The 61088-nt window shown below is 36.1% G+C and overlaps 11 protein-coding genes, 1 non-coding gene and 1 pseudogene across 18 annotated transcripts in view; 6 read left to right on the top strand and 7 right to left on the bottom strand.

Moving 5' to 3' along the window:
- Nucleotides 1-2743: 2743 nt before the first annotated feature.
- LOC111778171 (3-hydroxyacyl-[acyl-carrier-protein] dehydratase FabZ-like) lies at nt 2744-6182 on the top strand (the record flags this gene model as incomplete). The annotated part of the gene is given in 4 exon segments (XM_023657856.1): nt 2744-3319; nt 3393-3453; nt 3548-3692; nt 5747-6182. Coding segments are annotated over 4 exon segments (675 nt in total). The 3' UTR covers nt 6002-6182.
- Nucleotides 6183-6713: 531 nt separating this feature from the next.
- LOC111778163 (protein MARD1-like) lies at nt 6714-7376 on the top strand. The gene is made up of 2 exons (XM_023657845.1): nt 6714-7063; nt 7139-7376. Exons 1-2 carry the CDS (start codon nt 6720-6722, stop codon nt 7239-7241), a joined length of 447 nt encoding a protein of 148 aa, XP_023513613.1. The 5' UTR covers nt 6714-6719; the 3' UTR covers nt 7242-7376.
- Nucleotides 7377-8003: 627 nt separating this feature from the next.
- Nucleotides 8004-10836, bottom strand: LOC111803477 (inositol-3-phosphate synthase). The gene is made up of 10 exons (XM_023687902.1): nt 10341-10836; nt 10163-10231; nt 9941-10076; nt 9605-9852; nt 9288-9514; nt 9071-9186; nt 8803-8979; nt 8499-8687; nt 8357-8419; nt 8004-8271 (listed from the first exon to the last, which is right to left on the bottom strand). The coding sequence occupies exons 1-10, from the start codon at nt 10526-10528 to the stop codon at nt 8152-8154; spliced, it is 1533 nt and encodes a 510-aa protein (XP_023543670.1). The 5' UTR covers nt 10529-10836; the 3' UTR covers nt 8004-8151.
- A 2256-nt stretch (nt 10837-13092) lies between these two features.
- LOC111809015 (bifunctional aspartate aminotransferase and glutamate/aspartate-prephenate aminotransferase) lies at nt 13093-16515 on the bottom strand. 2 transcript variants are annotated; one of them, XM_023695333.1, is made up of 11 exons: nt 16344-16515; nt 16122-16208; nt 15682-15901; nt 15474-15567; nt 15271-15374; nt 14781-15029; nt 14594-14707; nt 14396-14479; nt 13907-14077; nt 13679-13792; nt 13093-13477 (listed from the first exon to the last, which is right to left on the bottom strand). In XM_023695333.1, the coding sequence occupies exons 3-11, from the start codon at nt 15865-15867 to the stop codon at nt 13337-13339; spliced, it is 1257 nt and encodes a 418-aa protein (XP_023551101.1). In that variant the 5' UTR covers nt 15868-15901; nt 16122-16208; nt 16344-16515; the 3' UTR covers nt 13093-13336. The 2 variants fall into 2 exon arrangements, with proteins under 2 accessions (XP_023551101.1, XP_023551093.1); XM_023695325.1 differs by having other exon boundaries at nt 16122-16515.
- Nucleotides 16516-17942: 1427 nt separating this feature from the next.
- Nucleotides 17943-18483, bottom strand: LOC111776826 (heavy metal-associated isoprenylated plant protein 23-like). The gene has a single exon (XM_023656212.1). The coding sequence runs from the start codon at nt 18475-18477 to the stop codon at nt 18010-18012; it is 468 nt and encodes a 155-aa protein (XP_023511980.1). The 5' UTR covers nt 18478-18483; the 3' UTR covers nt 17943-18009.
- A 410-nt stretch (nt 18484-18893) lies between these two features.
- LOC111810776 lies at nt 18894-21016 on the bottom strand (annotated as a pseudogene).
- Nucleotides 21017-21510: 494 nt separating this feature from the next.
- Nucleotides 21511-27054, top strand: LOC111794288 (histone acetyltransferase KAT6A-like). 2 transcript variants are annotated; one of them, XM_023676275.1, is made up of 5 exons: nt 21511-22006; nt 22197-23632; nt 25859-26059; nt 26138-26289; nt 26423-27054. In XM_023676275.1, the coding sequence occupies exons 2-5, from the start codon at nt 22270-22272 to the stop codon at nt 26885-26887; spliced, it is 2181 nt and encodes a 726-aa protein (XP_023532043.1). In that variant the 5' UTR covers nt 21511-22006; nt 22197-22269; the 3' UTR covers nt 26888-27054. The 2 variants fall into 2 exon arrangements, with proteins under 2 accessions (XP_023532043.1, XP_023532042.1); XM_023676274.1 differs by having other exon boundaries at nt 21512-22006; nt 22240-23632.
- Nucleotides 27055-28355: 1301 nt separating this feature from the next.
- LOC111806517 (regulation of nuclear pre-mRNA domain-containing protein 1B-like) lies at nt 28356-32619 on the top strand. 3 transcript variants are annotated; one of them, XR_002816819.1, is made up of 10 exons: nt 28356-28742; nt 28801-28939; nt 29495-29742; nt 30050-30205; nt 30365-30521; nt 30676-30818; nt 30932-30967; nt 31160-32018; nt 32293-32390; nt 32561-32619. XR_002816819.1 is itself a non-coding variant. In XM_023691875.1 (8 exons), exons 1-7 carry the CDS (start codon nt 28864-28866, stop codon nt 32000-32002), a joined length of 1659 nt encoding a protein of 552 aa, XP_023547643.1. In that variant the 5' UTR covers nt 28780-28863; the 3' UTR covers nt 32003-32018; nt 32293-32535. The 3 variants fall into 3 exon arrangements, 1 of the variants encoding a protein (XP_023547643.1); XR_002816818.1 differs by lacking the exon at nt 28356-28742 and having other exon boundaries at nt 28780-28939; XM_023691875.1 differs by lacking the exons at nt 28356-28742; nt 32561-32619 and having other exon boundaries at nt 28780-28939; nt 32293-32535.
- A 6238-nt stretch (nt 32620-38857) lies between these two features.
- Nucleotides 38858-45317, top strand: LOC111805812 (UBP1-associated protein 2B-like). 3 transcript variants are annotated; one of them, XM_023691049.1, is made up of 2 exons: nt 38858-40154; nt 44565-45317. In XM_023691049.1, the coding sequence occupies exons 1-2, from the start codon at nt 38941-38943 to the stop codon at nt 44584-44586; spliced, it is 1236 nt and encodes a 411-aa protein (XP_023546817.1). In that variant the 5' UTR covers nt 38858-38940; the 3' UTR covers nt 44587-45317. The 3 variants fall into 3 exon arrangements, with proteins under 3 accessions (XP_023546817.1, XP_023546832.1, XP_023546825.1); XM_023691064.1 differs by lacking the exon at nt 44565-45317 and adding an exon at nt 43685-44012; XM_023691057.1 differs by lacking the exon at nt 44565-45317 and adding an exon at nt 43648-44012.
- A 3157-nt stretch (nt 45318-48474) lies between these two features.
- On the top strand, nt 48475-53797 carry LOC111801660 (transcription factor TGA1-like). The gene is made up of 9 exons (XM_023685733.1): nt 48475-48621; nt 49268-49395; nt 49738-49812; nt 50419-50478; nt 50554-50631; nt 50709-50772; nt 51949-52220; nt 52669-52896; nt 53399-53797. Exons 2-9 carry the CDS (start codon nt 49273-49275, stop codon nt 53549-53551), a joined length of 1053 nt encoding a protein of 350 aa, XP_023541501.1. The 5' UTR covers nt 48475-48621; nt 49268-49272; the 3' UTR covers nt 53552-53797.
- A 425-nt stretch (nt 53798-54222) lies between these two features.
- On the bottom strand, nt 54223-57515 carry LOC111801654 (alanine--glyoxylate aminotransferase 2 homolog 1, mitochondrial-like). Its single transcript, XM_023685721.1, has 9 exons — nt 57180-57515; nt 56792-57022; nt 55836-56006; nt 55603-55746; nt 55342-55521; nt 55034-55259; nt 54772-54885; nt 54594-54680; nt 54223-54443 (listed from the first exon to the last, which is right to left on the bottom strand). The coding sequence occupies exons 1-9, from the start codon at nt 57426-57428 to the stop codon at nt 54400-54402; spliced, it is 1446 nt and encodes a 481-aa protein (XP_023541489.1). The 5' UTR covers nt 57429-57515; the 3' UTR covers nt 54223-54399.
- A 966-nt stretch (nt 57516-58481) lies between these two features.
- TRNAW-CCA lies at nt 58482-58553 on the bottom strand. The gene has a single exon. It is a non-coding gene; the product is annotated as a tRNA-Trp (tRNA).
- A 584-nt stretch (nt 58554-59137) lies between these two features.
- Nucleotides 59138-61088, bottom strand: part of LOC111810604 (somatic embryogenesis receptor kinase 2-like) — a 3127-nt gene continuing 1176 nt past the window's right edge. The window contains exons 6-11 of the mRNA XM_023697371.1: nt 61032-61088; nt 60841-60953; nt 60609-60740; nt 60190-60531; nt 59676-60070; nt 59138-59602 (exon numbers count right to left, since the gene is read on the bottom strand). The exon at nt 61032-61088 is cut by the window's right edge and continues 15 nt beyond it. Of these exons, the coding sequence (XP_023553139.1) occupies nt 59288-59602; nt 59676-60070; nt 60190-60531; nt 60609-60740; nt 60841-60953; nt 61032-61088 (1354 nt within the window). The 3' untranslated portion in view covers nt 59138-59287. The remainder of the gene's footprint in view (nt 59603-59675; nt 60071-60189; nt 60532-60608; nt 60741-60840; nt 60954-61031) is intronic.

Raw genomic sequence — 61088 nt, 5'->3', positions numbered from 1 at the left:
TAAAGTTTTAGAATTTTATTTTCAAATTTTGATGAAAATTACAAAAGTATGATTTAAGGGAAAATATAAAAAAAAAAAAAAAGAAGGAAAGAAAGGGCAAGTAAACGACAAAACTTTATAAAACAAAATAGTCAAACACAAAATTATGTTTAAGAATCTTAATTATTGAAGCCTTTTTAGAGTTAGGGTGAGCTAGCATGAGTGATTTGATGTAGGTGGTTTGTCCATGGCTTTAGGTTAACCTTTTTTATTCACCTATATGCAAAATAACTCAAATATAAACTAATATTATCATACTCAAAAATAGCCCACCAAAAGTTAGTAAAAAAAGATGCAAAAACAAACCCGCCTAGCTGGCCGAAACATGTACACTACCCGTCGTCTAAACCTAGTATCGCTCGAACCAATTTGACAACCCGTAGTCTAAGCCAAACTATAATTATGAATGTTAGGTAGACAAGGTCGATTAATGACTTCAACCTAAGCTATTTATGCCGTGTGTAGATGAGTACTATATATCCAATTTTTAGTTCAAACTGGAAAACGAAGTTCAAAGCTCCCAAATGAAACGATGAGTCTCCGTAATGATTGTTTGTGTATGCATTTACTTGCCTTCCTAGTGGGGTCGTTTACTGAGTATTTTTTAAAATATTCAAATCACGTGTTACTTGTTTTTTTTCAAGGGAGGACGTGGGATCAAATCTCTTATACTTCAAACATTGGTGTATAATGCTGAAATTATGAATACGATTTTAAAATATATATATACAGGAATTTAGTTGTAGTAGACAAAGAATAAAAGAGGGCCAAGAATTTATTTTATTATTCATATAATATATTTATAAATATATTCCAAATCAGGATTTCTCGAAGCACCACTCAGAAGAATATATTATTTTTCTTCTCCTCTCTTTTGTTAAAATGTTTTATTATTATTATTATTATTATTATTCTATATTCCAATAATTTAGCATCCAAACAAGCTAAGATATTTGTACGAACTTAAATTTCAAATTATATACATGGGCTGTATATCATTATTTTGAGATGCGTATTGTAAAAGAAAGCATCAAATAGTTTTGGGAATAATATACAACCATATCTCAATCGAGCTAGATATATGCTGTCGAGTACAATGCCAAGATAGAACCGAATATCAAATATATATTGTACTTTTATAAATAGTAACGTCGTTGAGTTGGGAAAAGTACAAACCAAGCTCGTGATCTAAATCCAACTTTGCATCTGGGTGACACAACGTCCTCTATCTAAAAAAAAGTGGGATGGAATGTTTAACTAGTTTTAGCTAGTGATCTCGATGGCCAGGGGATAAAAGAATCTCGAATAACAAAACTTCTTTGTGCACTATCAATTTATTGTCGACTAAAGATACTCAAATTAATATCGCATATTATGATCTAACATATTAATTAAAGTAGTGTCGAGTGAGATGAATGATGAATTTGTCTATTAATATGTTTTCTCAATGTTGTAGGGTTATGATACAACGAGAGTTAGAAACTACTAGTAAGGTATTGTTCGCTTTGACTTATTATAGTATCGTCAACAGCTTCATAGTTTTAAAATACGTTTACTATGGAGAGGGTCTAGACTTCCTCCGACAAGTGTCTTGTTGACGGGCTTGATGGAGAGGGGAACTTAGTAATCCTTATTTCATTTTTAGCGAAAAGAGTTGGTGAGTCCACGAGAAACGAAATGATATTTTGGTTGACATTCCATTGTTGGGAAGATGATGAGATGGGGGATAAAGAGCAGGTATGACAGAAAAGTAGTATTGTATGTGACATTTGCAAGCAACGTGGAGGTTTGGGATTTAAATTAAAAAAAAATTGGTCAAAATTAAAACAGAAGATGACACAAAAGTAAAGACAGGGAAGTCCGTCCAAGCTCCCAGTGGTCCTTAAAACAACAGAATTTGGGGTATTATGAAGGAAGCGAGTGGCAATGTTTTGATGGGCTTTATCCATTTTTCTTCTGCACCTCATGCTTTCAGCTGCAACCGCCAAGTTGGACCGTAAGTACATCATCATCATCATCATCATCAGACCTCTCCCTTTTGTTCTTGAAGTTTGTTCTTGAAGTTTGTTCTTGTTCACGTAGAATTTGAAAAGGAATGATGAGTGGATCCACCAGTTTGGGGTCAAATAAAAGAAGAAACGGAAGATTCCGCCATTGGAAACATCGACCAGCAACCTGCCAACTGTGATGGGGAAGTTTGGTTTGAATGTACCTAGCAGAGAATGATCGCATGAAATTATAGTCCACCAAGAAATAAACCCTGCCTCAGACAAAGAGCTTCCATTTCTCTCATGCCTCATCTTAGTGCGTTTGCCAGATTTATTGGAAAATGCACTTAAAAACATCAAATGTTTTGTGTCGGCTTTGGACTAAAATTCTGACTTTCTTTATTTATGCATCAACTCAACCTTCCTATTTCTTTCATGCTAACTTAGAGTTTTACTTTGAGTGGTCATAAATGGTATAAATTGTGTATATTCGTTTTCCGCAATTCAATCATAGAAACTTCATGCTTAAGTGTGCTCTATTTAAAGCAATTGTATGTTAGGTGACTTTCTAAAAGTTTTCTTAGGATGCATGCTGGAAGAACTCGTGTTGGTCTGTGAAGAGTATATAACATGACTATGTCATAGAGAAATGTCGAGATTATGTCGAGATTATATGTATTTTGGAAGCCCTCATTCATGGAGCAAGAGCAAAGGCGGTTAATGGGCCTATTTTGTTGTTCACTTTGAAAGCCTAGTCCAATTGAACCTAATTTTGGGCCTCCTTTTTACACGAATTTATGGATCTAAATGTTTTGAAGTTTTTAGTGCAACCAAGAACATGTATGTTTGTGTGGCCTCCTATCTTCAAAATTTCAATGTGAATTGGACCTTATCAGTTATGGTTTTAATTAGTCCAACCAAGAACACGTTAGCGTTCACTTGTCCACATGACCGAAGCGTGTAGGTTGGATTTGAGCGCTTTTTCAAATTTGCCCCAACCTCCTCACCCCAACTCTCCAACATCGTTAACTCCTCTTGCTTTGAACTCTCCGCTCACAGTTTCCTCTCATCCCCATCAATGGCTGCCACCTCCAATTCGCTCATCTCCTTCACCAATACACCATCCCTGAACAAACCCAGATGCCTCCTTCCTCCACCAACCTCTGTTTCCTTCTTCAGATCTCCTTCTCTTTCTTTTCCTTCCAATAAGCTTCCCACTGTCCGCTGCTCTCTCAATGCCGACGTCCACGCCGATCCCATTGAAGGGAAACTAGATGTTCCCATTGAAAAGAGTGAGCTCTCTTTCTAATTTGAAATTGAGGGGTTTTCTTGTTTTTTTCTTATCTGATTTGATTCTCTCCTCAGGGTTTCCTGCTTTTCCTACTGTCATGGATATCAATGAGATTCGCAATATCTTGCCCCACAGGTATTCGTTAAAATTCCTTGTGTGTTTGTGAGTGTATGGGGTTTTGAAGATTCTTGTATTTCTTTCTTATGCATTGTGTTTTGTTCTGCTGTAGGTTCCCGTTTCTTTTAGTGGATAGAGTGATTGAATACAATCCTGGGGTTTCGGCTGTTGCTATAAAGAATGTTACTATTAATGATAACTTTTTTCCTGGGCACTTCCCCGAAAGACCCATCATGCCCGGTGTTCTCATGGTTGAGGTAATTTCTAAAGCTTTAAACTGAAATTGTGGGATTAAGTGGAATTGTTGATCTGTTTACTCTCTGTGAAATGAACTCTTTTTGAATTTATGAATTATAATTACAAACAGCAAAAACTTTTAATATTTGGATAGAAATGGAGTGGTGAGTGATACTAAGACGGGTTTGGATGTCAGTGAAGTATGCACCCCGCCTTCATGGAGTAAAAGGGAATCACTATTTTGTTCCCTACTCTGATTGGAGACAAGTAGTTGGGTGCAGTTTTTAATTAGCTTTTGTAGTTGGGTTTCTCTTTGTTCAGTAATTTGTAGTTGGGTTTCTAGTTGACCAATAAATCTTTGATCGAAAATTAATTGGATTTTGCATTTGTTTCTTGAAACATGATCCTTATTTGTTAGTTGTTAATTTTTTTAATGATAAAGAAACTAACCCTTCACTGATAAAGGAGGCTAGCCAAATAACGAAAACCAACTATGAAAACCAAAAATGAAACCGTGCGAACTCTATTTCATGATAGACTTTCAAGAAACAAATGTATGGAAGGCGTGAAGATTAAAAAACATGTGATCAAAGAGAATTCGAAGAAAAATCAGTTGAGGAACTTTTTGGAAATTGACTTGCACCATTTCTGTGTCACTGTGTATTACACAACCTCTCCATTCAGAGATAACCTGCATGAGTCTGCCTTGTTTCAAGGACAAGCTCAGAAATGTTTCCTAGTGTTGAACACGAACCAATTTCTCTTCTGATTAGTACCTAAAGATGGTAATAGATTGTGGCAATCAGGAATTTTTGGAGTCAGAACTTCGAAAACGTGGTTTACCTATGCAAGGATTTTTTTGCTGGTTTCCATGTCCTATTCATAGGAGGAAACTTCTCGCACAAGGTTGGAAATTGGAAGGTTTCTTTCTCAGTTTAGTTGATGATCATATAGGACCTAAGAACATGAAGGATGAATTCCTTTAGCGTTGATGAAGAGGATGAAATCCTATTTTGCTTGAGAATCTTTTCACTCATCTGCGAAATGTTTCATTTACTGTTTCTTTTGATGAATATTCTGTGAACTGTTTTGAGAAATTACTAATTGTTTGAGAACAGTTATCTTTGCACTTGGTTGCAGTTTTGCCACAAATGAAAATTAGGGTGGATTGGTTGACTGTGAAGAGAGGTTTTTTCTTTTTTTGATAAATTAGTGTCTGTATAGAGGATTTGCAGCTTATTAGTATATAGTTGGGATATCAGTGTTAATACTCTGATGAGGCATTTAGAGAATAGGGTAGATCAGTTATTTCGGCCATTTCAAAGTTTATAGCCCCGCTGTTCAGGTACGTGCGCATCATTTCGTAAATGTTTTAGAGGTGGTTGTGACCACCATCTTATTGCCAACTGAATGAAACGTTCTTTTGTTCTCTACCGAATTGAGTAGCTTAGGACATATGATTTGGTATCTGCAGACCCTTCCGACATTAAGGCAATGGTAAAGTGACCCTCACCTAAGTCATCTTGAACGGATGCTAGCTTTTTTGACCTTATAGGCTAGTCCTGCAAGTTTGTTGCCAAGAAGGGAACTTTGCTCTAGCCTTGACCAAACAAGTTAAAAGGGATAGTTTTCACCAAAATCATGAAGTTGAAACTGTCACTTAGAATTTGAAGGTTGCTATGAGCCTATGATTGCATCTTTGGAGCTTGATATTCCTCTCCTATTTAGTTTTTAAAATGGGTTATCTTATTTGTATACTTGAAGTCATCTGTAAGTAAACTCTATTTGCCGTGGAGTTTTGCATTTCGGTCTCCATGTATATTTCTCCTTGCATCTTCTCGATTTTGTTTTTCATGCTCTTCATATAGATCGAGTGTGTGAGTTGAGTGATCCTAACCGGGGTACTGTTGATGCGAGGAGAAGACCTTAACATATTATAATCACTCTCCCATTGAAATGAGACATCACTGTCGGAACAGGGGACTTGTGTATCCATCCTTCATTCATTAATATCCCTAGATATGATGTCCTTGTTGTTATGGTACATAAAGCTCTCTTAATGCTTGGTTTGCAGGCAATGGCTCAAGTAGGCGGTCTGGTCATGCTGCAACCAGAAGTAGGAGGCTCTCGCGACAATTTCTTCTTCGCTGGAATTGACAAAGTAAGGTTCCGCAAACCCGTGATTGCGGGGGACACATTGGTCATGCGAATGACTCTTGTTAAGTTGCAGAAGAAGTTTGGAATTGCGAAAATGGAAGGGAAGGCATACGTCGGAGGCGAAGTCGTGTGTGAAGGAGAGTTCTTGATGGCCATGGGCAAGGAAGAATGACCATTTTTCCCGACTACCTCGGTTCGGTATGTACCAATGCTTGTAGTTTCGATTTGGTTCTTTTGTTTGAGATAAGAATTTGAGAGTTAGGATTGTTCCCTTGAAGGAATAGAACTGTGTGAGATCCCATTGAAAAGCTATAACATTATGGACTTCTTCAAATCTATTGTTTCAAACTTCATCCTAAAATTACTGCAAAAGAAAGATGAATAATATACAAATTAATATCAAGATATCAAAAGTCGAGTAGTTAGGCCTATCCAATGTAATTATCTTAAGTGAAACATTGGAATGATTATCAAATCAATTTATTCAAATTTATTAAATTTCAAACATTACTTGTATCTTCCTTCAATAATTCAATTCATTTTAAACTCTAAATAATAAATTGCTTCAATCATTTAATAAATAAATATAAATATCCTATCCACACTAGGAAAATAATATAAAATTGTTATCTTATATGCCAAATGCAATATAATCATGTAGCATAAGATTAAGATGTGGACTTGTCTTCTTCCATCTCATCATCCATCCAACGGCCCACATTTGTTCACTCCCTTTCTCTCATGAACCCTTCAAATTATCATATCAGTTTTTTAAAAAAAAATTAATAAACTAACTTCAAAGACTATACATTTAGATACATTCTGATTTAAAATTATATTTTTTGAAAAAAAACACAAACTTGTAACATACCCTTTTTTGTTTGTTTATAATGATTCATTCCCCTTCATCTTCTTATTCCATCCCCTGCCTCTGTCTCTGTCTGTGTGTGAAGATGTTACTGGGGAACCCACGGCCGCAGATTAAGAGAACGGCGAGTGTATCGAGAATCACGGTGGATGTCAGGCAGGAAAAGGGTCAACAGCCGTACGATGATCAAAATCCGGACACCAGAGAAATTTCTCGTCTTGAGCATGATGTGATGAATCACACCTTTGCCTTCGCGTCACCGAGAGGCCGGAGAAGTCTCTCCCAAAATTCTTCTCTTCACTTTCTACGTACTTGCTCCTTCTGTCAACGCCGTCTCTCACCCGCCCGTGACATTTACATGTACATGTATGTATGAATCAATTATATCCATTTTTCTTATGTAAACCTCCATAAACTTGATTTTTAGTTGTTGATATGCAGGGGAGATACTGCTTTTTGCAGCATGGAGTGCAGACAGCAGAGTATGGAACAAGAGAAGTGCACTACTGCCGGCGGCGGTGGCGGCCGAGCTAAAGAAAGATGAGACTGTGGCGGCGCTTTAAAAGTATTGTATTTGTTTGAATGTAAAAAAGAAAACGTGCAAGTTTGTGCCATCACAAAAACAAGGAAACTTACTATGAATGATTATGAATCTTGCTGCTCGAACTTGTGAATTTCATATACATAAACTTAAAAGCTGACTAACGTTTTTTATTTTTTGTTCCTTTTCATTTCATCTTTTATGTTCGAGTTAAAATACGTTTGAGTGTATAACAATTTTTCAATATGACCGGTAGAACCAAAAAGTTGAAAATGGAAGTGGACTCGGGCCTAAATAGGCCTCGAGCTTACCAGGTTAAGGCTAACCCAACCTTGAGCCTAGCTACACACTTGGAGCTGGAGTCCAATCCAACCATACTTAGGGCTCAAATAGGCCTTAAGGAAGCCACATCTTGGGCCAATCCGACCCACACACTTATGCATCAAAGCGTTTATGATAAACAGTGTGCAATTTCCCCCTATCTTCTTAAGTAAGTAAATTGGTAAACGAACAACATGCATCACGAATACAATCATTACAAAATTCCAAACGTTTTGGAAGAAAATTTTAAAGTCACTATCAAGCAAGTGGTACTGGTAAGGAATCCTTTTACCATTGTGTTTGGGCATCAAAAGGTAGCATTTGGCCATGGACCACTTTTATTGTCTTCTTCACTCAAATTATTGGTCACATTTTGTGGTGTCAGATGTAAAGCCCATTTGGAGTCCTTGGAAGTATAGGTTCCTTATGAAGAACACAAGAACATAAAAAACACAAAAACCTATTTATTTATAAATATCAGTAATTCCATTACAGACATGGCTTCCCCAAAAGCCCAAACTAATTGCATACTTTTCACAAACTTATACACCAGAAAATCAATTAGCCTATCAAACTCAAACTTCCTCGCACTTCACTTGTACTCCAAAATCATGTTGTTCTCAGGTGCCAACCCAACACAAGCTCTCATTATATTCTCCAGCATCGCACGCTGCTTCGACAGAGCGTTCACCACGGGTGTGCCCGGTGGAACCTGTTATTGCCATTTTCGAGTCAGAAATACGTTCAACGATGAAAGTTCATGATTTCAGAAGGCAAGTGATTGTGTAAAAACTTACAAGAGGAGCCTTTGTAAGGTAACTGAGGATGGTGGCCACAGGGTGGAAAGAGTGAAACTTTCCCTACACAAACCCAATTCAGTTGCGTTTTAGAGTCATTTCAAAATGGCAAACAAAAATGGCTTAGAGAATCAAAACTGACCTCTCCTTCAGCCTTGAATTGAATACGAGTGCTGAGTTCAGCAAGAAGAACCAAATCGAGTATGATAGGAGCGGCTAAGAGAGAATCCTCGCAAGTGTTGTGCAACACTATGGTGCTTTTCCCACCCATGAATATCTCCGAGGTGTACTCATCCATGGCCCTCTTACTGTCCCCCACGTAAGGAACATACTGAAAATTTCCATTCCAAAACCAGGGAGGATTTAACAAAATTTCATAACTTTCAACAGTTCATAAGATATTCATATCTGTATTCACAAATCTTCGGAAATCTTAAGGATTATACCTTGATGACCACCACATGGTCAGGGTGCTCGCCAGGCTCAAAGAGGATGCCATTGCTGGAGACCATGTCATCCACAACATTACTCTTTGAGATCTCCTTGGATCTGAATGTTTGAGGGGCTGATAGGTTCATTCCATCGTTGTTTCCCAGATGGTTGTAGCTCACTATAGATGTTGGCTGACGACAACAAAGTCAACATATTTTTAAGAACACCCAAATTTTTATGACATGATCAGATCACAAAGTTCAATCAACAGAATCCAGGTACCTTAATACCAGCACCAACAAGAAAATCTACAAGCACAGATTTCATCTTGGTCTGACCACTCTTAAAATCATCCCCTCCAATCAAACTATTTCTATGAATGGCTAAGTCAATCAACCCTGTTAACAAGATCCCATGAATTTCAGTGAATTCGGCTCGAAAAGGAATTGAAAAAGGTAAAAAGTAGCAAGTTTTATGGAAGATTAAGAAAAAGGGGTACCTGGGACAAAAGTGTTCTGTGGGCTACCATTGATGAAAGGGACATTTTCAAGGACACAAGCAATTGCATAGAGGGTGGAAGGAGATATCTCCGACTCGTTTTTGTCCACAGAAGCCATAAGATTTTCTATTGTGTCATTTAGCCCCACAATCACATTACTGTACCTCTCTGTGTTGGCAGTCCACAGCACTACAACTCTGTCCACTTTACTCTTCTCCTTGAATTCCCTAATAAATTAGAACACAATCAGCTTATTATTATGAAAAACTTCAAATTTAAGATTTTGAACTGACATATACTAAAAAGGTATATATTACCTAATATCCTTAATGATTTGCTGGACTTGTTCTTTCTTGGTGCCTTTTACAACGTTATTGGCTCGTGAGGTCTGATTCGCAGCAACAAAATCAGGATCAAAGATTCCAGGTAGAGGAACCATGGACTCCATGTAGGGTCTCAATTGCTTTTGCAGATCAATATCAAGGACCTTAGATCTGGCCATAGCGTCAGCCAAGTTCATGTCACTTATGTCCCACCCTCCAAACACAATATCATCAGGATTAACCTGCCACATATTTAAAGCATAAAACAATTACTATAACCTCCAATGTTTTTGTTTTAAAAGCAGATATTGAATGTTCTGATGTAATTACCATGGGTAGGAGGCTCTTAAATGGAGCATAAATCTCCTCGCCATCAATAGAGCCAACTCTGATGGATGATGCTTGCGTTAAAGAGCCAAAATAATTGGCTTGTTGAACTTTATCCTTGGTTGCCCAAGAGATTCCTCTGAAAAATAGGACCCATCATCCACAATATTATATTAAAACTATTTTATATAAAATTGAAGACCAAAATCGAAAAGGAAAGCTTACTCCCGGTTGGCTATGATGCCTGCAGTAAGAGTAGAGCCATTATTTCCACCCCATCCAACGAGCATCATCCTATCAAATTCATAAGTAAGAACACAAAGAAAAGGAAGAACACAAGAAAAACAGAGAGAGAGAGAGAGAGAGAGAGAGAGAGAGAGAGAGAGGTTAAAGAAAAGCAAACCCTAATTTGGGGACACGGATATCGGTTTTGAATTCATATTGAACAGATTTGGGCTTAACGATCCACTGATAAGTCCCGCTTCTGTTCTCATGAAGGAGCTCAGTGGTTTCGTAATTGTACACGGAATGAATCTCATCATGGGTGTACTTAACATTGGGGGATTCAACCTTAAAGCTGTCGATAAACATTGTAGCCGACCGAACAAAACTCAGTTAGGGCAAAGAAGAACAGAAAGAGAAGGAAGAAGAAGAAGAAGAAGAAGAAAGAAGAAGGTGTGTTCCCTTTTTCTCGGCTGTTAACACCTCCTGTTTCTTTCTTTCTTTCTTTCTTTTTTCTCAATCGCTCAACGAAGCCTCGAGAATGTTGGTGCGGTGCTCCCCGCTTGAAGCGGAAGCTCCGGATTTATAGAGGAATTAGGAAGGGCGGAATGGACACGCGTCGAAAGATGTGGTGGCGGGGGGGGAAGAGAGAAAGAGACACCCCAGTAGTGAATGGTGATGATGTTGTGGGTCGTCGCGCTCCATGAGAACGGAACAGAGCGTGAAAATGGCGGAATATGCGAATGAAGGAGATAACTGTAAAAAGGTACTTTTTTTTATTTTCTTTTTCTTGGGTTAGGGGTCCCGTATGGGTTACACGTCGATGAAGAAGAAGAAAGAAGGTGTGGAAGATGACGTTTAGGAATGGACTACAGGAGGAGGTTGTGGACCTCAAACCTGCCGGAATGGAACAACCCATCGTCTTCATGTGATAGGAGGTTAGCCCCCTCGTCCAGCTTTACTGAATTATGCTTAAATTGACTCGTAAAAGATAAAATTATTTATCAGGTAACTCGAATTATCTCTATTTCCGATGGAAACTTGAAGAGAATTTTATTAGAATAGAAATTAAAACTGGAGATAGGAACAATTACGAACATCTCTTATAAAACTTATATTCTATCCAATTAAAAATTACATAATTATTTTTTTATTATCATTTTTAAGCATATTTTTTTCTATTCCAAAATCACAATTTTTAAAAAACTTTACTTTGACGAAAGAAAAAAAAAACTAACAAAAATAAAACATTGAATGTCACATAAATATTATCATATAATTTTGTAGAAAAGAAAAAGAACCGTAAGGTCCCTATCCCAAAATTGAAATTGGAAAAAAGTTTTTTTGGATGCAAATAGAAATTTCGTCTTATTTTTAAAAGTCCCTACATGAATTTTCTTTTACACCTTACAATCCACGTCTCATCTAAACANTTTTTTTTTTTTTTTTTTTTTTTTTTTTTTTTTTTTTTTTTGTTAATAGTAAAAGCAGTAAAAGTATTCAAAAATTGAAACTCTATTGAAAGTTAGACAGATTGAGCTGGGAATCAAGATAAACACAGTGTAATGCCTTATGCTCAACCCAAACTCAACAGGTGAGTCGGGATTTGAAACCCAAATTCTATATATCGTGACTTATTACATAATCATATTATTTACAAGATTACTCATAAGAGTGAAGACTATTTTCATAAACCAACATAGATCATTTTAGTATGTTTGTCTCGCTCAACATGAAATTGTTTTAGTTAAACCACCTCATTCGTATAAGTAATAGCTATTCATATCACTCTCATTTGCACGTAAGAGTAGAATGATTATCATTTACCAATTTAAAGACAAACGGGTATTTTGAAAATTCAAAAAAAAAAAATTGGCCCAAATTTCGATGTCCACTTATATTCTATATAAAAAACCTAAAATAAAAAAAAAATCAATTTATTTTTACTTTAAAAAAGAAAAAGAAAAAGAAAAAGAAAGGAGTGAATATACATAAATGCCCCCGAAGAAGGAAGTTATCATCTGGTATGTGCCACTGCCTTTCAACCTCAAGTGGTCACACCCTCCTGTCCTGAGTTGTCTTTTCGATCATAAATTGCATCAAGTGGAGTTCCAATAAAGCCTAATTGCTTAATGGTGAAGCCCTTCTACTACTACTTGTTGATTGGCCATGCATGGGGGACGTCCCATTCATCTTCAACTTATGGTGCTGTTTAATTCTTGAAGATGGTATACAAATCAATTTTGAATAGCATCCCCCCTCTTGCATTCTTCTTAATCTTCTCTTTCATTTCTAACATTGACTAAGAGTAAGAACATAAAATGTTTAACTCAAGGGTATTTTTGGGTTTTTAAGTTTTTGAACCATTAACCAATGCAATGTCATTGTGTTGGTTGAAATCACAAATCAACCCAACATCAAAACATAAAAAGAGTAATTTTTTTAAGAAAGAATTCCCTCTTCTTTTTGTCTCTCACTTTCTCTCACATGTCTCAAACCTTCTCCTTACTTCATCCATGGCTCCACCAAAATTAAAAAAAGTGTAAATGATAGTTGGGAAGACAGAGAGAGTGAAGAGGACTGTGGGTACCAATTGCCTCTTGGCAAACTCTCCGCCATGCCCTTTGAGTGGCCACCAAATGTTTCATTTCATTTTCCTCTAATCCACCCCCACCTATTCCACGTCACTCTCGAGTCCCTACCCCGACACCCTACATACCATCCACAGTATTTCTCGTAATTTTCATACGCACACATATATAGTTACCACGACTTCTATGCATACAAATAAATAATCGTCTCAAGTCTAAATGGTTACAAAAGGTCCCACAATGCTTCAGACAAGAATATTCGGAGCACACTCAACCTGGGCTGGTGAGCTATGAATGGATTTAGTTGGGTTGGGTTGGGTGAATAGATGAGCTTCTGGATTGTTGGGCTTCTAAATATATTAAACACTCAGATTATCTCAATCCTCAAAAAGTTCAATAAAGATGAATAAAACTAATGCTTCCCATTTCAATGGGTTGGCATTTTTTCGAACAAATGTTATTGATTTGCATTGCTTTATTTCAACACAAACACTAGAATACAAATCTCAGCAGATAAAATTATCAAACTGAATAGAAACTAACCATTGAAGGGCTTGTCGCATTAAGTTCCTTACATTAGTAATTGTTAAACAGGAACAGCAGGCCTCACTGCTTCAAGTGCTTTCTTGATTCTCTCCACAGCATCCTGCAATATACTGAGGGATTCAGCGTATGAGATTCGAATGCAGGTGTCGTCACCGAATGCATCCCCCGGAACTAGAGCAACCTGAAAAAACAGCAGCAGATAATGATATTACACTGAAACAAATGGTATTAGAAACAAATGAACTGATGCACAAATTTTATCAAGAAGCCAGCCGAATGGGAATTTGGATCAATTCAATCTCCAACTAAGATGGGTTTGAATTTTGGAAGAACAATGACAAAAATGATAATGAAAGATGTGATGATTTCTGATGAACTTTACCTGGCCCTTCTCAAGCAGATATCGGCAAAGTGACTCTGAATTGTTGATTACACCAAATCCTTCAGCTTCAGCTCCGTAGTAAGAGCTGAAATCTAGGAAGAGGTAGAAAGCTCCCTACAAAGAGTTATAGAATCTTCAGACATTACAATAACAACATCAATTATAAAAGACAAGATCGAGAAGGGTCGACAAGGAATGCGCGAAACAAGAAAATGTTGAAGTTGGCACCTGAGGTTCTGAAATCTTGACACCTGCAAGTTCACCAAAGCTTTTGACCAAATAATCACGACGTTCTCGGAATGCTTTCACCATTGTAGCAACAGCTTCACCCCCAGCATAACCCATTCCTAGAGCTGCAACGGCTGCTTTTTGGGATATGCTACTGGCTCCTGAAGTAGACTATCATAACAAATATACAGAGTAAGCTGAAGATGGAAAGAAACGTTCTGACATTTAACAATTCCATCAACAGATTGCAGCAAATTTTCTAAAAAGAGGAAGTGAAATTATTGCATAAACATGTTGGTTCTTGTGGCTGAGTGACATAATTCAATGTCTCAAGTAAAAGCTAAAAGATTTCCACTAGGCATTCATCCCCTTTACACTTTATGTTGCCTAGAGGCTTCAACACAATGCGCAAGAGTTGAAGGACAATTGAAGATTGCCTAACCAAGCTAAAAATTGTAAGAGATTAGAAATACTAAAGTTTTGACATACCTGACTCTGGATTTTTCCACATGCAGAAACAAAGTGCTTAGGACCAGCAATATATCCAAGTCGCCAACCAGTCATTGCAAAGGCCTAAAACATTACATCTTCAAATGTTAAGCAATCGTGTTGCAAAAATATGGAAATCAAAAACGAAGTTTGACATAGCTGGTAGTAATAAAGATCAGAAAACAAAATTTCATTTACCTTAGAGAACCCATTAACAGTCAAAGTCCGTTCCCACATGCCTGGTAGAGATGCAAAGCTTGTATGAGTTGCTGGAGCATAAATTATGTGTTCATAGATTTCATCAGACAACACCTGCAAGAAAGTAAAGATGATTTAAGACAAACAGTCCAATAAGTGAAATTCAACACAGCTAAAGAAACCTCACCAGAAGTCTAGGATGTTTAGCGACAATTTCAGCAATCTTTTCCAGCAATTCCTTTGGGTAAACTGATCCTGTTGGGTTGGAGGGAGAACAAAGAATAAGCAGCCTCGACTTCTCCGTGATCTTTGCTTCAAGAAGCTTTGGATCCAAGAGAAAGTTAGCCTCAATACTCGTTGGAAGAATCACAGGAGTTGCATCAGCCAGCCTTGCCATTTCTGGGTAACTTACCCAAAATGGAGCTGGAATTATAACCTGAGGGGAAAAGGATAGAGTAATACATCACAGACATGGCCACAATAAAAGCCAAATGAACAACTCTACAAATGGATCGAGCCCCATTACACTATATTGATGATATTGGTATTGGTAAAACATGGCTTATTGCCTCAATATTTCCCCAAGAATAAGCACGTTGAATCTAGACTGAACTATAACCTACTGTCAGATTGGTATGGAGCTATTACATTCATCACAAGATCAAGAAAACCTTTACCTCGTCCCCTGGAGAACAAACAGCAACGACGGCTTGCAGAATACTCTGTTTGGCTCCATTACTGACCAATATTTGATCTGGTGTATATGAAATCCCATTCTCCTCTAGAGACATAAAGAGAACCAAGATCTTGCATCATAGATATGAAGCTACTATACAACTCAACCACATCTATAAACACTCGTCCTCTAAACACAACTAACCTTTCAGCTTATGGCAAATTGCTTGGCGGACTTCCAACGTTCCTGCATTGGGCGTGTATCGAGTGTATCCATCCCTAATTGCATTGATTCCAGCCTAACATTCAATTGGCGGTAACAAAATCAACTACCACATGTAGAAATGTGAAAACATACAAGCATCAAAAGAAAGTTAGAACAACAAACAAGGGAGTTGTAGTTAAGATAATACCTCAACAATTGGGGCAGGTGTATCAAAATCAGGTTCACCGGCAGCTAACCGAATCACAGGTACACCAGCTTGCACAAGAGCTGTAGCCTGATCGGTTATAGCCACTGTCTTGGAAGGCTTTACAGAATTCACTCTTGGGCTCAAAGATATGTCCACGCTGACATTGTCAGAAACATGCCCAGCCATTACTGGCTTCACTTTCTTAGTATATTGCACAGACCTATTATCAAACGGAAAGCTGTAAGGGACAACGAAAAAGAGAGATAACAACACATTCCCAGCAGTTATAATGGCAGATAAAAATGACCCAACACAACGCAGCAGAAGAATTCAAATTACAAACTACAAAATCACACAAACACTTGGTTCAATGAAGCAATTTGATAAACCATCAATGGAAAGGGATAAAAAAGAAGAAGACATAAGCAGGTGGAGCATACTTGAGGGACGGAGCAGGAAGCCGGGAGGGGAAAGAAATAGATCCAAAAGCAGTGTCTGAAGCAGAATCAGCTCCAGGAAATTGGTATCTGAATCCGAGACGAGAAGGATTAGGTAAAGTGTGGAGGGAATTAGCCATACCAAGAGGGAGGCGTCCCGATTCTGTAAGGAACAAGTAAAAGAAAAACTGGAAAGAGGAAGGGGGGAGAGAGAGATTTAAGTACCGAAAAGCCGCGATGAGAGATGAAGAAGATGAAGGAGGAGGAGAAAAATGAGTGGGTAGAGGAGAAGGGGAGTTGGTGGAAATGGCGGCTGTCGGAAATTTCGATCCAAAGGCGGAGTTAGGTAGCGCTGGGTAGTTGCCGTAGTTGAATTCAGACGTCAAAACGAACCCAATTTCTCAAATCGATTTTATATATACATATAATTTTTTTAAGGGTTAAAATACGATGAAAATTGACNTTTTTTGTGTAATAATAGATAATACTACCAAGTCAATTTTTATCTTTTATTTTAATGAAAAACAATTTCAAAGAGTAAAAATATATTTTTAAAAATAGTAAAAATTAAAATTTTCAAAATCTACCTCCGTAATTGAGATCTACTTTAAAATTCGAGGGACATTTGTGTACTTTAACGTTAATTATAAATAATTTAGTCCAATTTGTAAAATTGTTTAAATATAAAAATAGAGAACAAACAAAACATGACGGTTTTCTCAAATACTAAATTAAAATAAAGAAAAAGAAAACAAAATTGATTCCATTAGATTTCTCAATTTGGTATTTTTTAATCTCCACTATACTAAAAGTCAAATTATTATAATTTTATTTTTATAGTTTTAGAGGTTAAAATTGTATACTTACAATTTGATAATTTTACATTATATATTTTTTATTTTATCAAATTATATGAATTAATTATTGTATTTTAATCTATATAGGTTAAATTTTAATTTTTCTAAATTCCCATTGTAGTTAAACTCATTACTAAAAAAAAATACAAAAATAGTTTAAAAATATATATTCTTGAGTGGGTAAGTAAGTATTACTATTTAAATGTTCTAACCAACGTCATTACTTTTTTTTTAATTTTTTTTCTACGTTAGTCTGGATTCAAATTCTTGACTTTTCAATAAAAAATACATAACGATAGGGCTTTAACCTACATTTTTGAACGCATGGATGTTATCAAAATAAATAAGCATGATCTCAATGCATTAGAAACATACTTCGAGCTATAATAACTTATGACGATGCAAGTATAAATAATAACCTAGTATTTTTCAAATACATATACATAAAAGTGATCGTTTTTAGTATTTCTCTAATTTGGATCATAGAATCCGAAATAAAATTTCAAAAATATATTTGTCAACCTACATTCACTAAACTCGATAAATCCAAAAACATTGTCTATGGGTAAGTTTGAAAAATAACAAAATAATTCAAATATTAAAAAAAATGATGGAATTTATTTCTTGGTTGAAATAAATAATATTGTGAAGGGGTGAAGGATATTATTAATTGACATAGATATAGTATTTAGAACATAGTATTAATTTATAACATAATCCAAGTGTCACATAAATATGAGGTTTGAAAAGTAAAGAACATAATGCAACCAATCAATTTCATAGCCTAAAATAATATAAACTTTTATTTTAAGAACACACTTTACGCTGCCTTAGATTTTGAGGAAAATGTCAGAAAATGCAAGAAAATAATAAATAAAAAAAACACACAAATAAAAAGTTCAAAAAGACCAAAAGAAGCCAAAAGTTTATTCTGCCGGTATCCTCACCCAGCCAGTGTAACAGATGCTTTTTTTTTTTGCTTCAAATTTTTATTAAACTCTAAATAAAACAGAAAAAGATTGGTTTTTTTTTGGCTACATGATGGAGCAGGCATTCGGGTTATCGTCACTGAACATGGTGACAAAGGAAGGGTCTTCAAACTTGACAGCAGAGGAGGCCACAGCATTGTCCACTACATTTCTGACATACCCAGGAGGGGCCTTCTTATCATAAGCTGGAGCAGCGTAGGGATGCGCCACTAAATTGTAGGGCACATATGGCCATATCTCTGCCTTTTTCCCTGTCGACTTTGCCTTCTTCAACACTTTGCTTGCTTCCACATACCCTGTCACTGTCACCTTCAGCTGCTTTCTGTTTATCTTCACCGATTTCACTCCTCGTAAGGAAGACAGGGCTTTCTTCACTTTAAGCTCACACCCATCGCAATCCATAGCCACCTTAAGCTCAACGGTCTGCAACTGGTGGTGCTTATTGTAGCGTTTATGGCTAATGCACATCAAGTAATGCTCGGATCCATACTCCAACGAACCCCCAACCCCCATTTTCAATCTCTCTGCCACCACACACTATGATTCATCCAATTTATATTACAACAGGAAAAGAAGAGGAAGCTTCGTGATTGGAGAGCTTTAGCATACAATCTGCTTTCGCTAAAGTGAGATTTTAAAAGCCTTTTCTCGTCGGCTTCTTTGCTTTCAGATACTAACTTGGAAATTGTTCAACTTTCGACCAACAAGTAGAAGTGGAACATTTTTTCTTTCTTTTAGTGATGGAGCGCATTGAAAATATGAACATAGATAATTTGCAATGAGTACGTCAAAGCTCTTGTGCTAGAGAAACCTCTCATTTTAGATATATTTGGAATCTAATTCTTCATGTCCCCCACTATCTATTCTTCAACTTTCATTGTTTTTGTAGCTTCTCAATTTGATTTTGCCATTGATAGTTATAATGATTGTAATAAATGCTCACAACATTTCGTATTAATTATACTGCTTCACACAAGCTTACAAATTAAAGAAGGCCTTCAATCAATTCATAAGTTATCTAGAATTATAATTCATAATTAGGAGAGATTGTTGAGGTTCATGTGAGCTTTCGGAGGAGCAAGAACATGTTCTGATCTACCCTGAATTTGGCACAGTGGAGGGGATCTCCCTTCAACATCATTTGAAGTCCTCCAAAAGATGCATAAACCTCTCTGTAAAATACACCCAATTCCGACATCAAAATATGTTTTTTTGAATCGAGTTAGAATCATGCATAAAGTACTTCCACTTAGACTTTTAGGAAAATCAGTAGCAGAAATGGGTGGGCAAAATCATGGCAATTCACTTACACTTTCAAGTCTGATCCTGAGCCTTCATCTGCGAGTTTGTACAGCTTCCCATGCATGATATACTCGAACTTATCTGCTAGTGATTTCTTCCCTTCCTGCAACAACTTAAGTTTAGTTCAAAAATATTACTCCGCAGATTTCAATTATGTTCACCATCTTTACGGGCTTGAGCTTGATATGAGTGCCTACTCGGCACTTCCCATACTAAGAAACATTTGCATAATTTTGTTTTTAGAACATAAAACTGTTTGCTTGTAGTCACTGTTCTGTTTTTTACTTTATGAAAAGTTTATAGAAACGGTGAGATCCCACGTTGGTTGGAGAGGGGAACGGAGCATTTCTTATAAGAGCGTGAAAACCTCTTATTAGCAGATACGTTTTAAAAATTTGAGGAGAAGTCCAAAAGGGAAAGTCCAAAGAGGACAATACCTGCTATTGCTATTGATGGGTCTGGGCCATTACAAATAGTATCAAAGCCAGATACAGGGCGGTGTGCCAGCGAGGACACTGAGCCCCTAGGGGGATGGACACTGGGCGGTGTGCCATTGAGTGAGGACACTAAGCCCCGAAGGGGGTGGACATCAAACAGTGTGGCAGCGAGGACGTTGGACCTCAAAGAGAGGTGGATTGTGAGATCCTACCATCGATTGGAGAGTTGATCGAGTGCTAGCATGGACGTCGGGCCTCGAAGGGGGATGGATTGTGAGACTCCACATCAGTTGGAGAGGGGAACAAAACATTCCTTATAAGGGTGTGGAAACCTCTCCCTAGGAGATATGTTTGGAAGCCCGAAAGGAAAAATCGAAGAGGACAATGTGTTCTAGTGGTGAACTTGAGCTATTACATGAGCTATTACAGATCGCTAGGTAAAATCCTTCTCCAAAATTTCAGCATCAGAGAAAGATTATGAAATCGTTGGTAGTTTCTTTTAGAATCTATAAGATACATATGGATGCAGATATCTGGCAGCAAGGTGTTTCTGAGTGTTCTTTTAAACAATGAAGAGACATGAAACGACTACCAGATAGCACCAAGATTGTATGAAATTCAATTAAACATTGAGGGGAGAAACATTACTTGACCACTATAGCTGGTAACAGGAGCTCCATCATAATTCAGCGTAGGAGACAGGACCATCAGAATCTTGTCACCTTCATCAATTGGATATATCTCTGTATTTACATCCAGCAGCATATACATGGAAAGCTTCTCACTCCGTGCTTCAATTCTAGAAACTATAAGAACAATTTTATGCACCCAATAAACATCACATCAAATCATTCACAGCAAAGTCAAGATGGTGCAGAAGTTACTGTCTACAAAAGAATGGAGAGCAGTTACAAGCTTCATGAAAGTACCTTTATCATACTTTTTACCATCTGGGTTGACGCACTAGACCTTGAAAATATCATCAAATAGAAGCTCCGCCATGTTTATGGAGAATTTACTCCTACAAATGCAAATCTGAAAGCCAGGGAAAGAAGCCGCCAACTAAAATTGGGAATGAAAAAACTCACTCAACAGGGACACAACATTACATTAGATGGAGATTTGGAGAATACCAATAACAACAAGAGAGTAGAAAATCACTGCGATACCGCAAGGAGGCAAGCAGCTCCGGAACGGGCAGAACAAAGACGACGGCGGCGGCACTGAGCTGCTGAAACGAATAAGGATGAGCCGGTGTGAAAAGACGAAGAAGGGGAGTTCGAGAGAGTGAGAATATTGAGTAAGATGAAAGGGTTTAGGGTTTAATGTATATTTTAATTTAATTATCATACCAAAATACTCTGTCTCAACTATTAAGGACCTATGATCATAATAGAAATCGGTCGATATGGAACTTTTATCATCCAACAACTTCACTAGTAGCACAATCATATAACATACATACCTATGATAGAATAATAAGCATATCCTTTTGATACTCATATGGTAGTCTATAAAAAAAATTTGGGGTGATGTGAAATAATGTGACAGTTATTGAACGAGTAAATATAAAAAAAAAATGATATTTTTATAGAAATTTAATGTTTTTTTTTTTAATAGTTTTGAAATGTATACAAAAGATGGCGTAATAAATAGATATATTTTTAAAAAATATAAAAAAGTTACATTTTCATTTTTAGTAATTTGGCCAAAAGAACCAGAAAAGGAAGCAGGAAGGAATAATGGCGCTTATAGTTTGTTTCACTGGCACAGAGGTGAAGGGGTATTTTCGACATTTCGGTAGCGAAATATTGGATTTCAATCGGACAGGTCTCTCCCATGCTTTGGATATCTATTTCACATCGAAGAAGCAAAAAACCCTAGAAGTCCCCAACCAACCCCTTCCTCGTCTCTCTGTTTTCACTTCTACGCCAAGATTTTACTGATGAACTTGTGTTAAAAACAACACATTTCCATTTTTCTTTTTCAAATTTCATTTTCTTCTTCTGTTTCTTCTCTCGTCTTCGTTTGTTTTCAGGTTGCAGCGACGAGTTGAGGCTGTGGTTTCGTGGACCTGTTTGCTTCTGTTTTTTTTTTTTTTTTTTTTTTTTTTTTGGGAGTTGTGATTGATATATTGCAGTTTTTTGGGTTTCCTTGAATGGTTGCTGTGCTTTTTCCCTTTTATTCTCTAATGGTGGGGTTTCTTTTATGGAATTAGGGTTACAATTTTCCTTTCATTTCCTCCTCTAAAGTAATTGCTGGCCTGTTCCTTTTCCCATCCGCAGCGTGAAGCTAATATTTCTGTGAGTCATTTTCAAGTTTGTTTCCCTTTTTTTTTTGTTCAAGTCTTCAATCATTTTTTCGCGTCATTGGGTATTTTTCGCCGATTCTTATCCCTCAGGGGTGTGTTTATTTAGCTCCTGCATGTTTTTTTTTTTTTATGAACTCTTTCTCGATGCTGACTTTGCTTCCTGACATTTGCCGTTCTTTCAGGTTTGAAATTGGTGTTGCTTCCTGACTTTTGCCATTATTTCAGGTCTAAAATTGGGGTTTTGGATTTAGCGAGATGTCTTCCAAGTCGAAATATCCAATTCTCGAAAACCGACCGATTGATCAGTGGAGGGTAACGGAGTTGAAAGACGAGCTTAAGAGACGGAAATTGCCCATCAGAGGTCTGAAAGAAGATTTGATCAAACGGTTGGATGAATCACTTCGAATTGAAAGGGAAAATGCCGAGGAAACCAATGGTGTTGATGATGCCCCTCCAGTTACAGATACTGACAATAACCAAGAGCATGCATCTATTGTTTCTGAAACAACGAAAGAAACAAATGAAGATGCTACCGTGATTGAGAAGGTGGATGGTGATGAAGTTCAGGTTGGGAAGAATGGCAGTACTGCAGCTGTGGACGAAGGGATACTTCAAGATGGGGTTAGTCTCAATGGTTCACCTAGGGTGGAAGAGGGGTCGGCTGTCCATGTTACTACTCTGGAAACTAACGTTACCGTAGCTGAAACTGTGGCAACTGAAGGAGCGTTAAGTGTGGAAGGATTGCAAAACATGGAAACCAAGGATAACGAGGATTCAAAGCCCCAGTCGGAGGTTGAGGAATCCAAGTCCCAGCTGGATAGTAAGGATTCAAAGCTTCAGATGGAAATTGAAGATACACAGCCCCAGCTTGTTGATGTGAATATGGAGGCCCAGGTGAAGAATGAGAATTTGAAGTCTCAACATGCAAATCTCGGGCACGACTCTTCTGATCCAGACAACCAGGTATCTGAGGTCAGCCCTGTTATAGGGTCTCAAGTAAGAACTGATTCTATTTCTACTGATTCTGTGACAATTAATGAAATGATTGAACTAAAGGAAAATATATCTGCTGACCATGTAAAATTAGAACTAGATGTTAAGCAGGAGATGGTGGAACCATCATCCAGCATTGTTGTCCCAGATGCTGGCGAATCACATCCAATGGATGTTGAAGAGCCACCTGTGAACAAGAATGTTGAAGAGTCACCTGCAAACAGAGATGTTCTGGAGGCACCTGTGAACAAAGATGTTGTAGATTCTTTTGTGAAAGATGTTGTACAGCCCTTTGTGAAAGAAGATGTTGAGGAGAAACATGATATTAAGGACATGATTACTGATCTTCATGAAAAACATGATGATGTAGATGTGGGGTTATCTGAAAAGCTAAATTTAGATAGAAGTTCTGGGGATGATTCAATAGAAGATGCTATGGAGATTAAAACCGATTCAGGGAATAATCCTGAAGAAATGGGAGAGAAGAATGTAAAAGTTGAGGGCCCTATATCCAAAGAGGAAAAGTTTGCAGACATTGCAGTGCGAGGCTCAACTGCAGACAAGAAGAATCTTGATATAGAGAGTGACGTTTCATCTTTGCCTGCTGAAAAAAGAAAGATACTTGGTAATGATTACTTCCACACTCTCTCTCCTTTCCCCCAAGCCTGACCCAATCCTCCGAACTGAAAGGAGATAAATAAAATTATGAAGTTTTCTCAGCCTAATTAAATATTTAGGCATATAACATAAGCTCATTTTGTGAATTGTGATTTTCATTATAGATTCTCTGTCGTACATGAACTTTTCATCATTAAGATAAATTTATGTTTAGGAGCTTTGAATTAAATCTTTGCTTGTTTATAATGTTTTCTACTTATTCGTATGCCAATTTAGTGGATGTTGCTTTAGTTCGGTATAATGAATTATTATTATAACCATTGACATTTATTATTTGTTCAAGAAATAATTCTGGTCAAGAACACTGCTAGCTTTCTAACAATGGAAATTACATATTTCTGGTTCTTTAGTTTTTGGATTTTTTCAGTTGATATTTAGTTTGCTGCAGTCTCTGCATTGGTTTTTCTGCAAGAATTAGGTAGCTAAATGATGTTAGATAATGACGGAGGAAAATTTGATTTGTGCTGCCTTTCAGTGTTTGTTTGGAGTATCTAATATCAGGCAGCTAAATTGGTTATTTGTTGGGAGTATCTAATATCATAATACGCTAATACTTTTGTTGTCAAGAGTCATTACTGTGCTATTTTTGTTAGTTTTTCTGCAATGTAGTAGTGATGAATAAAGTGTACAGTATATCGTTAATCTGGTTTAAAAAATATTGTCGGAAACAAATGTGTAAATCATTTCTTTTCCTTTTCTTATTTGTACCTCTTTTGTTCATGAAGGTCTTCTGGTATGAATTCCTTAGACGACCTGCAAATATAATGGGTGAAAGGGTGTTTTATGTCTCTGAAATCTTGTTTTCACTTGAACTAGTATTTTCTCTGACTATAGTAGTAGAATAATCTCTCAGGGATATACATTCATTTCCAGCTTAATGGACTGGTTTCTGTCTCCATATCTGTCCATCTACAGATATCTCTTCCTCAGCACCTTTTGCTGAACATCTCATGAAGCATCAGTCAATATGAGTTTTGGTGATCGATTCTCCATAGTCATCCAAATTCTTCTCTCTATCCATGTTAAAATGCTCCTTTATGTTTAATCTTAGTCTCTTTAGCAAACTCCAAGTTCTGCCCAGAATGGATATCTGTATCTTAGTTTTATATATCCAAAAAAGTTGCTCATTATTGTAACGATTGAGACAAAGAATAGACCTACTATTAGCCTCCTTTTTTTTTTTTTCTGGACAAGCATTGCATATAAATTTTCCTAGCTAACCTTGTAAGATGAATTTTTGTCGTCTTGCATACTCGTTGCTGCAAACTTCATTCTCCAGGGATTCAAATAGTAAGATTTTTTTTGGGTATTCTAATCTCCTTAATCTTCCAAGCCAACTTCTGTCTGTAAATTCATTCATTAAAATCATGATTTTACTCGCCTAATCCAATGTTCTTTGATATATATGTCTAATGCAAGGAACAAAGGAAAATAAGTTCTGGTCATTCTTGTAATCATTCAGTTGTAGTGAGGGAAAGGTGTCTTGACAAATTACTTGGCAGGTAAGCTCTGATAGGAGGCTGTTTATAGAAAGAGAGATGGATTTATGGAGGGGGTGTTAAATTATTCGTGTTAATAATTCATTTACAAGCCCTTTTAGTATGTAGTGTTCTCTTTTATTCCAATGGGGTTTTTTTTTTCCTTGAAAAAGAGATAGGTTACAACGGAGCCATTTTCATTTGCACCTTGAGGATAATGATTGTAGGAGGGTAAAAGGGTAACCCCTAGGCAGGTTAGCAAGGAAACAAGGAAGTTAGCCACGATAAAATTTCATGAAGTTATCACTATTCATCAAGTTACAATGTTTCGAATTTGTATTTCATCTGATGTGATACTGTTTAAGATCAGTTGAAAGTTAAACGTACACTTTTTGGTTCCCAAGTCTGTGTTGTATGACACACAGTGCCTCCTAGGTTTTTCCTGTTTAACAGAAAGAATGATCCTTCTCCCTTTTGCGCAAATATTTGTGTCTGGCTCAACAGTAATTTTGTTTTTTCTTTAAGGGGTTCGTAAATGGGGATGGGGCTTAAGTACTTGATGTGCTGTTTGATTGGGGGACATGAAATTCTTATTTATTATTGATTCAATTGAAGAACATTATAATGCATTGAATTTTCTTCAAATGTATATCAGTTGTCTTCGTTTTGTTATGTCTGATAAGATTGTTTGGCAGATCAAGTTGGGGCTGGAAATACTGAGTCCGTAAAGAGACATCGTAGGTGGAATGCCGAAAACCTCAAAATTCCAGAGCCCCAAAATGCTGTTCATACATCGACTAGTAATTCAAAGGACATTCTTCAATCCACTGCTCCAAAACGCAACTTTTCCAGATCTGACTCCACAGCTAGTGAAGATCCATCGAAGGAACGTGTTGGTGAGTTAAAATTTGAAGATTTAACTTTTTAGTTCTGGGCAACATCTGGTTCACTTATCTCGTTTATGCCTTTTGTAGTTCTACCATCACCAAAACCTCCCACAAATTCACTAAGAATCGATCGTTTTCTGCGTCCATTTACCCTCAAAGCTGTGCAAGAACTTCTGAGTAAGACTGGTAGTATCACCAGTTTCTGGATGGATCACATCAAGACGCATTGCTATGTAACTGTAAGACTATTTGCTCCTAGTTGTCAGGATCTAATTCTTCCTGCTTATAAGAGCTGCATAGTTTTGAAATTTTATTATCGGACCCAATATGAAGTCTTCTACTTATTGCTTGTAAATGACTGTCATGATGCAGTACTCGTCGGTGGAAGAAGCCATGAAGACCAGAGATGCTGTTTACAATCTGCAATGGCCACCAAATGGTGGGCGCCTTCTTATAGCTGAGTTTGTTGATCCTCAAGAAGTAAAAATTCGAGTGGGAGCTCCACAGACTCCTACACCTGCAACAGTTGCTCCACCGGTCTCTACCATGCCCCCACCCAAGCAACCTGAGCCTTCTCCTCGTCTACCAAGGCAGCAACATGCTCCACCACCTTCTCTTCCACCACCCCCACCCACAAACAACCTTCCTCAATCAAGGGAGCAGCTTCCACTCCCACCCCCGCCTGCCCTTCCTGATAAAGTTGACACTCCTATTGTCACCTTGGATGACCTCTTCAGGAAGACCAAAGCAACTCCTCGCATCTACTATTTACCTTTATCCGATGAACAGGTGCAGGGAAAACTTGCAGCAGGAAGGGGAAAGGACATTAAACAGTAAGCTGAGACAATGCCGGAGTTTAGGTGTTGTATTCTGGCTGACTGTTGCAGCTGCCCTGTTGATTCGTTAGCGAGTTAGATTTTGCAAAGGTAAAAGGCATAGACTGGCATGTTCGAATGTCTTGAATGCTTGCAGTGGGAATTTCTTTCTGTTGAGCTGAAAATTTAGGGNGGGGGGGGGGGGGGGGGGGGGGGGGGGGGGGGGGGGGGGGGGGGGGGGGGGGGGGGGGGGGGGGGGGGGGGGGGGGGGGGGGGGGGGGGGGGGGGGGGGGGGGGGGGGGGGGGGGGGGGGGGGGGGGGGGGGGGGGGGGTCTGCAATCGAATCTGTTGAGAGGTGGCTAGTTTTTTTTTCTTGAATATTAATTTGTAGGATATTAAGATTGACTTCAAAATTTGGATTACTTTGTATTTTGCTATGTAATCATGTTGTCCTATCGGAACAGAGGACCCAAGGATGAGATAGATTTGTAGAATCCATATGATGCCTCCCTCAAATTTCTGAAGCTAACCTCTTTGGATCTGATCGGCTACTTTGCTTTTGACTGTGTTATAAATTGACAGATTAATTGCCTTTTCTACCTCCACGGTATTTCATTTTTCGTCTTTACTGTTCAAATGGTATGTTCTTTGTTCTTGCACTTTCTTCCTAGTGTCTTTTTACTATGTAAAGGAAGAAAGAAATACATAAATATGTAACTTAAGTTAGTTTTGTGCCTTCGACACGAACCCTTGCCCTTGCCCTTGTTCTTGTTTAGCTTATTCGGAACATCCCTATAGCCACGCTCAAGTTATGATCTAAAATGCCAAGAACTCCTTGTCTCATCATCGTTCTTCTTCCCTTGCTTGGTCGTTTTTGTAGTGCAAAATCAATCTTTATTAGTGTCTGATTGATTCTTATGGTGCAAAATCAACTTTAATTAGCATTGTTTAAAACGAAACTCATTTCAAGTTAATATTAAGTTATATTTGAAAACCCATATTGATATCTATTTTACTCGTTTTTGTATTAATATAATAAGCTTATCACATGCCTACATTATGCCTATGGTTACATAGCTTGCTATCGCCCATAAATTAAACAATTAATGATAGAATACTCACAAAAGTTACTATAAATGATAGAATACTCACTAAAATTACCATAGTGTTTTTGAAAGTCTAAAAATCAAAATAAAAAATAAAAATGAATGTTTTGAAAGCATGGCAATGAATAATCTTTAGTAGTAGGAGTGAATAAAGTTCATATTTAATCAAATTTTTTTAAAAAAGCAAATCTGAATTCTAATCCTAGAAAAACATAAAAGAGTTAAAAAAAAAAAAATGGCACCAACAAGGTGACTTTTATTTTTATACGTTTCTAATTAATTAAAAAAAAAAAAGAAAAAAAAAAGAAAAGAGGAAAGTGCCGTGAAGCGGCTTACATGAATCGCAGATGCGTTTTAAGAGTCCCAATATTTTCATTTGTTTGCGCCAAAAAACGTCCCCAAATTTGTTCCCTTTTTTCTCTAAAACCCCTTCTCTTCCTTCTTCCTCTGCAACTCTCTGTTTCCTTCCAAGCTTCAATTTCTCCTCCTCCAACACTCCCTTCTTCCGATTCCATTTCTTCCTTTCAACAGTACCCACTACCTAATTTCCCCTTTCACTCTCATTCCGCCCTTCCATTTCCCTTTTCTCTGCATTCCCTCCACCCTCTCGCTCCTCAACCTTCCTCTCCTTCCATTTCTTCCGCTCCTACTTTCCTGGCTCCAATTGGGTTTTCTTCTCCTGCTTCTGGGGGTTCTTTTTTGGGCATCCGGAGGTCTTTGTTGCTGATTTCACTTTCCGGATCTTTCTTCTTTTGCTTGCTTGCTCTCTAGGGATTTCTACTGTTCGTTTTTGTGATTTGTNTTCTTCTTTTGCTTGCTTGCTCTCTAGGGATTTCTACTGTTCGTTTTTGTGATTTGTACCACGGCCTAGTTTCGTTGCTTCTGTACTGGAATGAATAGTGTGTTCAGTGAGCAAATACTTGCTGATAAGCTGTCGAAGCTCAATAGCACGCAGCAGTGTATTGAAAGTATCCTTTTTATTTCGTTCTTCTTCTGGAAACTAATGCTTTTACTGCCTTTTAGTTATTGTTGCATCGTTTCTTATCTGTTTCTAGGTTGGGATATGACCTGGGTTCGAACGATTGTGTTTAATTTCCGTAGTTTTGGGTAATCAATTCTATCAATATGTTGAACTTTGAAGTTCTTATCTTCAAATTGATAATTTGCTGCTTATTTTGTGTTGTTTTGGCCAACCTTTTCCACTGCCTCTTATCTGCAGTGCTATATCTCCTTTTAAAATCTTTCCTAGCAGCATCCTTGTTTCATGTTTGCTTTTGAAAGCTTTAGTTTCAAGTCCGTTGAGATTTCCTTTTACCATTCGAAGGTTGGATGGGGATCTTATGGAAATTGCCTAGCAGACTTCATATATCGTTTCTTCTTGAAACGCTATCAACAAGGGTTTTTATAATTAGTCTCTTTGGTGTTATTGCTTTCCTTATCCTGTTCTTTTTGGTGTTAGTTTGTGCCACCAATGTTGAATTAGCTACAAAAGCCTTTCTGTTTCCTTAACCATTTTCCTATAGCTTTGTCACATTGGTGTATATTTCATAGAGGCAAGGCTGAACTGGTAGTTGCAACATGGGATAAACAGTTTCATAATTCAGAAATGATTCAGAAAGTTCCTCTTTTGTATCTTGCAAATGACATCTTACAAAACAGTAAGCGTAAGGGAAATGAATTCGTCACTGAGTTCTGGAAGGTTCTTCCAGCAGCGCTCAAGAACGTCCTTGAGAACGGCGATAACCATGGAAAAACTGTAATTTCCAGATTGGTAAGTTGTTTTCTTTCCTCTTCATGGATGAATGGTCTCAACCTTCTTGTGTGTTGTTAGGTTTTCCTATGAACTTTGCTGGTGATAACTGATAAAAATCAAAGATGAAATTGTTGCAATTTAGCAGAAGAGGCGCTCCTTTTTGTTGGGTGTCTGCGATTGTTGTCAGTTATGTCTACTAAAAACGAAAACAAATTGCCGATTTCTTGAGCATTTAAACGGTTCTTAAAGTACTTCCAGGATCTCATTTTATGCATTTCTTCCTTCCTTTGAATATGTCAATGAAATTGTGCTTGCACATTCTTAGGTTGATATATGGGAACAAAGAAAGGTATTTGGATCTCGCACACGAAGCCTCAAAGATGTAATACTTGGGGAAGAGGCACCTCCACCTCTAGAGTTCAGTAAAAAACGTACTCGATCAGTCAGAATTGTCAAAAGAGATTCACGGTCGATTAGAACGGTGAGTTACCATTTTATCTTCAGCTTCTTTTTCCATTTTTGTTTCTTTTGTGTGCCACCAGGAATTATGGCAGACACTTGTTTGATTCTCCATGGCTGCTGTAAATCTTACAATGCCTTTGTAGTTGAGTTGACATTATACCATTAATTTTGGATGCAGAAATTGTGTATTGGAAGTGCAGCCGAAAAAATTGTATCGGCATTTCACCTGGTCCTAAGTGAATATGCTAATGAAGAAACCGAGATGACCAACTGTAATTCTGCGGTTCAACGTGTAAGGAAGATGGAAAGCGACGTTGATTTTGCTTGTTCCACGGGTATGACAACAATGATTTAATGTTATTCTGTCCTGTCCACATTTTTCCCAACTTCATGTTCTGTATCAATTTGTTTTGGAAGAAATTCAAAATTGTCTTTTTAGTTGAAATTTCCAAATTATATGGTCTCTGAGTTTCTACCACTATCCACCAGCAAAGAATCCCCAACGTAAAAAGTTGGCCAAAGAACTTGAAGAGGAAGAAAGTATTCTGAAACAGTGTATCGAGAAACTACAATCGGGTGAAGCCAGTCGGATGGCGCTTATATCTCAGTTAAAAGAAGCTCTGCACGTTCAGGTACCTCGATCTATCATTTCTCAATGCCCTTTGGAAGTTTGAACAAAATTTTATTTCTGTATTACATTATGGACTCACTGATAAATTCGGGAAACGGGACAATCCAATTGTAGGAATCGGAGCTGGAGAATATTCGAACTCAGATGCAGGTATTTTCTTGACAGAAATAACCTGTTTTGCTTCTGTATCAACTTCACATTTGATAGAACTTCAACATGAATATTTTTGGTTCGTTTATATGGAAAAATGATGGATATCTCTATTTATGTATGAAAATGATGGGTGCTGAAAATTGAAATCTTTTGGAATCATTATTTCATTTCAAACTTCAAAAACTACAGGTAGCTCAGGCGCAGGCAGAGGAGGCTAGAAATATGCAAAACCGGCTAAATGATGAAGGCTATGTATCAAAATCTTCCACCAGTGATTCAAAAGCAAAAGCAGGACAGACTCCTAAGAAGTCTGCTGCAGCCATTGCCGCAGAGGTTGCTGACAAGCTCGCAGCTTCTAGCTCCTCTCAAATGATCATGACATCAGTTCTCTCCACATTCGCAGCTGAAGAGGCAAAGAACACTGGTCTAACAAAGACCAACAATGGACTGACCGTGTTCACACAGAATCCCATGAGTTCCCCTGCTAATTCTATCTTAAAACCTGAGGCTGAAGACGCAAAGAACACTGGTCTAACAAAGACCAACAATGGATTGAATTCGTTTGCACCGAAGCCCATGAGTTCTTCCAACTCTATCTTAAAACCTGAAGCCTTGGCCATTGGTTCAGATCCTAATGTTTTCATGTCTATGCAGCCGCATCCTGCTCCCACTAACCATTCATATCAATCTGTTATGGTGCCCCAACCAACGATACAGAGCCAAGCCCATAATTCGCAAGCTCAATACCAGATGTTTCCAAACGCTCCTTCCCAGCAATATTTGCAGCTCTCAAATGGTGTCTTAACCCCATATGGTTATGGTAGTCTTCCAAGCTCAACTCCGATGCCACCACCACCTATGCCCCATATGGTTAGTCCGGTGGTGCCCTTGACCCAGCAGATGCTGCAACAGCCATCACCTATGATACAAACACAACAAGTTCCTTTCACGCAGCAACCTTTAGCACCTAGCTTCCGACCGCTTCAGCCGCCTGGGATGGTGTACTATGGGCATCCTCCCCCTTCTCAGTGATAATTTTGTGCTAAAGGTATCTTCTCTTTTGCAGTTCTTGATTAGACAGTGTCATTCAATGCCATTAAATTTAGTTCATGTACATTGGCACCAATGAAATTTGACATGGCCACAGATAGCATTCATGGGCCCTTTTTAGTTTAAGAAGGCCATTAGGTAATATGTAAACATCCTTGGATACTTGCACATGCTTTAGCCTCAGTAAGTTCAGTTTGATGCAATGAAGCTCGTGTAAATTTAGCATTGTCAGAGTCGACTTACTGTACATTACTTTATCCTTTGAATGCCAGGTCAAGTTTTAGACGTACCACACCAGTCGTTGCACGTAGATTTCTGAATGTACGAACCTGCAAATGAAGCAAGAGCTAAATCATATTGAGCTGTGGTGGTAAGGACTTGCAATTTTTAGTACATATGTTGTGATAATTACGTTAAGATCACTATCTTTCTCCCTCTACCCTACTTTGTGGGTGAAGATGTAGAAAGTATGGAAACGATGTTTACTGGTATGAAGCTACACTTCTTGGAGATCACTCAGCCCTATGATTTCTTAAATAGGTTCCATATGGTTCAGCTCAATTTTATGAGTTGAAATCGACGACAAACCATTGTACTGGTAAAAGAAAGAGCAGACGACAGACGACGAGCTAGCCCCCACGAACATCTGTGTTCTTCATCGTTGAAGATGTGGAAGTGCTGCTAGCAAAGGCTAGTAGGTTCCCTGAATACTGTGGCAGCCTGCCTTCATGAAAGTGCTCTGAAAGAGAGGTTCTTTAGCAATCAATAGGGTTTCTCTCTATGAAAAGATATGAATGAAAATTCAAAGGCTCAAAACATTGATTCTGAGAGCTTGTGAAGCTCCGGAGACATAATGGGCAAACTAAAGGAAAATGAATGAACTTAGAAGACTTGATATTCACACATAATTAATTATCAAAGTAGTTTAATTAATCACTATAGGTACAGATTTTACCAATTTTTCCTTTTTCATATATTATGTTCAATCTTTTTTTTTTCTTCAAGGAAAAATAAATTAATACTCATTCATAATTATTCTTCTCAATCATTAGATTTCCATTTCCATTTTTAATTTATTGTTCTTTTCTTAAGAACAAGGAAAAACAAAATTGATAACTATTTTCCAGCTGAGCTGAATTAGGTTAATAAGCAAAGCTAATTTGTGATAACCTTAAAGTAATCAAACAACTCCACATTTAATAAACGATTAACTTTGCTGTAGCCAATAGATTCTACATAAATCTTAATCCCTTTAATAATAACCCATTAAGGAAAAGCTTAGTTTATTTAACTATATCTTGTTCATTGTAGTAAATAGACCCCACAACCACTAATGTGCACACCTTACATATTTTATATACTTCAAAGAATATGGATCAATAATTCTTTGGTAAAAACATCCATCAACGTAACTTCGGTACAAAGGAATGCACTTCATAATTCAACATTAGAGTTGTACCCGAAAGGAAAAAAGTATGTATATAATTGTAGTGGTTAACACACGCGCTCTCAAGCTTATATCAAGTTACTTCAATGACATTTTCACCATCTATTTATATGAGAGTTGATTACGGACCTTCTTCTCTTTCAAACAGGATTAGAAAGAAAGTTAAATTTGAGATTTTCTGAGAATTTATTGTGTTAGCGTGGGAAGTGAACATCTTCATGAGTTTGGCTTTACTTCGACCGAGGTGGGCTTTCAAATATATAGTCGGTACTCAAACTTACCTAAACTATCATTTTTAACTAATTATTCATCTTTTTCTTTGATAATTAGCTAGTTTGAAAATTATCCATGCACATTTACAAAATTTCATACCTTTAACTATTTTTCAAATCGATGTATTAAAATTCAGGCATTTATCGGGTTGGATCGAAAGGACCCGATCCAATCGTTGTAGCCAATGTTGTAAGCGTAGTGTGATTGAGATGTGTTATTTAAGAGTTGGGCGGTGGAGGGACCTCACAACACAAAGAAGGAGAGCCACAAAGGTAGCTTTTTTTGGTTTGGTGGGTGGCTTCAATTCATATGATAATTAATAATAATGAAATATACATTATTCTAACATAGCTTCACATGCAAGAACAAGCCCATTGGTTTTGGTGGGTTTTGAATATAAATTAATAGTGAAACCAAAAGGAAAAGAGAAAGGAAGGAAATGGGTAATGAAACTCTGTCAACCACAAACGTTTTTGAGACAACTTGTAGGGTTATTATGCAGCAATGTGTCAATTACAAACCCTTTTTCTTCGTTTTTGTTTATGAACATTATTTAATCAACTGCCGAAAGTGAATGGTGATTTGTATTTGGCTTACCATTTTGTTCATATGGAAGAACATGGTGGGTCTTCATGTTTCACTTCTTTCTCCTTACAATAAGACATGTTTTTGAGTTCAATCGACACCATGTTTCAATTATTTTCATTCAATCTATATTTCACAATGTGCACCATCATTTTCGATGGTTCAATCATAGGAGCTTCATCATTGAGCGTGGCTTTACTTGAAGTAATTTTATGTTGGGTTCTCTCTTGGAAATTTTCATGAGATGAATGTGAGCGAAAATTAATATACCAGAATGACCATATCGTGAGAGAGACAGGAAGATGTCGCGACTATCAAGTACGGAATTCAAATTTAATTCTTAATTCGACTTCTGGGTATGATCGGTTGAAACTTTTAACAACTATATTTCAAACAAATTACTGTAAAATGTAAAATAAAATTGGAATTGAGGGATAAAAGTATGAAAATAGACATAAAGTAGATCCAAATTGGATTAATTTGACTTTTCATACAAAAATTATAAATTGTTTTTAGTGGGTGGCACTATGGCTACTACTCCCACTTTTTAAGTCAACTTACAAAATGAATGTTCCAAACAAAGAACTTGCATTATTATTATGGAAGACATCATTAAAACTTGAGACATTTCATATGGTTGCCTTCTATATGCATCTAAACTGGTCTAAAAATCTCAATCGGTTAGCTCCTTCGAGATAGAATGATAAATTTCTTTTCAAAAAAATATAATCAAATCCGTCATATTTCAATCTCTCTTCAACCATTCTAAATGAAATCCATCGTATGATTCTGAATCTTTTCTTTTTACAGCGAGAAACGACGAATTTAAATAAAAGTTATCAATATCTTTACAGAGCGGACTATATATTTGTTGGAGTGGAAGATTAGTTCATAAAAACTCTCCTAACCAACTTTTACGTTTACATTTGCATGGATAATTTTAGGATGAGGAAAAATAAAGTGACATGACGTTGCTATGTTATTTATTATACATACAAAGCATCAAACACAACATTCCTTTAATTATGGCATCGAACATTGGAAAGTACAAACTATACCATGAAAGAGAAGACACCAAAAGACACGCTATTCCTATTCTCTTTTGGTTTTTGGACACACATTTTAAAACACATGTACACAAACACCAAGAAAAAAAAAAAAAAAAACAAGCTTTTCAATTTTATACACACTTCATGTCCTGTTTTTGTAGCTTTCGGCAGCAGCTGCCGGAGCAATGCTTCCCGGGTGAACTTTGTTCTTCCTTGCAAGCAAAGAACCGCCACCGGAGCTGGCGGCAGTGACGGCCTCGCCCCGGGATATTCGATCCGCTTCCATCCTCTCGAGCTTCTCCTTCTGTTGCTTCTGTAGAAGGTGAATCTTGGCGTAGGAAGCTCCGATGGATGACATGGTTTTGGAAATGGAAGAAGAAGAAGAAGAAGGTTGTTTTGGGTTTGGTTTTGGTGTGTTTAGAAGCTTTGAACTTGGTTGTATTTATAGAGCATGCATGCTTTGGTTAGGGTCGCTCTAAATAAATAAAACCCCATGCTTCAAACCCAATATGGCTTCTTTCATTTTCTTAATCAATTCAACTGTCTTTGTCACAAAAGAAGAAATGACTTTTTTAAATCTCCATTTCTTTATTTCTCTAAATAAAAAATTTCTAACCCTCGACCGAACCCTGCCACTAAAAGACTATGAGCGGTCCAAAAAGTAAAGAAGGTAGGGTAGTTGGTCATATCCGAGTATGAATCGTACATGAACGGTAGTTAGAGTCAGTGGCTCTCTTAGGATTCCCTCTTCTAAGATCCCCAAGAAAGAGGATCAAGTTAGTTGTAGCCGCTTTGTACGTCTTGAAATACTTTACCTCTACTGATGGGAATTGGCACCAACTAAAATAGTTGGGCATCACTTATCATAGCTTCTCGTGATATTAAATAGGTAATTGTTATCGTACATTCATGTACAACGGCACATATCTAACTNAAAAAAAAAAAAAAAAAAAATCATTTATTACATCGTACACAAACCTACCAAATTTAGTTATAAGATGATGGATAAGAAGAACTACTCATCCTAAAAGAAAAATTGTAATAAGTCTAAGTACAGGCGTTGGTAGATATTGTTCGTTTTGGCCTTTTTCGTATTGCTATTAGCCTCATAATTTCAAAATTTGTATGTTAAGGAGAGATTTCTCTACGTTTATAAGGAATGTTTTGTTCCTCTCTTTAATTAACGTCATGTGTGGTTACATAAAAACCTAACTTTTAAAAAAGAGTTAGAGATGGTTTTTTGGAAAAGGAGGAATGAGAAGGAACAGTGGTGCGTAGGAGGAGAAAGGCATTTTTGAGGTCACCAAATTGAAGTGGAAGGAGCACACACAGACTCAGAAAATAACATGAATAACTAATGGCTTAGTCTTTTTCTGAGTGGCAGTACAATGGCATAACTATTAAATAGTAACTCACAACTGATGCCACCTCAGATGCAGTTTATTCAAATGGAAGCTGCCTATCTGGACATTCTAATCTAATCACTGCTTAAAATTTTCTAATTAACACACACACACACCCCATAATAAAGGGTCTTATCTCCTTAATTATCAGCCACGCTGTTGTTGGTATCCAAGTTGGATTGCTCACCTTTATAACCCAACTCAGTATTACTAAATGATATTCAATAATATGGTGGTGTCGCAGTCCTCTTATCATTTTTTAAAACTTTTATTTCGCTTTCTGTTTATTTTAGTCCTTACCGTTTAAATCAAATTAATCTCGTAAAATTGTCTTTTCTATTACATAAGAAAATGAGCTAACATCNAAAAAAAAAAAAAAAAAAAATCATTTATTACATCGTACACAAACCTACCAAATTTAGTTATAAGATGATGGATAAGAAGAACTACTCATCCTAAAAGAAAAATTGTAATAAGTCTAAGTACAGGCGTTGGTAGATATTGTTCGTTTTGGCCTTTTTCGTATTGCTATTAGCCTCATAATTTCAAAATTTGTATGTTAAGGAGAGATTTCTCTACGTTTATAAGGAATGTTTTGTTCCTCTCTTTAATTAACGTCATGTGTGGTTACATAAAAACCTAACTTTTAAAAAAGAGTTAGAGATGGTTTTTTGGAAAAGGAGGAATGAGAAGGAACAGTGGTGCGTAGGAGGAGAAAGGCATTTTTGAGGTCACCAAATTGAAGTGGAAGGAGCACACACAGACTCAGAAAATAACATGAATAACTAATGGCTTAGTCTTTTTCTGAGTGGCAGTACAATGGCATAACTATTAAATAGTAACTCACAACTGATGCCACCTCAGATGCAGTTTATTCAAATGGAAGCTGCCTATCTGGACATTCTAATCTAATCACTGCTTAAAATTTTCTAATTAACACACACACACACCCCATAATAAAGGGTCTTATCTCCTTAATTATCAGCCACGCTGTTGTTGGTATCCAAGTTGGATTGCTCACCTTTATAACCCAACTCAGTATTACTAAATGATATTCAATAATATGGTGGTGTCGCAGTCCTCTTATCATTTTTTAAAACTTTTATTTCGCTTTCTGTTTATTTTAGTCCTTACCGTTTAAATCAAATTAATCTCGTAAAATTGTCTTTTCTATTACATAAGAAAATGAGCTAACATCATTTATTTAATAGATTATATTTAGTCATTGTTTTAAGATATTAGCTAAAAAAAATAAAGTTTTTAGATAGAATAAGACATTCCTTTCAGACTCGTGATCAAATCCAAACTTTTAAATTGGGTAGTGACCAAATTGAAACTAAAACTCAAAAATAAAATCAAAATTAAAAATTTTAAAATTATTAGCTATTAAGAGAGTGTGTTTGGATGATATAAAAGGTTTAATATTTTTTTAAATGGGCCCAAAATTATTTGGGCCCAAAATTAACTAAGCCCAAACTTACACAATTCCCGTGAGACGCTCAAGTAATACAATAATTGTTCCTTTATTTTAAAGCATTTAGTGATGAAGAAGGAAGTAGAGGATTAACAAAATGAAATCTAAATTAAAACTAAATTTTATAAAATCTTGACGTAGACAATTTCTTATTTCTTAAAAAAAAAAAAATTACAAAATTACAAAATTAAAAATTCATTTACATCGTGATATTTTTTTATGGTATTTCTATTGATAATAATATGTTAATATGTCCATCAAAATTTATACTTTTAAAATATTTTTTAAACAAAATATTAATAGTTATTACAGGTAATGATTTTTTTCTTTTTCTCCTAAAAGTTTTTAGGTATTTTTGAAAATATTTTATAGTATTTTTTGTATTTTTATTTAAAAAATTTGAGAATAAAATTATTATGATTATTATTTAACTCATTTAGATAAATATCAATTTCAAGTAAATATTACGTAAACTAAATTTAGAAATTCAAAAGTAATATAATTAATAGTATACTAAAAGAAATCGGATGGTTACTATATTTGTAATAAATATTTATATTTAATCCAAAAAAAAAAACAAATATTTATATTGAAATTCCAATTTTTTTCAGACCGCCTCGACGCAAAATTTTGATTCTTCTTCTCAAAGAGTTGGTTCTGTTCTATTGAAGGGACTCGGTAGTTCTCCAATGGAGGGAACCAGCAAAACCACCAAAAGAAAGCTGGTCAAGAAATCTGACAACAAGGTCGATAAGAAACTCAAGAAGGAGCTTGATGATCCCGTTTCCTCTCAGCCACATGACGATGCCTCCGACTCCGATTTGGACGATCTTCCCAAACTCCTCGAGCCCTTCTCCAAGACACAACTAATCGAGCTCATCTGCACCACTGCTCTCAAAGATGCTAATCTCGAAGCCCAAATTCGAGCTGCTGCCGACCGTGATGTCACGCACCGCAAGATTTTCGTCCATGGCCTCGGTTGGGACACCACCAAAGAAACCCTAACTTCGGTTTTTGAATCATTTGGTGAAATTGAAGACTGCAATGTGGTTTTGGATAAGAATACAGGGAAAGCTAAGGGCTATGGGTTTATTTTGTTCAAATCCCGTCAGGGTGCGACTAAGGCGTTGAAGGAACCTAGGAAGAAGATTAATAACAGGATGGCTTCGTGTCAATTGGCTTCTGTGGGTTCAGTGCCGCCGCCTCAAAGTCAGGAGGTTGGGCCGCGGAAGATTTATGTGGCGAATGTGCACCATAACGTGGATGCTGAGAGGCTTAGGACGTTCTTTGCGAAGTTTGGGGAATTGGAGATGGGTCCGATTGGGTTCGATCCCGAAACAGGGAAATCGAGGGGTTATGCTATTTTTATTTACAGAACAAATGAAGGTGCGAGGAGGGCTCTTGAGGAGCCACACAAAGTATTCGAAGGGAACAAATTGCATTGCCAGAGGGCGGCTGAGGGGAAGAACAAGAATCAGAATTCGACGCAGGCAGTGCAAAGCTTGGCGCAGACTCAGCCGCCGATGATGGCAGCCATGGCTACAGCTTCAAATTTGCCATTGTTTGCTCAACATCCGAGCCTCAATCCTGTGTGCGGTGGATTTGGGAACCCAGCTTTGGGAGGTGGAATGTTAAACCAGGGAGTAGTTCCCATGAGTCAAGTGGGTCTGGTTGGTAGTTCAGTTGGGGCTGGGATAGGCTTGAGTGGTTACAGTGGGGGTTCATATGGCTTAAGCCAATTAAGTGCCGGTGGTTCGTCAATGCTAGGCTCTTACGGGTCCGATTCTTCATCACTGAAGGGGTTGCCGCACATTTATTCGAGCACAATGCTTGGCAAGGCCGTATCGGATCGGGGTCCGGCGGCTTCTGGTGGGTCTCTCGGAGGATACACATCATATTTATGGTATGAGATGTTTCTTATTCTTTTTACTTGCCGCACTTTAAGCCTTCCATTTATATGTTTCAACTATCCATTCGTGCTTAGCATTAATTATAGTGACAGGTAGAATGTATTAATAATTAATGGGTGCTATTAGTACTGGCATCAACAGCAGCCTGTGTGTATAATTATTATTTAGGTAATTGGTCCGTATAATCCCTAAGGCTACCACTAGTTTGTAATTTTAAGCGTTTCTAATTATTGTATACCTCTTAGTAATAAGGTGGTTAAAGATGCCCTTCTCGAAAGGTAGTCAGGAACACTGGCCAAGACAACTCTATTTAATACTCCCAACGTCTTGTCTATCTATATTTAGGATGCATTGTAGAGTCGTGAGAGTGAAGTGGGCGAAAAAGAATTATAGACTTCTTTGGAAAGATTGAGGTAAGAAAGGAGGGTTATAAATTGCATCTAGTGAACTAGAGGAGAATGGCCTTGTCTCTGTGGTATGCAAGAGGTTTTAGGAGAGGTAATATCTACAGTGTGTAGGTTGATGCGACTCCAATTAGAGTTAAAATTTATGCCCAACGGGCCTATCAATTTGAGAAAAACGAGGTCGAAATCGACTTGTTGTAAAACCAAACTGCCTGCTTGACCAAAAAACCACNTTTCAAGTAAATATTACGTAAACTAAATTTAGAAATTCAAAAGTAATATAATTAATAGTATACTAAAAGAAATCGGATGGTTACTANAATTCTAATACCAAACTAATTTTTCTGGTTATGAAATTGTACCCGCCAATCAATTTACTTGCTTTGGTTGGCTCTTTTAGTTTCATTTTGGCCGCATAGTTACCGTAAAAAAAGGGTATAGAACAGTATTTATGTGTTTTATATACTTTTAGGCTTTTCTTGTTGGCATGCAACAAAGGAGCAGATATTCGCTTAAAAGCTGATTTCATGGCAGTTGAGGTGAGGTCTAAGTAAATTCACNAGCATTAATTATAGTGACAGGTAGAATGTATTAATAATTAATGGGTGCTATTAGTACTGGCATCAACAGCAGCCTGTGTGTATAATTATTATTTAGGTAATTGGTCCGTATAATCCCTAAGGCTACCACTAGTTTGTAATTTTAAGCGTTTCTAATTATTGTATACCTCTTAGTAATAAGGTGGTTAAAGATGCCCTTCTCGAAAGGTAGTCAGGAACACTGGCCAAGACAACTCTATTTAATACTCCCAACGTCTTGTCTATCTATATTTAGGATGCATTGTAGAGTCGTGAGAGTGAAGTGGGCGAAAAAGAATTATAGACTTCTTTGGAAAGATTGAGGTAAGAAAGGAGGGTTATAAATTGCATCTAGTGAACTAGAGGAGAATGGCCTTGTCTCTGTGGTATGCAAGAGGTTTTAGGAGAGGTAATATCTACAGTGTGTAGGTTGATGCGACTCCAATTAGAGTTAAAATTTATGCCCAACGGGCCTATCAATTTGAGAAAAACGAGGTCGAAATCGACTTGTTGTAAAACCAAACTGCCTGCTTGACCAAAAAACCACCCCAATGGACTACCAAGCGTACAAGAATCTAATCAAATTTGACCAAATCAACCCAAATTCTAATACCAAACTAATTTTTCTGGTTATGAAATTGTACCCGCCAATCAATTTACTTGCTTTGGTTGGCTCTTTTAGTTTCATTTTGGCCGCATAGTTACCGTAAAAAAAGGGTATAGAACAGTATTTATGTGTTTTATATACTTTTAGGCTTTTCTTGTTGGCATGCAACAAAGGAGCAGATATTCGCTTAAAAGCTGATTTCATGGCAGTTGAGGTGAGGTCTAAGTAAATTCACAATGAAGCTTGCTGACATCTTTAATAGGTATAAAAGCAATACTATTTAGAGCTACTTTAAAAATTTGCATGGAGCTCATCAGGCATCTATTTGTGTCGAGGGTCTTAGACTGGATGCTTACATAGCCAACATAGGGATCTGGCTCACAATTCAACCAAAGCAATTAAGATTAACAAGTCCTGGAGTTTTCTTATTCATGATAGTTCAACTAATTCGTGATAGAGCCCTCTATAGTTACTATATTAATAGGGTGAAGGCTTTTTAAATCCTTAAAGATGTCAAGAGTGTTTCGATAAAGGTATCCTAGCTAGTGAATTACCTTTTTCCTGGGATATGTGCCAAAACATCTTGGGATAGTTGTTTCTTTTGGTTGTATCTTGGGTGTTGATGTTTGAATTAGAGATCACTGACAGATTATCTGTTCCTATACTCTTCCTATCTTGGGGGAGAGGAACGGATATTTCAAGATAGGAAGAGTATAGGGAGGAGGTTCAAAGGGGGTTCACATTATTGACTCTCCCTTGTATTTCTTCTAATAAGTTCTTCAGTGATTTTCCTACTTTTTTGTTTAATGTATTTCTATTATCAGCAGTCGGAGCTCTTTTTTCCAAGTGTGGTTATGACGGTCCCTTTTTTGATTGGCTTGACCTTGTTCGTCCTCTCCTTCTTTCTCTTCTTTTTTAATTATTAATTTTGGGTTTGTATGGCCCCTACATGTTGTTCCTGCAATTTTCTTAATGAAGTCTCTTGTGTGTTTCGGTCTGTATGGCCCCTACTTACGTACATATAAACCACTTATGTGTTGGTTGCATTACTTCTCAAAGTGATTCTACAAATGCAGATTACCATATATTATTTTAAAATGACTTTTTGGAGAACTAACTTCCAAATGTTTCTTAAAAAAAGTACTTATAAACCAATTTGATTTTTTTAGAATGATTTTTATTGATCACCAAATAGTGCAAATGTTAGGAAAAACACTTCTAGCCATCTAATCACTAAGATATCAAACTCACACCAACTATCTCCAACTTTTAATGATAGCTCTACTCTAACTTCACCCCGCCCAAACCTAAATTAAGAAAGAAAGTTCTTCCGTGGGCCACAATTGTTTTTAGCTTTCTGTTCTAATTTGATTTATATCTTGTTTTCATTTATTTTCCTTCAGATTTTTCCTGGTCTTCCGATGATTTGAAAAGTGATATTTTATTGTAAAATTTCATTCTTTTTGACTTCTTCATCAAAAGTTTATTATTATTATTATTAATAATATTATTGTATTTCCTTGTGATCACGAATTCTTAAATCGATCCCATTAGATGTTGCTTTTCTTTTAATTTCGAGCCTACTTGGTTTGGTCTTCATCTTTTATAAGTATTACTTTCGGATTACTTTAATCACACTTAATTAAAATGGTTTTTATGCTCCCCTTTGATGATCTTTTCCTTTTCTTCTTTTTTTCCCCCTTTGCTATGCTTCTTCTGATTGTATTTATTTTGGAAACTGCTGATTTTGTTGTATTTCAGTTATTAGTAATATTGTGGATGTATTTTTGGTTTCTAATATTTTCTTCTCTTTTTTTTCTTTTTCGGATTTCTTGGTTTCATTTTTCTTATTTAAATCTTCAACTTCATTGTTTTGATGGGAGTCTTCATTTGACAGGCCAGATTATTAGTTTGCATTGTCTTATTTCTCTTAGATGCTTGGGAATCCATATTTGCGTTTGAGGTGCTGCCGAACTTGTGGATGAATGAACCTGTACTTTTGGGAAAGTTTATGTTAAGAGCTTCATTTGGGCTGATATGGATTTGATACCTTTTTCCTACAACTCCTTTTGTTTCCTTTTTTTGTTTTCCCTTCTTTCTCCTTTTATTCTGTCCTCCCCTCTCTTAATTTCTTTTATGTAGTAAGAACCTGCTGACGGGCACTAGTCATCCTATGTTTTATAATTCTACTCTGTTGATATCACTTTTAATCTTTTAAAAGTTTTTTATATTTATTGTTGAGTATTACTTTTTCTGGTGTAATTTCTTTTTCCTCCAGTACCTTCGTCTCTTAATCTTGGGCTTCTTAGTTATTATCTTTCCTGACTAATAATAATAAATAGAGGTTACCCTCGTGTGCTCTTGAATGTGTTAATTAAGTTCCTTTTAAAGTATGAGTTCAATCTTTAGGACTAATTAATCTTGTTAGACAATCCCTTTCTTAAAAGATTCAGAAGGGGTGATGAGATAAGAAGTTCATTATCTGGCTAAGTTTAAAACTGTTCTTCGGTCCTACTGTTCTGTTAATTTTCTAGACTGTGAATATAATATTATGTTCTTGTGATGCTGGTTCAGGATTAGTAGTGGAGGATCTTTCCTTTGCTTTGGTAGCAGTGTTCACTGCTTCTTTGCCTTCATCCTCATTCTCACTCACTCTCATCATTTTTGCCTCTACTTCCATTCTCATGTTCTTCCCTGTTCATCGCCTTCATTGTTGTCATTGCCTGTTCATATTTTCCATGTTCTTGTTTCCCTAGTTTTCATCGAATTGGTGCTTACAATTGAACTGTGAATTGGGTTGTTTGATTGTCAAAGTTTTTCAGTTGGTAACAAGTGATACTGAAACGGGATTTGAGAAGGTTGTACAGAAGAAAGCAAGCTGGTGTTGATGATGGACGGAGCAGAATGAGGTAATATGGGATAAGATTAGATCGGCATCATTCTAATTGAAGATGCTTAAGGTATGGACACACTTTTTTGTTCATTCAAATTAAAGCTTCGTTTGATGCCATCACTCCAAATCACATCATCCTTCTTCTTTTTCTTTTTCAGTTGATTTTACTGGAAATGATACATTCAGAATAAATCACGCATACCATTTTGGAAAAGAAAAATAAGCTATTGCTTGATTTTGTAAAATGTTCAAAATTATTTTTATAATGTAAAGATATAAATAGGAGCTAAAAAAATAGGCAAATTTGAGCCTACTAAATTCCATGTTTTGAATTTGCATTAAACTTCCCATTGATTAATTTTCTTGATTTACTTCTTAAATAATAATAATAATTATTATTATTATTCTTCGTGACTTGCTTTATGATTCTGGCTTTGTTGTGAGGCAAAATGGCCGTTTGGGCCTCAGGCAAGCACTACGCTACCAAGGAAGTGTACGGTGGCTAAGGACCAAGGAGGGTGGCTGAAAGTGAATCATATGGAACCACATGTCTGATGGCATCTTCTTCTTACCAATCTTGTTACTTATTTTTGTTTCTATTAAATTTTATTTTAATTTCATTTATTAACAAGTATAATATGAATTCTATGCCTTAAATTACAGGGTTTTGAATTTATTTAGCAAATCATGTTAATAAATATCTCTAAACAGATAGAATTTAGTAAAATCATGTAAACTTTTATTTATAAATAAAAAGAATTAATTATACAAAAACTAAATTATGTAAGAAAAAAAAAAAAAGAAATTCTTTTTCTTTTTCAGTTGATTTTACTGGAAATGATACATTCAGAATAAATCACGCATACCATTTTGGAAAAGAAAAATAAGCTATTGCTTGATTTTGTAAAATGTTCAAAATTATTTTTATAATGTAAAGATATAAATAGGAGCTAAAAAAATAGGCAAATTTGAGCCTACTAAATTCCATGTTTTGAATTTGCATTAAACTTCCCATTGATTAATTTTCTTGATTTACTTCTTAAATAATAATAATAATAATTATTATTATTCTTCGTGACTTGCCTTATGATTCTGGCTTTGTTGTGAGGCAAAATGGCCGTTTGGGCCTCAGGCAAGCACTACGCTACCAAGGAAGTGTACGGTGGCTAAGGACCAAGGAGGGTGGCTGAAAGTGAATCATATGGAACCACATGTCTGATGGCATCTTCTTCTTACAAATCTTGTTACTTATTTTTGTTTCTATTAAATTTTATTTTAATTTCATTTATTAACAAGTATAATATGAATTCTATGCCTTAAATTTCAGGGTTTTGAATTTATTTAGCAAATCATCTTAATAAATATCTCTAAACAGATAGAATTTAGTAAAATCATGTAAACTTTTGTTTATAAATAATAGGAAAAAAAACTAAATTATGTAAGAAAAAAAAAAGAAGAATAAGAAATGAGGAAGAATAAAATATGAAAAATANAAAAAAAAAAAAAAAAAAAAAAAAAAAAAAAAAAAACATAACACCATTCGATCCAATTTGGTTCATTTTTAACCTAATTTAAATATGTTTTTTTGACTTTCTATTATTAATATCATTACTTAAATAGCATAATTTTTTTAATTAACTTTAAATCCTTATAGTATTTTCCCCCATTTAAGTTTTTTTTCCCCTTCTTTTAGATGCAAATTATGTAAATTACAAAATGTGTGAAAATATTCTAAAAGACCAAAAATTATTGAAATGACATTTATGGCCAAAATTTGTCCAATAGCAAGGGCTTTTTTTTCTTTTCTTTTTCCCATTAAAAACTGGAATTTTTGCGTTCTCCGCAGACCGGAACTCAAATTTCCTTGAATGGAAATCAATATTTTCCTCTCAAGTCCGAATACTCGCCGACAACGCAACGAATTTTCCTTTTAAATTTAAAATATCTTTATGGGAACGCAAAATGAAATTAAATAAATTTACAGAAACTGCTTTGACTTATGGGTTGACTAATATGCTACAAATAATATGTTAAAATATTGTTTTATTTTTTTTAATTAATTTTTATTAAAATTGATTAAATAATTATTATTATTATAATAATTCGCATGCAACCAAAGACTTTGGTTACGAACATATCTCAAAATTTATAGAAGAAAAATTAATAGATACTCATTTATATTTGTATGCAAACTAACTTTTATCACATTTTCACCATAATTAAAATCAGTTGAGCCATCTCTCCATCAACATTCTTTTATTATATATATATATATATATATATATATATATATTATATATATATATTAGGGAGGGATGTGCCACGTTCAAATTACTAAGATTCATTTTCGACCCTATTCGATGGGTAGGTCTTGCAAGTCAAGCTTCCTTCAATCTCTATACCCGATGGACCATCATAATTTGACTCAAAAAAACTTTTGCATATTTTCTTACCTTTTAGGAGGCGTACGCACAACAAACTTCAATTCATTATCATTATTTTAACCTATGAGTCTGTTGTGAGCATCTTCATAACTTCATGGGATTCTTTATAGGCCACGTCCTCCAAATTAATTTTACTTATACATGTGTAGGTCAAATACATTATCCAGTTTAGATTAAGTCAACAACAAGAGAGATTTATTTTCTTGAAATGTTTTTTATTATTAAAAAAAGTTACGAATTAATATCTTAATGAATTAAACCGTATTAATATACATGTATAGCTTACCTAACTTAAAATAATAATGGACCACCTCTTTAAGCAAAACACCACTTTCACAACAACAACCAAACACCAAAATTGAAACTTTGATATAACAAAATTACAAACTTAGCTTAGAATTAAGCTAAGTTATATAAAAAAATTAGAAGGGAGAAAAAGGCATAACTAGCGAAGTTGAAAGTGATTTGGAATCTAAATTCTCATTATTGTTCATGAATCTAAGAAAGTAAGAGAGTTGAATGAGAGAGGAACAAGTCATTGTAAGTGGGAAGCCACTTTAGAAACCCACTTACAGAGTAATAACAAAATAAAATTATGTCAAAAAACAAAAAACAAAAAAAAAACCAATGAAATCCGAACACTCAACCCAATTTAACTCGACCTTTTATTAAATAAATCTTAATTGTCTTTCCCTTTCAGTTTCTTTACTTTATATATATATCATTCTTCTGTCACGACTATTTTATCTTTTCCTTCTATTTTCTTTAATATGTTATCAATATCTTTGCGTGTGAAAAACTGGTTAAGTTGTTCTAGATAACCCGTAAACATAAAAGTATCTGGGAATAGATTATTATTTTGAGGAGGGCTTCCAAATAAATAAACAAATAAAATAAAATAAAATAAAAGGTTATATGGTTGTTATTATTATTATTATGTATAGGGATATTGATATTACAATAATTTAGGTGGCAAACCGAATCAAGGTGGGAGATGCTATTAGAAATTGGTTGGTTGGTTGGGTGGCCCCAATCTCCACATTCTTGGACAACTTTAGAGAACTCATATATATCTTTATCTTTGTCTTATCTTCCTTAACCTTAATTATATACCCTTTATAATTAAGATTAATTAATGTTATTTATTTTAATTTTGTCTAATTTTATTTATATTAAAAATAAAATTTTATAATTTGAATAACTCATTTTGATTGTAACCCATGAACAGTGTGACATGACATGGGTAAGACTAAAACTAATAATTTGGGAGTAGAGCCCTCTGCCTCAAACACCCACACCCATGAAAATCCAATCAGATTCAACTTTGACCCATTTCAATATATATATATTTCCTTTTTAGAGAGAGAAAGAAGAAAGAGATAGCAATTGATCCAAAGAAGAAGAAGAAGAAGAAGCAGCAGATGAGAGATTTTGAAGCCTTTTCCTTTTAGGCTATGTTGTTTCTGTTCAACGCTCATAATTTTGTGCTTCCAACTCCAAACATCTCGACTTCGTCCTCGCTCTATTCTTCCAGGTTCGTTCTTCAAACTTTCTCCAAGCGAACATCCGATCCCTCGCCCCTCGAATACTTCGTGACGATTACGTTGTTTCTCTTTTCAATTTTGATCCAAATAAGATTAGTTTCCACTTCAATTCGTGAATTTATGAATTTGTGATGCCATAAGTTTGGAAGATTAATTATTAACGTCTTATCTAACTATGTTGAAAGATTTTCTAAATTAGGAGTGTTTGGTTAGCTGAGCTTTCCATTTTCCGGGAAAATATTGCCTTTTTCTTTCATCTAACTGTTTGCCCACTTGTCAAGAATATGTGCGCTTCTTTATTTTAATATTAATTAAATTAATGGGCATTATTTCTTATCTTCTTTATATAATATATATATAAAGAAAAATTATATTAAAAAAATATTCTCAAACGTGATAATATATATATTTCTTTCAAAAATTTAAACTCTTTTACTTTACAGTTAAAGTTGTAAATTTTTTTTAACTGTATGAAATCATCATTTTAGTTGTTTTCCAACCAAAATTGAATAACTATTTCGTTTTTAATAAATATTCTAATGATTAGGAAGATTTAATAGTTAATGACGATGTATTATGAGTGGCTAAAAGGATTCGATATAATGAACTCATGATCCACTAAATATAACGGTATAGGGAGAATGGGATTGTACGAACCTGTCAACAAGCTTGGAATGTGGGGGAACACTTTTAGAAGCAATGCCAATTTAGATGTACCATCATCAACTCTCATTATGGAAGCTGATACCAAACTCGAGAATCAAGTAACTCTTTGCATTTTTTTTTTTTCATTTAGTTTATAAAGGAATATTTGAATTTCTAGCTTTTGATCGAAAATATATGCTTTAACAAGCGAAAGTTGATTCTTTTATATTAAAAAAAGTTACTAAGTTTTGAAAACATTTTAAGTTACACGTGATAACATTTTTTTAAAATAAGAATTGTTTTTTTTCTCACAATTTCTTTGAAGAAAATTAAAATTAAGTTTTAAGAATTAAATATAGGTCCGGATAATACCTCATATTTAAGAAAAACAATTTTATATCTAAACTTTCTCAAAATCATTTGGATTAAATTTATAATTTAACATTTTAAATATTTTTTAGTCAGATGATGCTTCACCTGGTTCGTTGGGAGATCCTCACATTTATGATCAAGAAGATACTAAACGTATTGATAAGGTACGACCAAAAAAATTTATTGTATACAATTTATCTTTAAGATAAAGTTAACTTTTAAGAGAAAATAGTTAAATCAACAATCTTTTTAGTCAACTCGAGCCTAACTCAAATAATTAAGATAATAGGTATTTTACATTTTAAAAATAAATAAATAAAATATATTAATCGAGAATAGATATTTAAGAAAGAACATCTACATCTCTTTCTTTGGGTTGAGAATATGTGTATGCTCAAATTAGTAGATAAGTTCTAAGTTTAATGGTTAAAATATTGTTACTNTATTAATCGAGAATAGATATTTAAGAAAGAACATCTACATCTGTTTGGGTTGAGAATATGTGTATGCTCAAATTAGTAGATAAGTTGTAAGTTTAATGGTTAAAATATTGTTACTATAAAATTATATTATATTGTTTTTATTAGCTTATTTTAATAATAATAATAAATATTTGGAGTATGGAAATATTTATTTTGTTCCTTTAAAATCAAGTTTTTTACAATGTTTTTGAAACTTGTAGCTCTAAAATAAAAACTGTGATTTTGTTCTTCATGAGAGTGAGAAGCATACAAGGAACCATGAATATGATAGTTGAAACTCGATTGCAGATTCAAAGACGGCTCGCCCAAAATCGGGAAGCAGCCCGCAAAAGTCGCATACGAAAGAAGGTATGAATCGAAATTCTACATTCAATTGAAATCACAAAACAGTGTAATGGGTTTCTGAAGCAAATCCCTTCGCAGGCCTATATTAAGCAACTGGAAACGAGCCGTTTGAGACTTATTCGATTAGAGCAAGAGCTTGAAAAAGCAAGGCAACAAGTACGAACGATAATTGCTCCTGATTGATTTTATTTACCCCTTGATTTAACTTTTCATGGAACTCTATCTATCTTCAGGATCTGTTTGCTGGATCTCGATTTGATCATTATCAGATGGGCTTATCTGGAACCACAAATTCTGGTTTGTTTTTTGGTTTCCCAATCGTTCTTCGATTTTGCCCTTATCTTTGATTCTCCAATGTCTTGTCAATATTGCATAGATCCTTCATTCATTATTTTTTGGTGGTGTGATAACTGAGATTTGGAAGCTACAGGATGTGAGATTTATTTGAGAGCGTAAAATTAGGGGAAGTGATAAGTGGCCAAAGTTTTTGCAGGTCAAGTGTTTGTCGTAATGTCTGATATTCATAAAGTCCACAATCTGAATCCAGCATGTGGGTCATCGTAAACTGTAAAGGTTGGGACGTGTCTGAGCTTTTTCTTCTAGTCAAGTACTTGATGTGTGGTAAAGCCAGTTTCTCCCATTGGAGGTGGTTGCATGTTTCATCGCTGCTTTAGGAAAAGTTTTCTTATCTTTGCCTTTTAGTTTTCATATCTTTATATCAAGATTGACTGGTCTCCCAGCAACTTTTGATTATTTTCCTTGAGGATCACCTGCTTTCTAGGGCTTGGTGTTAAGACTTTGGAATTTTTGGTGCCTACAACGCTGATATTCTAGTGATGTAGTGATGTTGGATGCCTCGGTTTTAAGAGATTGAAACTTTTGGAGATGTCCTTCGAAGTACTAAGTGAAGCCTCCAAATTGGAAATTTTGACTTGGTATTTTTGTCGTCTCCCAAAGCTAGCTTTTGATAGTTGAAACGTCCTTCTAAGTTAGTTGTGAGGTCCCACATCGGTTGGAGAGAGGAACGAAGCATTCCTGATCAGGGTGTGGATACCTTTTCCTAATAGACACATTTTAAAACTATGAAGTCGACGGCGATACGTAACAAGTTAAAGCGGACAATATTGATTAGCGGTGGGATTGTGATGTTTACATTAGTGGAGGCTGAGCCATAGCTTTAACACAACGAGTGAGTTCCCAACACTCAAGTTTTCAGAAAACGGGAGAAAAACAAAAATGCTTGTGAAGTTGCAAGGAAGAGAACAGTTAAGAATTTGTCTATTCTATAGACAGTACTTTTTGTCTACTTGCATCCTTCGACAAATTTGTTTCTTGTGCTATTTATAAGCCTCATTGAGTATTTATGAGCCATGTACCTTTTTTTCCCCTTCGAACCTTCTTCTTTTTACTTGCAATCTTCCTCGATCTTTAGTATGCATATCTTTTGAATAATCCTCACTATTTGTTTTGTAGTCATCTCTGCATTTGAATCAGAGTACGAGCAATGGGTAGAAGAGCAGAACAAGCAGATTTGTGATCTAAGGAATGTTGTGCATGCTGATATCACTGATATTGAGCTTCGAATACTTGTAGAAAATGCAATGAGACACTACTTCAAATTTTTTCACATGAAAGCCAAAGCTGCAAAAACCGATGTTTTTTACATTATGTCAGGCATGTGGAAAACTTCAGCCGAAAGACTTTTCTTATGGATAGGTGGAATTCGCCCTTCAGAACTTCTCAAGGTATGTTCTCATTTAATGTAACTGGCAAATCATAGTAAAATGTTGACATCAAAGAAAACAAAGCCAATCTTCCAATTAGATTAGACCTTGGTTCTAGTTATGAATAACAAACATGGCTTAATATAAAGTGGATAATTGTAGAAACCTCCTCCAATTGTCTTGTTTACTTCATCTATTGTAGTCAAATATATGTTAGAGACAAAATTTAACAAGTTATCAGTCCCCCACCTCTACATTTTTCTACATTAGAGAATCACTTGGTTTCTATGTGTATATTATTACAAAATACTAGACCACTACATGAGCCTTCAATATTTGATATCATGAAATTTGAAATTTGAAATTCGAAAAGTCTTTTCAATATTCAAGAACGAGAACACGAAGTAGATATATAATGAACTCATAGCCCCTTCAGTTTAATGTTGATCACAAAGTGTGTGATCTGCAGGTCTTGATACCTCAACTGGAGACACTGACTGATCAACAAATTTCGGAAACTAGTAGCCTTAGGAAATCATGTCTACAAGCAGAAGATGCTTTAAGACAAGGTATGGAAAAACTACAACAAAACCTATTTGAGAGCATAGTGGCTAGTCAGATCGATGAAGGAAGTTATCCCCTACAGATGACCGCTGCAATCGAAAGATTAGAAGCACTCATTAGCTTTGTGAATCAGGTAACATTCAATCTCAAGTTCATGAACTGTGTTATTTTAACATTCTCTTTGGTCATCTTAACCTTCCATGGCCCAAGTCCAAGCCCTGATGATATCTACCTCTTAATGTCTCCTAAAGTTGGCCTTAGGGCAGCTTTGGCTTCCTAGAGATTAGTGATCATCTCGATTGTTCTAATAGAATCTGAATAGCTCAAACAATATTGAATGATAAAGATGAAGTCTTTAGTATTCGTACTCATGCCTAAAGCAGCTAAATAATTGCCTACCTTCATTCTTTCTCCCTCACTTCATTTATAGCAAATCGCCACTGACAACTCTTTAGCTAAATACATAATAATATTCCCACTTCTGTCAGAGCAGCATTCCTATCTCATTAAGAATCAAATTCAATTGACTTAGATTATAACTTGTACACTTATGATCTAGAGTTTTGTTCAGTCTTCTTCAGCATTTCATCAACATCGTCTACCTTTTTCTTCTCTCTTTTCCAATGTCCAAATAGGCTGACCATCTACGGCAGGAAACATTACAACAGATGTACAAAATTCTAACAACTCGGCAATCTGCTCAAGGTCTTCTTACTCTAGGGGAGTTTTTCCAACGACTCCGAGCGTTGAGCTCACTTTGGGCTAACCGTCCTTGTGGGCCTGTATAGTTTATCATCAAAAAAATTTAAGCTCAAAGTTGCCACACCCATTTGAATATCAAGAATCTTACTAGGGAAATTTTGTAAATATGATTAATTTTTTAACTATATAGTAATGCCATGTTGTCTTGAAAATAATCTATTTCGTGTCAAATATAATCCATCTTCTTAATTCTTCTGGTGTAAATGTATGTGCTTTGTGAAGGTACTAGTCCTTTATTTTCTATGAGTTGATTCAAATTGGAACTTCTGGGTTAAAAGTGTCTTTTTTGAATCCTTCATGCTATGGGGAAAATATCTTCAGTTCTTGCTAAGATTTCTTCAGTTCATGCTAAGATTTCTGTTTTCGTTAAATTCATACAATAAATAGCAATTTCATGAGTAGAATTTTTTAGTTTCATATAATTAAGTCTTAAAGTTAGGCTTTGGGCTTCTCAAATTAGTCAATGGTGAGGATTCTTTACCTTCAGATGTTTAACAAACATTGATATCATCAAATAATTCTATTGATTTTCTTTTTGTCCCAGTCAAAATAATTGTATTTATTTTCTTAAAATCCCAAATTTATAAATAGTAGTTTAAGTTTATTCTTTCCAAACTAATCTAGTCATCGGTTAAAAATGTATATTATCACGTCATCAATTTTGATCGTAAGCTGTTAAATTTAAGGCACTTGATCGTAAGCGGTTAAATTTAAGGCACTTGATAGACAATAGGCTAAAGCGAGAAACGTGTGCAGCTTCCAATTGTTTGTTCTTGGACATTTCGAAGTCTTAATGAACAATACAAGTAGCAGCTACTACAAATATCTTATTTTGATACATACAACAACATTGCATCTGGCTTCTATACCTCCTTTACAGTTTTGACATGGCATAGTCCAAAGCATCAACAAGAAAGTCTGCACATTTTGAAAGGAGTATGAGTGTAAGACATCTTTCCTTCAGAAACTCCATAAGTATTCATTTCTAGAATACACACTAAACCAAAATGTTGCTTCATTATTTGTAATCAGAAATTTACTATATGCTGTTGGAAGATATAACCATACCTGCATCATCTTTGGTGAAACACATGGGGGGCTTTATTCGAAATACATTGCCATGCAGACCTCCTTTCCCGACGAGAACGCCCAGTTCTTCAATCAGGACGAAACGGGTCATTAGAACAACAGCCTAAGATACTCTCAGTTGATCTTTACTTTCTTTGGAAAATAGAGAGGAGTGTACCTCTTAGTTTCTCGAACAATACTGCAGTTTCGGTCTTTGCTGGGGTTTTGTCCTTCCGGTCGGTAACGAGCTCTACACCTACCATTAATCCCCTTCCCCGTACATCTCCTATGACTGGAAAATATACATTAATCAGATGAGGTGATGATTTCCTCTCCAAGGGAAAAGAATGCAAGAAATGTCATCCCAAGAAGTATTAAGATGGAAGTAGATTAGTTAGAAAGGTAAAGTTTTAAAAGAGACCAAGTCCAAGAGAACTTACTTTCATATTTTTCCTGGAGAGATCTCAATCGCTTCAGCAAGTGTGAACCGACATCGGCGCAATGTGCTTGACGCCTCTCTTTGTCGATAACTCTTAGAACTGCAAGTCCCCCAGCAGAGCAAACTGGGTTCCCTCCAAAAGTGTTGAACTGAATTTTTTGAGCCATTGTGCTCGCTATTTCAGGCGTTGTCACCACTGCTCCCAATGGTAAACCATTGCCAATACCCTGAAAAGTTCATTACTTAGGACTTCTGGGGATGAGTTTCAAGATATGAACTGTTCCAACACGGATGGAAAAGGGGAAATACCTTTGCCATGGTTACTATATCAGGAATCACACCCTGTGTTTCAAAGCCCCAATAATGGCTTCCTGTACGACCAAAGCCAGTTTGAACTTCATCCGCAATGCAAACACCACCAGCCTTGCGAACAATGTCATAAACATGTTTCAAGTATCCAGGTGCTAATTCAACAGCTCCTCCAACACCCTGAGATAACCAAAAACCAAATGAATCTTCAATTTCATGTAGAAGTGGTTATCAAGATCAACAGATATCAGAAAAACAAACCTGAATTGTTTCGGCTATAAATCCAGCAACTCTTCCTGAAGTACCATAATCTATATGATCTTGAACATCTTTGACATAGCTAGAAGCATCTGACCCAAAGACTCCTCGATATGGATCGGGATTTACAACGTGATGAATTTCTCCCTGCAAGGTGTCACAAGTTGCAGAATATAATTGAGTTGACAGGCAAATCATAGGAATTATAACACTGGAGATTAAACTCTGGGAGAAACCTGAGGTATTGGGTACTTCCATGTGTTCAAAGCTGTTAGACCAATTGTGTTGGAACTTCCTCCATGGTATGCATTTCTCAATGCAATCATACCAAGATTACCACTGTATAGACGGGCCATAAGCATGGCTAATTCATTTGCTTCTGTCCCAGAGTTCACAAAATATACAACCTGCAAAATCAAGTGAGCAGAAGTTTGAAGCAATGCAAAAGTAGGATGTTCTTTGATAAGGAGAATCAAGAAGTGATGAAATAATAATTCAATCACCAAAGTTGAGAAAGATGAAAATGTGAGATCCCCACGTCGATTGGAGAAGGGAATGAGTGCCAGCGAGGATGTTGGACTCCAAAGGGGAGGTGGATTGTGAGATCCCACATCGGTTGGAGAGGAGAACGAAGCATTTTATAAGGGTGTGGAAACCCCCCTAGCAGACGTGTTTTAAAACCTTGAGGGGAAGCCCGAAATGGAAAGCTCAAACAGGACAATATGTACTAATGGTGGGCTTGGGTTGTTATAAATGATATCAGAGCCAGACACCGAGCGGTGTGTTAGTGAGGACGCTGGGCCTCGAAGGTGAGTGGATCGTGAGATCTCATATCAATTGGAGAGGGGAATGAGTGCCAGCGAGAATGTTGGACCCCGAAGGAGGGTGGATTGTGAGATCTCATGTTGGTTGGGGAGGAGAACGAAATATTCTTTATAAGGGTGTAGAAACCTTCCCTCGCAGAAGCGTTTTAAAACATTGAAGGGAAGCCCGAAAGAGAAAACCCTAAGAGGACAATATCGACTAGCGGTGAGGAACTTGGGACATTACAGAAAAAATTTCCAAAGTAAAAAAATACCCATCACCGTCTCTAAATGAAGGTCCTAACATTTACAAGATGCTGAGCTTCATAATCAATCATCCATTGCTAAAATAAATTAATATGATTTAAAAGTTCAGAAAGAAAAAAGACCTTCAAGTTTCCAGGCATTTTTGCTGCCAATGCTTCGGCAAAATCCGCGATTGCATGGTGTAGGTATATAGTTGTAGCATGCTGTAGAAGTTTGTTCTGCTCATTCACTGCGGCTAAAACATCGGGATGGCAATGCCCACAAGACACAGTAACTATTCCAGCAAAAGCATCAAGGTAACGCCTTCCATTTTCATCAAACAAATATTGCATTTTTCCTTCTACAATATTGAGCTGTTGAAGTAAGAAGGTAAGAGTAACAGAAGAATCAGTTTCAGAAGAAAATCGAGGGCATCCACACAGCAAGAAATTTCACATGAAAATTTAGGAGGGCAAAATTATTGAGAAAAGCGGCAAAAATCAATTATGAAGTCGAAATCAGAGACATCACCGGCTTCTGGTAGTAGTGGAAAAGCGAAGGGCCAAGAAACTTCTTCCGCTTCTGGAAAATTTCATCGGTGAGAGGTCCGTTATAAGGCTTCGGCTCGTAATCAAACGGCGGAAGCAGAGGTTTGAGGTCGGCAGCCGCCGTAGCAGAGGAAGCAGAATGAACCGAAGAGGAAAAACGATAACGGCCATTGAACGCCTTCGAGTTCGCCTCTCGTAGAGCGTTCTTCAAGATTTGCCTCTGAAACGCCATGGCCGATCCTTCTGAGCTCCGAAATGAAGAGAGATTTTGGCGTTTGTGCCAGAAATGGCGGCTCTGTGCGTTGTTATGTCGGGCTTTTTGTGAATTTAAAAGCATATTGATGACTAGATGCTTCATCACGTTGATGTCGACGGTGTAATCCGCTTTAGATCAAGGGATTAATTATGGTTCAAACAACTGAACAAGATAATGGCAAATAAAGATTAAATATAGTAGTGGCCATTACCTAAATAATTTCCCACATGGGTTTAATAAATTTATTAACTAATAGGAATCTAAATTTTAAAATATATTTCATTATTCTTTCATTTTTTTATTTTGGGTCTAATATTTTTTTGGTTCTAATATTTTTTTGGTTCTCTCGACTCCTGTGCCATCTCTAGGCCCCCTCCTTTTGATTTAATTTCACTCTTCAACTTCCACTATCAATCGCCATTTCTAACATCTCAAATATGTCAACAACGGCGTTTTATACGAACAGTGATGGAAAACCAGTCAGACAGCAGAAACTCCCACGGACCTCGATGTTCAATTGAAAAGTTATATTAATTTTTTTTTTTTTTTTTTTGGAGTATTGATGTAATAATTGTGATCAGAATATATATTAATGGGGTTAGAGAGATGAGTGGATGCAATTAATTTCTAACTTCTAAGAAAACTACAAATTAAGAATCTTAGAGAACAACAAATTCAAAGATTCCTCTTCAATAATTCAATCCTGCTTCCACCATTACCAATTTTAAATAATTCAACTTAGTTGCGTGGAAGTTCAAATTTTGTGTATTAATTAATTTTTTTTTTTTTTTAATTTGAGAAATGTTATTTGCAAAATAAAATCATACATAATTTAGAGAAAAAAATGAATAAAATCAAAACAAATTAATTTATATAAATTAAACAACAAAGATTGATTTGCAAATTATTCATAGGCTAAAAGGTGAAGATGAAAACTGGAAATAAGGAAAAATAGAATAAATTTTGAAAAACTCGAGAAAGAAAAATCGGAAAGCTTTCTTAAAAAATGAGTTTAAAAGAACGAAAAAGTGAACCCGACGTGAATCGAACACGCAACCTTCTGATCTGGAGTCAGACGCGCTACCATTGCGCCACGGATCCGTTGCGTGATAAAATTGCTATTTTAATAAATATTCAGATATTTGATCTATTATCTTAATTAATTAAATTATGCTTAAAATTAGCAATTTGATTCTCACATTTAGTTTCTCCTTTATTTCCTTTCTTACAGATTTATATCAAATATACATTTAGCTTTCTGAATGTTTTATTAAGAAACTTTTATTTATATTTGTAATTTTTCCTCATATTTAAAAGACAATGGCTTTCCAATTCTTTACAAATTTTATTTATATATTTTAGAATTAAATTCTAACTCAAACATTAAAAAAATGATTATTTTATCATTCTTCACTTGTAAAACGTGTAATAAAGATCTAAAAATATATCAATAAGATTTAAAGTAGGACAAATTATTCAATAATACCGTCGCAATAAGACTACCTCTTTAAAATTATCGAATATAGATTTTACAATTTGCATGTCTGTAATAATATAATGCAAAAGTGAGATGCTTCCACAATTTATCATTATACATTCAATAATGATGTAAAACTGTCGGTCTCATCGTTACGACCTCCTCAAATAATTTTTCTAAACCGTAAAAAAACACCTATAATAAACTATAATCAAAGAGAATTAGATAAAACAGTTCAGAAAATTCAGCTATGTGTAGACATATTTTTCTATAAGTAGGTTCATATACACAGGTTTTGTGAAGCAAAAAAGTGAGCACTCTAAATCAAAGAAGAAATAAGAAATGATGAACCTTTAAGTTACCTAGGACCTGATAATTCGAAAGCACGAACATTTTCGGTTGAATCGACCATCCATTCAGAAGTTTGAGAAGATGCCAATTCGGTTTCGTGGTAGACTACCTCGACTCGCTGCCATTCCTCCCATCGCTCCGTTAAGCCATCACCTTCAAGCATTCTGACCACCTCACACATTTTTGGTCGTTCCATGGGTGAGCTCTGTGTGCAGAGAAGTGCTACTTGGATGATTTGCTCAACTTCTAATTCATCATAATTGTCCCTCAGATCAGGATCAACCAACATCTTCAACTTTTTCTCTTTCAGAAGGCCTTTTACCTGAAAACATCCACAGTTTTTGTAATCAAAATAAGAGAGGTTAGTCAAGGCTATTGAGAGCGCGACTCCGTACCCAATCAAGCAGCATAACATCTTCATCGTTCGCAAGTCGAGCAAGATCGAACGCCCTCTGCCCGGTTATGAGCTCCAACAGCATAATGCCATAACCAAAAACATCAGTCTTTTCAGATGACTTCCCAGTTGAGAGATACTCCGGAGCTATATGTCCAATAGTACCTCTTACTGCTGTTGTAACATGAGTGTCCTTGTAGTCCATCAGCTTTGCGAGACCGAAATCACCGACGACAGCCTCGAACTCCTCATCCAGTAAAATGTTCGCAGCTTTCACGTCACGATGGATGATTTTCGGATCGCATCCATCGTGTAAGTAAGAAAGACCCCTTGCAGAGCCTAATGCAACTTTCTTTCGAGTTGGCCAGTCAAGAGGAGCTTCGGATTGTGGACGTTCTATGAAACATATACAAGCTACATTGTGAGTTCATAATAAAGGTGCCTTTTCCAATTAACAAAGAGATTGCTCGAGCTTGACACTGTTAACATTAACAAGGAAAAACAAGGAACCGAACCTCTTAAGCATGATGCAACACTTCCGTTAGCCATATAAGGATAAACAAGGAGGCGTTCGGTTGTCGTTGTACAAAATCCATGTAGTCGCAAGAGATTTCGATGCACGGCCATGCTAATCATCTCTACTTCTGTTTGGAACTGTAACTCTCCACCCGGAGTACGCTCTTCTTTGAGCCGTTTTACTGCTACTAACGAGCCATCAGCCAGGCGTCCCCTGTAAACTTTACCGAATCCACCTCGACCAAGAATATTTTTGTTGCTGAAGTTATCTGTGGCAACTTGTAAGTCTCTCAGTGAAAATCTTTTCAGCTGCCCCAAGTTGAGCTCTGAATCTTCTTCCGCTGCATAAGCAAACGCCTCGGTGACTCGCAAGTTAAATAAGGTAAGAGTTAGCGAATACGTTGCAACAGAAACAAACCAGGAACATCAAAGAATATCTCTCGTGATCTCCGTCGATGCCAATAGACGAATATGATAGCTGGAGTTGCAAAAAGTAAAGCAGCACCAGCGGCCACTCCTCCAACAATTGCTCCATTGGGATTGTTTACCTCTAAAGAATAATCACTCATGTTTTAAGATTTCTCAAATATATGCTGAATGCTACTATGGAGAAGTTGTCTATTTCTATAATCTTTCTAAACATATAATACCATAGGAAGAAAACGTCGACTGTGGAACAAATGGTGGCGGAGGAGAAAAAGGAGGATCCCCGGGGCAGGGCTTCCCGGTAACCAGACCACATAGATTCAAATTAGTTGCAAAACTACAAACATAACAGTAGCAGATCAGCTAACATGGATGAGGAAAAAAGTTGTGTGTGATTTATTTATCAGCAAAGTACCTAATGGGAGTAAAGAGTGAAAATGAGCCATTATTTGGAACCCTTCCAGATAAAAGG

The sequence above is a fragment of the Cucurbita pepo genome, chromosome LG01 (genome assembly GCF_002806865.2).
Source record: "Cucurbita pepo subsp. pepo cultivar mu-cu-16 chromosome LG01, ASM280686v2, whole genome shotgun sequence".
NCBI lineage: Eukaryota > Viridiplantae > Streptophyta > Magnoliopsida > Cucurbitales > Cucurbitaceae > Cucurbita > Cucurbita pepo.
Note: the sequence above shows the minus strand (reverse complement) of the source record. Positions and strands in the feature narration are given on the sequence as shown.

Bases quoted from the DNA above. Each gene is read 5' to 3' on its own strand.
- LOC111778163 (XM_023657845.1), top strand. From the start codon at position 6,720: ATGATTCATTCCCCTTCATCTTCTTATTCCATCCCCTGCCTCTGTCTC. The intron at 7,064-7,138 runs GTATGTATGAAT...GTTGATATGCAG, and splicing joins CGTGACATTTACATGTACAT to GGGAGATACTGCTTTTTGCA.
- LOC111803477 (XM_023687902.1), bottom strand. From the start codon at position 10,528: ATGTTTATCGACAGCTTTAAGGTTGAATCCCCCAATGTTAAGTACACC. The intron at 8,688-8,802 runs GTATAATCCTTA...GGAAATTTTCAG, and splicing joins ACCATGTGGTGGTCATCAAG to TATGTTCCTTACGTGGGGGA. The intron at 8,420-8,498 runs GTCAGTTTTGAT...GGGTTTGTGTAG, and splicing joins AATTCAAGGCTGAAGGAGAG to GGAAAGTTTCACTCTTTCCA.
- LOC111809015 (XM_023695325.1), bottom strand. From the start codon at position 16,258: ATGGCTAATTCCCTCCACACTTTACCTAATCCTTCTCGTCTCGGATTC. The intron at 13,793-13,906 runs GTGCCAACTTCA...AACTCTTTGTAG, and splicing joins TCAAGATTTCAGAACCTCAG to GGAGCTTTCTACCTCTTCCT. The intron at 13,478-13,678 runs GTAAAGTTCATC...CTGTTTTTTCAG, and splicing joins ATCTGCTTGAGAAGGGCCAG to GTTGCTCTAGTTCCGGGGGA.
- LOC111776826 (XM_023656212.1), bottom strand. From the start codon at position 18,477: ATGGGGGTTGGGGGTTCGTTGGAGTATGGATCCGAGCATTACTTGATG.
- LOC111794288 (XM_023676275.1), top strand. From the start codon at position 22,270: ATGTCTTCCAAGTCGAAATATCCAATTCTCGAAAACCGACCGATTGAT. The intron at 26,060-26,137 runs GTGAGTTAAAAT...TGCCTTTTGTAG, and splicing joins TCCATCGAAGGAACGTGTTG to TTCTACCATCACCAAAACCT. The intron at 26,290-26,422 runs GTAAGACTATTT...GTCATGATGCAG, and splicing joins AGACGCATTGCTATGTAACT to TACTCGTCGGTGGAAGAAGC.
- LOC111806517 (XM_023691875.1), top strand. From the start codon at position 28,864: ATGAATAGTGTGTTCAGTGAGCAAATACTTGCTGATAAGCTGTCGAAG. The intron at 30,522-30,675 runs GTATGACAACAA...ACTATCCACCAG, and splicing joins TGATTTTGCTTGTTCCACGG to CAAAGAATCCCCAACGTAAA. The intron at 30,819-30,931 runs GTACCTCGATCT...ATCCAATTGTAG, and splicing joins AAGAAGCTCTGCACGTTCAG to GAATCGGAGCTGGAGAATAT.
- LOC111805812 (XM_023691049.1), top strand. From the start codon at position 38,941: ATGGAGGGAACCAGCAAAACCACCAAAAGAAAGCTGGTCAAGAAATCT. The intron at 40,155-44,564 runs GTATGAGATGTT...TGATTGTCAAAG, and splicing joins GGATACACATCATATTTATG to TTTTTCAGTTGGTAACAAGT.
- LOC111801660 (XM_023685733.1), top strand. From the start codon at position 49,273: ATGGGATTGTACGAACCTGTCAACAAGCTTGGAATGTGGGGGAACACT. The intron at 49,396-49,737 runs GTAACTCTTTGC...AATATTTTTTAG, and splicing joins ATACCAAACTCGAGAATCAA to TCAGATGATGCTTCACCTGG. The intron at 52,897-53,398 runs GTAACATTCAAT...ATGTCCAAATAG, and splicing joins TCATTAGCTTTGTGAATCAG to GCTGACCATCTACGGCAGGA.
- LOC111801654 (XM_023685721.1), bottom strand. From the start codon at position 57,428: ATGGCGTTTCAGAGGCAAATCTTGAAGAACGCTCTACGAGAGGCGAAC. The intron at 55,260-55,341 runs GTATTTCCCCTT...TGAACTTTTCAG, and splicing joins ATATAGTAACCATGGCAAAG to GGTATTGGCAATGGTTTACC. The intron at 54,444-54,593 runs GTATGGTTATAT...CAAAATGTGCAG, and splicing joins TTTCACCAAAGATGATGCAG to ACTTTCTTGTTGATGCTTTG.